This window comes from Pseudophryne corroboree, chromosome 10 (assembly GCF_028390025.1).
Source record: "Pseudophryne corroboree isolate aPseCor3 chromosome 10, aPseCor3.hap2, whole genome shotgun sequence".
NCBI lineage: Eukaryota > Metazoa > Chordata > Amphibia > Anura > Myobatrachidae > Pseudophryne > Pseudophryne corroboree.
Window position 1 is genome coordinate 355422466 of NC_086453.1, and position 72089 is coordinate 355494554.

At 46.8% G+C, this 72089-nt stretch overlaps 1 protein-coding gene across 1 annotated transcript; it reads left to right on the top strand.

The window, feature by feature from the left end:
- Positions 1-21616: 21616 nt before the first annotated feature.
- On the top strand, positions 21617-43507 carry LOC134965641 (nicotinamide N-methyltransferase-like). Its single transcript, XM_063941976.1, has 3 exons — positions 21617-21767; positions 40185-40392; positions 43087-43507. The coding sequence occupies exons 1-3, from the start codon at positions 21617-21619 to the stop codon at positions 43505-43507; spliced, it is 780 nt and encodes a 259-aa protein (XP_063798046.1).
- Positions 43508-72089: the final 28582 nt, after the last annotated feature.

Genomic DNA, 72089 nt, shown 5'->3' on the forward strand with positions numbered 1-72089 from the left:
TATGTCATTGAGACCTCTATAGTCAATACAGGGCCGCAACCCCCCATCCTTCTTTTTGATGAAGAAAAACCCTGGTCCGGCCGGAGATGTAGAAGACCTGATGAACCCTTTCTCCAAGTTCTCCCGTATATACTCCAACATGGCCTGTGTCTCGGGAAGTGAGAGAGGGTAAATTTGACCTCGGGGAGGAGTCTGACCGGGTACTAGCTCAATGGGACAATCCCAAGAACGATGCGGAGGCAAGGTGTCCGCCCCATTCTTACTGAAAACATCTTGAAAAGATTGGTACTCCACAGGAAGGCTGGAAGGGTTGGAAGAACAGAGAGGTTTAACTGAAGGTAAACAGTTCTGAAAGCAGCCTTGTCCTCAAGAGAGAACATCCATAGTTTGCCAATCTATGTGGGGATTGTGTCTGATTAACCATGGAAACCCTAGGATTAGTTCATGAGAGGCTTTAGGAATTACAAGGAAAGATTTTTTCTGAATGGAGAACTCCGACCTTCATCTTGAGAGGAATAGTACGAAAGGATATAATACCCTCTGGGATATAACTTCCATCCACTGTGGTTACAGAAATGGTACGATCCAAAGGAACCGTTTGTATTCCAGATCGTTTGACCAGAGCTGACGTAATGAAGCTTTCAGCGGCTCCGGAGTCGAGTAGTGCATGGATGAGAAGAGAAGAAGAAGGGAGCTCCAATTGGGTTAACAGGACAGACTCTTTCTTGGTATGTAATTCTGAGAATTCTCCTAGCTTGACCTCTCCAGCACAAACTAGGAGCGGGCGTTTCCCGGACGTAGACTGCAAGTTTTAACAAAGTGATCAGATGCACCACAATACAGGCAGAGGTTCCCTTGTCGCCGTTTCTGACGTTCTTCATTGGAGAGGTGGGAGCGATTAATCTGCATGGGTTCCTCCACAGTTGGTGATGATGGTGTTGGTGGAAGAACAACTCTAGGCTTAGGGCGATCTGACCGCAACCTCTCCATACAGCGTTCTCTTTACCTCAGATCTAACTTATTGCATAAAGAAATTCGTTTATCCAACTTATCAGGTACGTCCTGAGTTGCGAGGTCATCTTTGATCTTTTCAGAGAGACCGCTCCAGAAAGCTGCAATGAGAGCCTCCTCGTTCCAGTTCAGTTCTGAGGAAAGGGTGCGAAACTGGATCACGTACTGACTGACTGTACGCATGCCCTGACGCAGGCGCAGGATCTCCAATGAGGCGGCAGAAGTCCTGCCTGGTTCGTCGAATATTCTTCGAAAGGTGGCCATGAATTCTGGATAGTTAGATAAGATGGGATCCATCCTCTCCCACAAAGGTGAAGCCCATTCCAACGCTTGCCCGGTAAGTAAATAAATTATATAGGCTACTTTGGTCTGTGCTGATGGGAAGTTGGCCGACTGTAGTTTGAACTGGATTTCGCACTGTTTAAGAAACCCGAGGCATTGTTCTGGATTCCCATCAAATTTACTGGGAGGTGGCAAATGCAAACGTGGAAGTGGTACTGGAGGAAGCAGGACCGGAGGTGCCAATGTGGGAGCAGCTGTAGATACTTGAGTTGCCGTCATGGCAACACGGAGAGAATCGAGACGTTCGGACATACTCTGCATGAACTGCACGATTTGAGATTGTGTGGCCTCCTGCTTACTTAAGCGAGACCAGATATCTGCAGTTGAATCCCCTCCTGAGGCCTGATCACCCGTCGAATCCATTGGGCCAGTGCTTACTGTCACGTCTGGCAGGGTTTGAGGATCCGGCAGCTGAGATTTGCCCGAGGAGGTAGCAGGCTGTGAATGAACCAGATGAGGGGGCTGGATAATAGTTCCTTCGCATGGGACACGGAGCAATGAAGAACGTAGGCGGGGTTTGAGAGTCAATGGAAAGTATTTATTATGTACAGGGCTGAGGTAGGGAACTGAGGCTGAAGCACAATGGTTAAAGACGTGGCTGGAGGTGAAGAACTGCGGACTGTGATTAGAAAGACAAGACTGTAGATGAGGAACTGTGGAACTGTGGATGGTAGTTGAAAACGTGGCTTGAGACAAGGACTGTGGACTGTGGTTTGGAAAACGAGGCTTGAAGATAATAATCTGCAGGCTGTGGTCAGTGGTACAAAGGCGTGGCTGATGAAGGAGATCTGTGGAGTGTGGCTTGAAAGACGAGGCAGAAGACCCGGGGCCGACTGTGCCCAAGGAGTCTTACTGGACCGGGTTTTCCAGGAGCGCTTCCACAGGCAGTAGCAGGCAAGAAACGACAGGGCTGCAGCAGCAACAGAGAACCGACCAAGCAGGATTAGGAGGAACCAAGATACAGCAGGAATCCTGGGAGAACAGGCTAAAACACCTACAACAGGGTTGTAACTTGAAGCACTGGCATCCCTGTCCTAAACCAGCCCCCTTTTATAGGGAGAGCTTCCCCTGGATTGGCTGGAAGAAACAGGAAACAGGAACTATGCTTAAAACTTGGTCTCCAACATGGTGGCGCCCAGTAATGCAGACCTTTTTGCAAAGCCACATTGCTCACTGCCCCTGGTCTCCAAGCAACGGTTCAGCAAGAGCAACCCACTGTAGCGGCGTCCCGCCACCATGAGCGGACCCTCTCACCTCCGCTACTGCTGCCCACAGATCCGGCGCAGCAGCCCACCTCCGCCGCTGCCCGCACAATGCCAAGGAAGCCAGCCCCGCGGCCCCAGCGTACCGGTAAGACTCCAGACGCTGACACCTAAGGCCTCGCGTCAAGCAATGTCTCAAATATTTTACCCTGGTCTGGCACAACTGCAACTTATCCTTTGAAACCTTGTGTCCCATATTAGAAAGGTGAAACAGAAGCTGTTTCGTGTCTTTCAAGGATGATTCGAGTGAATCAGAACACAGCAGTAAGTCATATATATACTGTATTAATACTGATCCGCTCTCAGGTTAAAACGATTGTAAACAGTCATGCAGAGCCTGGGAGAAAATACTTAGGCTGTCAATGAAACCTTGGGATAGGCGAATCCAGGTGTACTGTACTTCCCTGTATGTGAATGCAAACAGGTATTGGCTGTCAGGGTGCAGAGGGACAGAAAAGAAAGCAGAACAGAGATCAATGACAGTAAAAAAATTTGCAGTAGGGGGAATTTGCATGAGGATGACAGCTGGATTTGGCACTACTGGGAATTGGTACTCAACTATTTTGTTTATCCCTCTTAGATTCTGCACTATCCTGTGACCCCTCCCCCCACTCTTTCACAGGGAAGATGGGACCAATGGCAGTGCTGGACGTCCTAACTAGGATGCCTTGTTGTAGCAAGCGCTCTATGAATGGGTACACTCCTAATTCCACCTCTGGCCTCAGAGGATACTGTGGGATTTTTGGAGCTATCCTACCATCTTTTACTTGAACTACTACAGGAGCTACATTTGCCATTAATCCAGTGTCTTGTCCATCCTTGGTCCAAAGTGACTCCGGTATCTGGTAAGTCATTTCCTCTACCTTGGACGGACAACTAACTTTAACAGCAGTGTGTAACATTAACCTTGGTGGGGAGTCTTTTATTTGCTCTACTACGGGAGCTACATTCGCCATCAATCCAGTGTCTTGTCCATCTTTGGTCCAGAGGGATCCCGGTATTTGTGAGATCATTTCCTCTACCTTGGATGGACACCTGTCTATACCAGCAGAGTGTGACATTAGCCTTTGTGGGGTGTCTAACATATCCTGCACTTCCTGAACGTGATTCTCGGGTATATCCAAGAAGACACCCTCAGGAGTACAAAATATGACACACCCCATTTTACACAATAGATCTCTCCCCAGTAGATTAGTCGGAGCCGATGCAGCTAACAAAAAGGAATGCTTGGTCTGCAAAGGCACTATCGTAATCTCCGCAGGTCTACTCAAAGGGTAGTGTTGTACTACTCCTGTTACTCCCATTGCTGAAATTGTTTTACCCGTGGTTTTTATACCTACCATTTAATTTAACACTGACCTGGCCGCCCCTGTATCTAGAAGTAAAGGAAGTGATCTACCAGCTACATCAACTGTGACCTCAGGTTCACTACCAAGGCTAGCAATCAACTTCACTGGCTGCAGACTACAGGTGTGGCCCAACCGCTATTGTATATTGTGACCCTTCAGCAGCGCGTTGGCAGCTACAATATGTGAGGGGGGTACCTGAGAATTTTCAGAGGTCTGCCAGTCCCTCCTAGGTGGGTACCTCCTTGTTTCCCCTGCATGCGGCTCATAACTTCTCCTATGCGATCCCTGATCCCTATCATGTGTATTATAATGTGGTTCGTATCCTGGTCTAGGGGGTCGATATACCTTATGTGTGCCTTTATAACTGCAGTTCCGTGCAAAATGTCCTTCCTTCCGGCAGTTATAGCATACTACTACATGCGACTTACCATCAGGGGTCTGGGGTTTTGGCTGATGCGGTTTGGATGTAAGGGCATTTATTCTTACTGTCATCAGCTTATCCCACTGTGACTCCTTGTGCTTAATAACGTTCCGATCGTGCTCGATAGCGTACTCTCTTAATGCAGCCACCGAGATACCTCTTCAGTTAGGTAGAGAGGTTTGTACCCTTGTTCTTAATGTCTCTTTTAACCCGTCCATTAATACTGACACAGCTACCTCCCTGTGATGTACATTTTCCTTAATGTCCTCGACCCCAGTGTATCTAACCATTTCCTGCAGTGCTCAATGGAAATATTCAGATGCCGTTTCACCTTCTTTTTGTCTTATGGAAAAGATTTTATTCCATTTGACAACAGCAGGGAAATATACTCCTAATTGCAGATTGATCTGTCGTACATTCTCCTGAGTGTACTCATCAGTGAGAGGTACTTCTGCGTCTAATTTACAATCAGTAATGAATTTTGCGGGGTCAATATTGGAAGGTAAACATACTCGTAGCACTGTTCGCCAATCTTTGTTTGTGGGTTCGGTGGCGTTACCTAATTCTTTAATGAACCTCTGGCATGCGACTAGATCCTTTCTGGGTTCGGGAAATTCAGACATAATTGTCATCAATTCTGTCCGGGACCAAGGACAATGCATAGCAATGTTCCTGATGGGAGTGACTCCCTGAGCGTCAGTCTTCCCATTGGGGACTGCGATCACCCTGACAGGATTTAATTCAATTACATCATTCTGAGTTGACTCCACAATCTGAGGTGCTATTGTCTCGGCATAATGTATGGAACCGTACTTACCAGTGGACACGACCTCACTTATCCCTCCGCTAGGGGGCCTTACAACTGATCTTTCTGGTTGGGCCGTGCCAACCTGAGTGTTCTGTATGGTGGCTGCTAGAGAGAGTGCCGATATCGTGCTGGGCTCATCTTCTTGCTCACAGTCCTGAGGAAAGTTTAAAATGGGATACAACTTGCACGGGTTAGCATTAGTACATTTATCAACTATACTCTTATCAGGTACCAATATGCCATTGTCTGTAGCCACTTTCTCCCCTACAATATACGGTGGTGGTGGTGTGGTAGCCATCATTTTCCTGCTAGGTTTGGAACCTGCTGCGTAAGCTAGTTTCCTTTGCATATCGCCCTCTTGCTGCCATAAATTTAAACAATCTGTATGTCTAATCCTTTGTTTTCTGGATTTTATTAGACATATCCTACTCCTTAAATTCTGCAATACCTCTGGTTCAAAACTACCTATCCCAGAAAATGAAGCTTTATCCCCCACAGTCATTCGTGTCCATTCATCACAAAAGGTCTCAGTGTGGGGACCATACTTCCCCCACATTACCAACCGAGCTGACCCCCTTGGTCTCAATTCTGCTCTCTGAACCCTGACTGAGGAACGTCCTGTGTTGTGCACTTGGCTCCCATTGTGGACCCTTTTAACACGGCGAAAATCTCCTAAAATGCTCCAAACACAGTAGTCTAACGGTGGAAGTCCTCAAAGTACTTCCACTAACTTCTTCTGCTCCGAGTACCACGGATCCGCCTTTTTTAGCAGATATGTGTAGCCAATGCAGGCCCTTCTTCGGCCTATATGCCCTGGGCCTTTAGGAGTAACTTACCGTAGCCAGTGAATATCTGCCTAAAAGACAATGTTTACACAAATCACGCTTGCATGTGCTCTACACAACGCGTATGATGACGAGATTTATGCACAAATATGCAAAACTTCGTATCACGTTGCGCCACGTATTGCTCACACAACCGTGCGGTCCACTCATACTGCTTATAGACACTTGCTATCTATAAGTTGTAGGATCACTGGAGTCTTCACACTGTGCTCCAAAACAGCTGGAGTGTAATACCAAGAAAACAACACCTTTAAAAAGCTTTATCACACTCCGTTGCACGTATTCACCTAGACCGTGCTCACCAAGTTCACCGAGTTTCACCGAGTTCACCAAGCGGGGTTCAATACATTCACACCTTTTTCAGCCCACACTAACACTCTATAGTTTTCTGATCAGAAAAATATCCTTTCCTGTTAACTGATAGCTTTCCCCAGAGGTAATACAGTAGAAAAGTTTTTATTTAAACAAAATTTTGGAAACCGAGCAATTTGTGCTATTGTAGCGTGGCTACTGTTCCGCCCATAAACTAAACAATGCTATTGTGTAATTTGTACTTAGCGGTCGTACACTTACGCACGTTGCGTAAACACGCGACCATGCGTATGTCTTTACGTTGCGTACACAGTCCCGTACTTTGTCCGAGACACGTGTACAAAAACCATACGTCCGCAATAGTACAAATACCACACTTCTATAAATGTAAGCGATATTATCTATAATTGTTTACTTAACACAACACAGTTTCTTTCTGTATAAACCTGTTTAACTAGGCCAGACTGTATTTGTGTTTTACTTTTACTTCCTTAATATTTAGTCTATATTTTAACTAAATAGCAACAAATTTCTCCGTACAGGTCTAAATGAATCTAGTAATCAGTACTTATGGCAACAATATGAGCAGGTATACAAATACAAAGTACAGGTGTATGCTTGTGTTGTGTGCGCATTTGGCGCCAAAATAGAAATTCAAAGACCTTTAAAAAAAAATGAAAAGCTTTGCGTATTTACTTTACAGGTCCCACCAGCATCCCTACAAACCATGAAGAGCAGACCACTACGGCCAGGAAAAGGTTCACGTAGGATACCCTTCCGCCCTTTGCTGATAGATAAAGTCTGCTTTAACCTGCTAGGCTGCGGGTATGAGGAAAAACCGGATGAAAAACCGGATGATGTCCCCAATTGATAATGTCGATATTATCTTAAACCATAAAGCTATACCTTTAAACACACTTTTACCATGGATCCGCTGCGGCCGTTAGACTTAATACACACGCTACGTACTTTGTACGCTATTTGCGTACAGAGTCCCGTACCGTGTACGGACTTAGCGTACAAACGCCGCGCTGGGGGTACAAAGTACACACAGCGCGCACACACTCTTGATATACTTTAAACCTTATTAGTAATGCAATGCAATGATATTATTACACTCTAAACCTTATGCACCAAAGCACTGCAATGATGTTACACCTAAAACCTTATGCAGCGCTGACGGTACAAAGTACCCACAAAGCGTACACACCTTATTAATACACTCTTAAACCTTATACAGTTAGGTAATGTAATATGCTTTAAACCCTAGCAGGGAAAAGAGGACACAACACCGATTTGTAGTTAAACACTGGGCTCCGACACCTCAGCGTATATATATCTGGAAGGGGATAACAGTACAATTTATACACTACAATACAACAGAGTAAATGGCTACAGTCAATGTACATACGTGAGAATATTCGCTTGCGCAACCTGGTCCAGTCCTCCGCTAATCAGGTAGACCGTAGATAGCGTTAAGAGTATTCTGACCGGCCAGGCAGCAACAGGCTTTTTATACACTACTTCCAAAAGCAATACAATGGATACTGTAATCCCTTTGTAAATTGGACACAGAGATGCATCTTTACATTACAGGAGAGGTCATAGGTTGATTTGAAAAGGTGGGCGATGTCTTTCTCAACTGTTCTTGTGGGTGGTCTCCTCTGGATTCCCACCGCATACATAATATACAGTAAATACAGTTTATATCTATATTCTACTTCTCCACATAACTATACGCAGGAACATGCGATTTTCCTCTAACCAACACCGGAATGTTACCCTTAAAATACCCTACAGCTTGATACTAGACATCACCTTATAACCTTAGTCTGTCCCTTCCTATCATGCAAAGGTGAATCCCTTAGTCCTGGAATCATTTAAACTGTTGATACTTGCTGATGTGGTGCAGGGGGGGCTATGTGTACAATGGGGGTCATTCCGAGTTGTTCGCTCGCAAGCCTTTTTAGCAGCTTTGCACACGCTAAGCCTACGCCTACTGGGAGTGAATCTTAGCTTCTTAAAATTGCGAACGAAAGATTCGCAATATTGCGAAAAGACTGCTCTGTGCAGTTTCTGAGTAGCTCCAGACTTACTCGGCATCTGCGATCAGTTCAGTGCTTGTCGTTCCTGGTTTGACGTCACAAACACACCCAGCATTCGCCCAGCCACTCCTCCGTTTCTCCAGCCACTCCCGCGTTTTTCCCAGAAACGGTAGCGTTTTTTCACAAACTCCCATAAAACGGCCTGTTTCCGCCCAGAAACACCCACTTCCTGTCAATCACATTACGATCGCCTGAACGAAGAAAAAGCCGTGAGTAAAATACCTAACTTCATAGCAAATTTACTTGGCGCAGTCGCAGTGCGAACATTGCGCATGCGCACTAAGCGGAAAGTCGCTGCGATGCGATAAAACTTACCGAGCGAAGAACTCGGAATGACCCCCAATGTGCACTATTTGGATTAAATATGTCATGTTTTGATAACCCTCTTTGCGCTCACAAACTCCGCCGTAAATACCCATACCACGCACAGGATCATGGGAGCGATCATATGCAAATTGTGGATATGTGCCCGTACGGCGGAACAAGTGCTCGCGCAGCGGGCATGTGTGTGTGGTTAGTACGTGGTGTGTGTACTACAATATTTTTCGACTTTGACATGTCCCTTTCAGTTGAGGTAGCATCCGGCTACTTTTTATTAGGGGGTTTTCATTGTAGTGATCCTCCTGGCTTCCTGTAGATAGAGAACAGGAAACAGATTTACCGCTGAGACACAGGCAGAGACAGCAAACCGAATCTGAGGGAAGCCGCTCAATGGTCAGCACAGCCTACCTTCCCTCACAGCAAGGCACACATCACCAATCCCCCAGCTCCTGTGCTCTGCTCCCGTAGCTGCTCTCTCACTCTGATGCTCACTCAGGGCTCCCACTCAGCCAAGCGCTCCTCTCGCCAGGACCCTATTTCTGTTCAGCTCTGCAGGTGGTGCGGGTTGCAAAGTGATGCCTCTCCACTCCCGGCGCACCGCTTATCCAGGCAGCATAATTTTCCTGTGCCTCCCGGTTAGCGGCTTCCCTCAGTTCTGGTTCCCTCAGCCTCTGTCCCAGCAGTAATACTGCCCAATGTACACAGCTAATGGGGTGCAGGGGTGGCCAGTCCTCATCAGGGTTCCAGTGAGGCACCACAAAAAACAAACACACATGCACACACACACACACACACACACACACACACACACACACACACACAGAAACTCTCTTCCACCCCTCTCTCTCTCTACCTGGCATGATGGGGGTTCTACCTAGCATAATGCATACCAGAGGCTCTACCTGACATGTGTGTAAAGGCCTCTACTGTGGTGTAATGTGTTTAAGAGGCAGGGTCATAACTAGCTGTGTGCCAGTGGTGCTTTGCCCACATTGCATATGCACTGTGAGTGCACCATCTGGCAGAAACACCCACACGGCCGCTTGCTGAATCACCAGCGCTTGCCTCCTGTCCCTAGCCTGACCACCACTTTCATTTTTATCATATTATTCCAGAATGCACTTACCCAAGGGTGTAGCTACCATTGGTGCAGGCAGGGCAGCTGCTATGGGGCCCAGAGCTGAGAGGGGCCACCTTCCTTTTCACAGTTACATGTGTTATAAATATTTTTCAGTATTGGGTGGTACGTAGTGGTACTTTCAAACTTTTTTCTTGAGGCCTGCAATATATCTAGGTATGCACCCCTGGACCTGCTCATTGTAGTGTTGTATAAAATGAACTACAGGTAAAGGGCATTTTAATGTTATATAATATGAATCGGGGCACTGTAATGAGGGACAATATGAACGGGGAGCACTATATATCATAATGTGAATTGGGGGTACTGTGCGGCATAATGTGTACTGGCAGCTCTTAAATGTGGCATAGGGTGAACTCAGTGGCGTAACTACTGCCCTCGCAGCCCTCGCGGTGGCTTGGGGGCGAGGGGCTGCGGGGGCGCCGCCACTGATTTAGAGCAGATTGACATGCGGACGAACGTCCGCATGTCAATCTGTTGTCACTAGCCCCCCGCTGTGAAGTAGGGACACGGAGGGCACAGCGTGCGCCTCTCCTGTGTCCCTCTGAGTCTCCGGCGTGTCGGGGGGCGTGTCCCATGGAAAGGGGGCGTGGCTTCGCGAAGGACCCGCGATCGCGGGCCACGCCCCCGTTTCGTCACTGAGGGGGCATGCCCAGCGCTCTGTGAGCTGCTGGCATGCCCTCTCTCCCACTGTCTGCGCTGAATAGACGCTGTGCGCATGCGCACAGCGTCTATTCACTACTGCTCTGCTATGCAGAGCAGTGACTGTAGGAGCCTCCCAACTGCCCCCCCCATCGCGGGACACTGCGGGAGGTATGCATATATGGCACTGGGGGGGCACTGAGGGGGCATATATGGAACAGGGGGCGGGGCACTGAGGGGGCATATATGGCCTGAGGGGGCATATATGGCACTGGGGTGGCACTGAGGGGCATATATGGCACTGAGGGGGCATATATGGCACTGGGGGCACTGAGGGGGCATATATGGCACTGGGGGGGCACAGAGGGGTCATATATGGCACTGAGGGGGCATATATGGCACTGCGGGGGGCACTGAGGGGGCATATATGGCACTGAGGGGGCATATATTGCACTGGGGGGCACTGAGGGCATATATGGCACTGGGGGGCACTGAGGGGGCATAGATGACACTGGGGGGCACTGAGGGGGCATATATGGCACTGGGGAGGCACTGAGGGGGCATATATGGCACTGGGGAGGCACTGAGGGGGCATATATGGCACTGGGGGGGACTGAGGGGGCATATATGGCACTGGGGGGTACTGAGGGGGCATATATGGCACTGGGGGGCACTGAGGGGGCATATATGGCACTGGGGAGGCACTGAGGGGGCATATATGGCACTGTATGTGTACCTGGCACATGGGGGGCTATATTTGGCACTGGGGGCACGTGAGCACCTGGCATTGTGGGGGAATATCTGGCACTGGGGGCATATGTGGCACTGGGGGGAGAGGCTATATTTGGCACTGGGGGCATGTGAGTACCTGGCACCGTGGTGGAATATCTGGCACTGAGGACATATGTGGCACTGGGAGCACAGCCCTAGCAACAAGCACTACCCCCTAGCAATGAGCATGACACCCAGTGCATGAAACCCCTGGCAACGAGCATGACACTGAGTGCATGAAACACCTGGCAACGAGCATGACACCCTGAGCATGAAAACCCCTGGCACCGTGCATGGAACCAAGAGCATGAAACCCCTGGCAACGAGCAGGTAATTTAAAAGTAATTAGAAGCCTTAATGTAGGACTTAATGTGTAATGGGCATTACGGTGTGTGGCATAATGTATCACAGACATTGCGGTGTGTGTCAGAATGTGTCACAGGAATTACGGTGTGTGGCAAACTATATCACGGGCATTGTGGTATGTGGTATAATGTCTCAGGGGCATTGCAGTGTGGCATAGGGTATAACGGGCATTGCGGTATGTGTCACAGGCATTACGGTGTATGGTATACTAGATCACGGGCATTGTGGTATGTGGTATAATGTCTCAGGGTCATTGCAGTGTGTGGCATAATGTATAATGGGCATTGCGGTGTGTGGCATAATGTGTCAGGCATTACGGTGTCTGTATACTATATCACTGGCATTGTGGTATAATGTCTCAGGGTCATTGCAGTGTGGCATAATGTATAACGGGCATTGCAGTGTGTGTCATAATGTATCACGGACATTGCGGTGTGTGGTATACTATATCATGGGCATTGTGGTATGTGGTATAATGTCTCAGGTTCATTGCAGTGTGTGTCATAATGTATCACAGACATTGCAGTGTGTGGTATACTATATCATGGGCATTGTGGTATGTGCTATAATGTCTCAGGTTCATTGCAGTGTGTGTCATAATGTATCACGGACATTGCGGTGTGTGTCATAATGTATCACGGACATTGCGGTGTGTGGTATACTATATCATGGGCATTGTGGTATGTGCTATAATGTATCAGGGGCATTGCAGTGTGTAGCATAATGTATAACGGGCATTGCGATTCCTGTCATAATGTGTCACAGGCATTACGGTGTGTGGCATAATGTGTCACAGGCATTACGGTGTGTGGCATAATGTGTCTGGGGCATTACGGTGTGTGCATATTGTGTCATGTGCATTATTGTGTGTGGCATAATGTCTGAGGGCCTTTGCAGTATGTGGAATAATGTATACTGGGCATTACTATAAGGAGGAAAAATGACAAACAATGTAAGGGGCATGAATCAGGATTATTTTTCTTTCCTGTGGTGGCTAACGTCTGGGCGTGCAGGTTGCAAAACTGGGGTATAAGGTAGTCTATTCCTGCAATGCCACGCCTCTTTATGCGAAGCCGCGCCCATTTAAACAAAACCACGCCCCTTTTCGGCGACGCGCGCCTTCGGCGCGCACATGTTTCTCCCTTTCCTAGTGCCAATTATGGGGCGGGTGGGGGGGGGGCGCCGAAGAATTTTTTGGCTTGGGGGAGAAAAATTTCTAGTTACGCCACTGGGTGAACTTAAGCACTACTACGATTAATAAAATAAACTAGGTCACTACTATGGGGCATAACATTAAATAAGGCTCTACTATAGTACAGAACATGAACTAGGGCACTATTATAGGGCATAAAATAACAACTGCTGCAGAGAAGTGTCTCTGTTGAAGCTTTGGGATGGGGCCCCTTCAAAATGTTGCTATGGGGCCCACAAAGCTATGGTTACACCCATACACCTATTTTTCTGTCTCTCTTTCTTTTCTATTCCTTCTTTCTTTTTTCGTCTTCTTTCCCTATTTTTGTTTTTCCTTTTTCATTCCCCACCTGTTTCCACTCTCTCACACAATTACGTGCTGGTTGGCATATATCTATTATTAATATTCTACTTTCATTATTCAAACTCCAATTTAATTCTCAAACAAATTATTATGTATTTTCATTTTGAATCCAAACTGATATGCAGCGGCCTTGATATAATGGCGTTTTTGCCACTACTCCCTGTTATGTCCCACACAATGGTGGTCATTTCGAGTTGATCGCTAGCTGCATTTGTTTGCAGCGCAGCGATCAGGCTAATAAATGGCAGTTCTGCGCATGCGGCGCAATGCGCACGCGCGACGTACGGGCACAACGAACTATGCAGTTTTGCACAGGGTCTAGCGATGCATTTCAGTCGCACTGGTTGCCGCAGAGTGACTGACATGAAGTGGGAGTTTCTGGGTGGCAGCTAACCATTTTCAGGGAGTGTTCAGAAAAACGCAGGCGTACCAGGGAAAATGCAGGTGTGCCTGGGCGAGCGCTGGGCGGGTGTGTGACGTCAAATCCGGAACTGAATAGTCTGAAGTGATCACGAGTAGTTTTTTTTTTTTTTGAAGTCAATAGTTTTTATTAGAGAAAAACAATTTTATGGGGTACAAAAGAAAAAAGGGGAAGGGGGCACACAACATATCACAGCAACACGATATAGGGGGGGATGCCGGGGGAGGGGAACAGGGGAGGGGAAGGGGGGGCATCCAGTAACACAATGGTGAAAGTACTTCGAAACAAATATGGCAGACATAAGAAATAAGAAAGAGCAGAGACAAGAGAAATACGGAGGGCAGAAAAAGGAGAGGAGACCGCTTCAAGCGGAAAACAGACAGAAAACATTAGGTTGAAAGAGGGGCTCAGGTGTGGAAACTGTGTAAAAGGAACAGAGATATCGTATTAAAGAGCCATAGTGTGTGGAACAATATAAGTCGAGAGGGATCTGGAGAGGCATAAGGAGAGAAATCAGAAACATAAACATAACCCTACCTCCGAATAGAAACGGTGAAGGAAAGCCCACATTATAATGAGACCAAGGGTGCTATTCCGGGAGGGGACCTACAATGCCATTACTCACTAACAGGGTGTTCAGTTAGGCTAAAATGGGCTGTAACGCTGTTAGAAGGGTTGCGGAAGTACTGGGAACCTGGACCAGTGGTGACAAACACCTGCCATGGGGACCAGCGGGTCAGGGGGGAGGAAGTGGTGTTGGAGACAGGGACGTATTCAGTCTCCATGAGGTAGTGGTGGTGTTTTTTGTGAATGACGTTTAGTAGAACCGGGGCAGTAGATTGCTTCCATAACTGAGTGAGATTAGCGTGAGCGGCTATCAAAATATGTCCCAGAACATATCTGCTAGAAGGAGGGGCGAGGGAGGGAAATAACTGAAGCAAAGCTACAATCGGGTCTGGGGTAAGTTGTGTATGGAGAACCTTATTAATCAAATTGAACACCTCGGACCAGTATTGTGTAATTTTCGGGCAGGACCAGAATATATGGTAGATAGGTCCTATTGATCCACAGAGTCTCCAGCATTTGTCGCTGCAAGTAGGCCAAAACCTGTGTAAAAGGTCGGGGGTCAAATACAGTCTATGGACTAGTTTAACAAGCATTTCAGTGTGGTTTAGGCATTGGGACATGGAGTGGGAGGTCAGGAAAACAGTGAGCCATTCCAGAGATGACAGTGTTCTACCCAGATCCAACTCCCATTTCATCTGAGCAGTAGATTTAGAGGGGGAGATAGGGGTAATCAGTAGCTTGTACCAGAATTAGATATCACCCCTGGATTTATTTAAAGAAAACCGGAAGAAAAAGGCTTGCGAGGTGGAATCCAGGGTAAGTAAGGTGGTAGGGATCGATTTCCACCAGTGCGTGACCTGATAATAGTGGAAAAGTTCCAGAGCAGGAAGGGAGAATTTCTGTTGAAGAGCAGGGAAGGGCAACATGAAAAGTCCATCCAATACATCCCCCAGGTATAGTATGCCCAGCTGTCTCCATTTCGAAAGATTTAGATGGGGGATAATCGCTGAGAGGCTGGTAATGGAGACCTGGGCGATGCAGCAAGCAGGTGACAACAGGACGGCGGGTAGGTTATCCCAAGTTTTAAGCGAGGCTTGAGTGGATGGGAGAAGATGCGGGAGGGCAAGTCGAAGCATCTTGGGAATGCGGAAAAGATCCGCAAGGGGGACCGAATGGGTTTGTGTTTGTTCTAGTTCCACCCAAGATACCAGAGAATCAGTTATAAAATAATCTTTAAGGGAGGCTAACAGGGAAGCTTCCTGGTATAGAGGAATGCTGGGTAAATAGAGGCACCCTAAGGCTCTTGGTAAAATAATTTTGGAGTGAGCCAATAACGGGGGTTTAGAAGACCAGACATACTTGGTCAATATAGAAGAACAGGTCTGCAGGGCCTTTTTTGGGGAAGGTATACGGGATCGTGCGGAACAGGTACATCAGTTTGGGCAGGAGGGACATTTTGAATGCAGCCATACGCCCTTGCCAGGAGACCTCGTATGTCGCCCAAGATTTTGAGAGAGCCTCTAATGTAACTAATAAAGGGGAAAGATTATAGGTGAAGACATCGGGAGTGCGAGTAGGGATACGGATACCTAAGTTATCGAGTTAACCTGCCAGTTATAGGGGAAAGAAGATTGGAGGGTCGAAAGAGTGTGGGAGAGGTTAATGGGCAGGGCGTCAGTCTTAGTGACATTAAGTTTGTAATAGGAGGCTAAACTGAAGGCATGTAAGATAGAGGTCAGGAGAGGGAGAGTGGTGTGAGGGTCAGAAATAAAGAGAAGAACATTATCCGCAAAAAGGCTTAATTTATGGCAGGAGGAGCCGAACTTTAGAGCTGGAAAGTGGGAATTGTCACGAATTGTAATAGCCAGGGGTTCAATTGACAAAACAAACATTAGGGGGGAGAGAGGGCATCCCTGCCTGGTGCCATTTGTAATTGAGAAAGGGTCAGTTAGGAATCCATTGCTGAACACTCGGGCCGAAGGAGAGCTATATAATGCTAAAATAGAGGATAGGATGCGATCCCTGAATCCAAATCGGAGAAGGACTTCACGCATGTAGGACCAATTAAGTCTATCGAAGGCATTCTCAGCATCCAATGATAGCAGGAGAAGGCCCTGATCTGTAGAGAGAGAATCAATCAAATTAAAAACTCTGCGTGTATTGTCAGACGCCTGACGACCCGGGACAAAACCAGTCTGATCCGGGTGTACCAGCAATGGCAGAAAACTGTTCACTCGTGACGCAATCAATTTAGCGTATTATTTGATATCGGTATTAAGGAGGGCAATGTGGCGGTAATTGTGTACATAAGCAGGGTCTTTGCCGGGTTTGGGAACAGTGACTATTCGTGCTTCTAGAAGTTCCGCCGGTAAAGTTCCTTGATCAGAGAAATTGTTAAAGAGGTCAGTCAGGTAGGGAGAGAGAACATCAAGGAACAAGGCATAGAAATCAGAGACAAACCCATCAGGGCCAGGGGCCTTGTTGCGGGGAGAGGACTTAACGGCTGCGGCAACCTCAGCAGGGGTCCATGGGGCGTTAAGGGCAGACAGTTGCTCTGGATTCAGTGTGGGGAAAGAGAGATCGTCCAGAAAAGAAGAGATGGAGAGAGGGGTGGGTTGAGGGGTAGAGGGGTCAGTCAGTAAATTGTGAAGTTTAGCATAGTAATGTGCAAACTGATTTGTGATGTCTTTAGGATTGAGGACTTTCCGTTTGGAGGGAGAGTAGACAAATTTGATCTTGTTCCTGGCTTGCTGAGCTCGGAGCTTATGGGCCAACATTCTACCAGAATTTGTTACCCAGAAGATAGAACTTTTGTCTCAATCTATTTAAAGCCGCTTGTGTACGGGCAAGAAGCAGTTTTTGGAGTTGGCTACGAACACTGGAGAGTTCCTTCTTGAGGGTTCTAGAGGGAGTGGCCATATTGCGTGACTAAAGATCCAGTAATTCGACCTCCAGTTTTGACTGTAACTGGAGAGCTTGTTTCTTGAGGATGGCACCAGCTTGTATACAGTAGCTGCACCACGGGTAACAGCCTTAAAGGCGCACCAGTGGTTAATGACGGAGGTGTCCTGGGGAGAGTTGGTGGCAAGATAAGAGGTAATAGAATCTAGAATCCGTGTTTTGGAGAGAGGATTGCTTAAAAGATAGGGATAGAGACGCCATTGCCTAGGGGGGTTCTGGGGAGCGGAGAGGTTCCATTTCCAGAGAACGGGCGAATGGTCCGACCAAGTGATCGGAAGAATGGCAATGTCCCTAGTTCTCTGGAGAGACCATTTGTCACATAAAATTAAATCAATCCTGGAATAGGAATTGTGTACTGAGGAGTGGAAGGTATATTCCCGCCCTGAGGGGTTATTAATCCTCCTGATATCAAATAGGTCGAACTCCGTGAGTAGATTGCGGAAGGCTAGAGAGGGGCTGGATTGATTCGAGGGTATGGGTTGTGAGAGAGGGACAGATTTATCCAGTTTTGGATCTAAAACTAAATTGTAATTACCTAGGACAACTAGAGAGCCTTTAAGCGATTTGCAAATTCGGAGAAACAATTTGCGTAAAAATGGCATTTGTTTAGAGTTAGGGGCGTAGAGGGAAACTAGTGTAACGGGCTTGTCATCCAGGATACCTGTAAGGATTAGGTACCAGCCACTCTTGTCAGAGATTTGGGAGTGAGGGGTAAAAGCAACATGTTTGCTAAAAAAGATAGCTACCCCATTACGTTTAAATGGGCCGTTTGTGTAGTATCCCACTGGGAAATAATTATCTTTAAACAGGGGGGGGGTTAGCGGATGAGAAATGAGTTTCTTGCAGCGTGACTATGTCTGCTCTTTGTTGGCGGAAAAATGAGAGGGCCAGTCTGCATTTGTTGGGCGAGTTCAGACCCTTAACATTAAGAGAGAGGAGGTTAACCATTAAAAATACAAGGCAAGGGTGAGAGACAAATATCTATACTGGGCATCATAGTTACTATTGAAATAGAGATCAGAGTACCACAGGAAGAGGAAAGAAGCCATGGAACTAGAGCTCGGGGAGAAGAGAGACAGGAGTGGGTGCAGGGAGGACAGAATAAACTGGGAGAAGGTGGGTAGACAAAAAAAAAAAAGGTCCGGTACATTGGACCTGCATGACTACTGCAGGGGAGGAAAACAACTTGCAGTAGTATAGAAAAAAGTCGGGGACGGGCCGGCAGAGCAGGCACCGCCACTCAGGTACAACAATTTAAAAAGAGATTAAGAACATGTTAAACTGGCCTTACAACGGAGTAGGTAATAGCATAGGGGACACCACATATAAACAACTAGGAATAATTCCAGCAGGGCATAGTTGCCCCGGCAGTCGGAACAAACCTAAACAACAACAGATAACCAGTATATGATAACAGATACATCGTAACAAGTGAAAGAGCAACCTGTAACAGATAGACCAGGAGAAATAACATAGCGCAAAACGGGTACAACAAATGCTAACGACTTCCCCTCACGGCAGGGGGGAAGGAGTCTATAGGTTCACAGAGTCAGAATCAGAAAGGAACGGTGAGAGACCCGGTGCTGTGACCAGATGGCTCAGGTGTTAGACCATTCCTGTTGAATTGAGGACGGACAGGATGGAGCAGATGACTTCTGAACAGTAATGTCCCAATCCAAGAGCAACTTGACTCCTGCATCGAGGGAGGAGATGATGTAAGTAGAGTCCTCATAGGAAACAATCAGTTTGACCGGAAATCCCCAGCGGTAGTGAATATCGTGGGATCTGAGCACCAGAGTAATAGGTGTAAGGGCACGCTTCTTCACAATGGTGGCAGCAGAGAAATCCTGGAATATTTGAAGGCCGCCTAGCGTATCTGAATTCTTGGATTCTCTGGCAGCTCTCATGATGCGCTCTTTGACTGTAAAGAAATGTACACGGAGGAGGGTATCTTTAGGGAGGTCAGAGGAAACAGTGCGTGGTCGAGGGAGGCGGTGGATATGGTCAATCAGGAGCTCTGCGGTATCCGCAGCGGGGAGGAGCTTTCTGAAGAGGGCGATGACATAGGGCTCGAGTTCAGAATTAGAGACAGAATCATGGATGCCCCTGATCTTAATGTTGTTCCGTCGAGATCTGTCCTCCATGTCAGCTAACTTAGACCGGAATTGGTCCATCTCCTGTTGTTGACGATCGTGGGAGGTGATCAGCTCGTTATGGGAGGCGACCAGTTCTTCCACCTTAAGTTCCAAGTGGTCGGTCCTGTCCCCAATTGCCACCAGCTCGGTTTTGACCTCACGAACAGCCGAGGTCAGGTCCTTAGAAAGTTCCGATTTAAAGGCGGATAGAATCTGGCAAAGAGATTTCACAGTCAGGGGTGCATCAGAATCGCAATCAACTCCAGAGACCGTGAGCATGGATGGCAGACCAGTCGGCAGCACAGGAACTGGCACAGTGGGCAGGGGGGGGGATGCTTTGTAGAGGGGAGATTTGGAGAGGTTTCGGAGGGGGAAAGGAGATTTTGGAGGGCGCTGGGTCTTTGTTCTTTTTGGGAGGCATCGTTCATCAGTAGAGATGGAGGCAGTAGAGAGTGAACGAGCGCCTAAACTCCGCCGGGTCCGGTCAAAGGTGAAACGTTAAACAGGTGTACTCAGTCACATTAGGTCAGGGACATGTCGAATAGGCAAACATGAGTGGCGGTGGAAGCATAGGACAAACACTCACATTATGGAGAGCTTGCAATCTCTTGCTGTAGCGCCACAGCTGCAGCCCTGGCGACAGATTCCGTGCGGGCGGCCACACCTCCCCCAGGCCCTCTCAGCCGGCGATGGCCAGGGGACAGTCCCCTGTGTCCAATGCAGGAAAAGGGAGGGTGAACAGCAGTCATATGCCGCCTCAGGCAAAAGCAGCAGTAGGCGGGGGGGGGGGGGGGGGGGGGGGCTAGTAGTCAACCCTCTGAGCCTCACACCCCACCTCAGCAGCTAGGTATAGAAACCCTGATCCGTAGCCTCCAAGTCTCAAGGGGCCAGAGGAAAACCCGTGGGCACAGGAGGCTGCAGAAGAGGGTGAATCACAATAGAGCCAGGGGCTCTGGTGCAGCACTTCTTCACTCAGCTACAGCCAGGCCACGCCCCCAGATTACTAATGGTTTAAGAGCACTACTTTGTATTCATACAGCCACACTAGGATAAGGGGCTATGTATACCAATAAGAGTAATAAAGCCTGGAGGGCAGTCAGGGTCCAGCCTCCCACCCAGCTCTCACAGGGCTTCAGCTGCCAGCAGAGCTAGTGCAGGACGATGGTACTTAAGATGGCCGCCACAGCTCCCGGCAGCAGGCTCCGTCACTCACCACTGCACACCAGGCGCTCCAGACCCCGCGGGCACAGCGGCGGCCACCCGCAGAGGTTCAGGGCTGGAGTCAGGTTGTGAGCTCGAGCGGGTAAGACCCACGATCCCGTCTCCTTGTCACGGATACCGCCACGCTCCGGAGCCCAAGTCCCGGGTGCAGAAGAGAATCGAGGCCCCGGCTTCCACGGCACTCTAGGCCGCAACCCGCATGGACAGATAAATCTGTCCCCCGGCTCCGCGGCGCTCAGGAAACAGGACAGGTGGGTCCCCGGGGATACAAAGGTTCCTGATGGACGGGGCTGGGGCAAAATTAAGCTCGTATCGGGGGTGTAATGAAGGTGTAGTGGAGGAAGCTCTGGGAAGCACGACTTCACTCCATTCCCGCTAAGCCACGCCCCTCTGCTGGAGTAGGTTTTGAACTATTTTGAAACTAAACAAAAAAATTTGCAGTCGCTCTGTGATAAAAATGTTCGCACTTCTGCTAAGCTAAAATACACTCCCAGTGGGCGGCGGCATAGCGTTTGCACGGCTGCTAAAAACTGCTGCAAGCGATCAACTCGGAATGACCCCCAATGCTCTCTCCTCCTGTCAATCATTTGAGATTGATTTCTCCCTAAGAGCATCGTTGTAAAGTACCTTGGTGCACTATTGATCACTCCACTGCATTTATATCGGCATTGCGTCTGCATCTTAAATCAAGCCCAATATTTGTATATGTGTTCGCACTAGAAGTATTTTAAATTACTTATTATTTTTTACATTTATAATTATTATTTGTATTTATTTATTTTTACTTAAATTATGTGAATATTTTACAGTATTTAAAAATAAAATTGAAAAATTAATATTAAGATAATTCTGTTTCAGGAGATGATCACACTGTCACCTGCATTCCCATGACAGTTCCTGAGGCTGATAAACCATCATATGATAACACTGATATCCTGGTTCCTGATGTATATAAATAACTGGATCCTGGTGAGTATACTGTACACAGATATCCTGAGCCAGTCATATATACAGTAAGAGGGAAGACGTGAGAGTCAGCCAGTCTGTGACACAGTAATACAAGATGGATTCCAGCTCACATAAATTCTATCCTGAACACGGCTTTGATTCTAGAGAACATCTGGAAACATTTTTTTCTAACAATCAAGAAATGGTCTTTAAAGATGACACAATGAAATTTCCAATGGAATATTTACACCGTGTATTCAGTGAGGGTATGTATACTATACTGACAGTATGTATTGTATGTCCCCAACTTACCCCTACTGTAGGTGCGTGCATGTGTGCAGATGTGTTGGGGGATTACCCATTGCGAAGTAAGAACTTGGTGTAGAATATGTTATAAATAACAAGAAGAAACAAATAATGAAGTTTTATTTGATCACTGGTGTGACACAGTTCAAAATAACTCTCAGTAACACCCATTTTATGTGTGTAGAAGAAAAACAGTGCACTGCTATTGCTGCATAACCATTTTTTGTTATTTAACATGTTAATTTTTTTCTGCAAATATTATTGGTGTGAGTATAGATTTTTTTGTTTTTACATTCCACTTTTATCCCTGTTTAGACACATTGGGGTAAATTTACTAAGATGGGAGTTCTATTTAAGATGGAATGTTGCCCATAGCAACCAGTCAGATTGTACTTCTCATTTATCTAGCACCTTCTAGAACACAGGTTCTCAAACTCGGTCCTCAGGACACCACACAGTGCATGTTTTGCAGGTCTCCTCACAGAATCACAAGTGACATAATGAACTCCACCTGTGGACCTTTTAAAGTGTGTCTGTGAGTAATTAATACACCTGTGCACTTGCTGGGTTACCTGCAAAACATGCACTATGTGGGGTCCTGAGGACCGAGTTTGAGAACCCCTGTTCCAGAAGATAATACCTGGAATCTAATTGGTTGCTATGGGCAACATACCATCTTAAATAGAACGGCCATCTTAGTAAATTTACCCCATCTTCTATTGCAGGAAGCTTATAAAATACTGCCTCTAACTGGTTTTAAGAACTGTTGTTGGTAACACTGCAAGAAATTTCAAAATTAATATAATTTTCATCTGTTTTGAACATTTTACCATTTTCCCAAATAACCTTCAAAAACATTACTTTCACTGATCGGTCATCCTCACGGGAGCTCTGTGCAATGCCAGTATATCTGTAGTGAGCAGTGTTTCTGGAAGATGTTTCTGGAACGGGATGTAGTTGGAATCCCGGTGGTCGGAATACCGTCGGTCAAAATACCGACGCTGGAATCACAAGCGCCAGAATGCCAGCAGTGCCGCCACAGCTATTCCCACTCATTTCACTATACACAGAACTTCTCCCCCATACTACCCCTTAGTGCACACAGCACCCCCATATTAGATTACATTATGCACAGCCCCTTCCTCATATTAACCGCAGTATACACCAATATTATATTACATACAGTACATTCAAACACTGATCTTGACAGTCTAATTATGAAGTGCAATCAATACTTATGTTTTATGTCCGCTAATACTGATATTTAATTAATTATGGCTTTATTTTAGTTTTAACTTGCAGAAAACAATAAAAACGTAGCCTTTGGAGGTTCTAAAACTTTTGGTCTCAATCTTGATGTTGGGATGGGTGGGACAGTTTAAAAAAGGTTAAAATCCTGATAATGCAACTGTATTATTCATTAAATGAATTTTAGAGGTAACGAACTTAAGGAAAAGCTTACTTTTACTCAACTGCACCCCTAACCTCCACACTGTTATCTCAATACAAAAACTTTTGTATGTTTTTGACACGGGCAGAATAACAAAAGCCCGGGCAGCCACCAGGGGGGACTGTGGGGACTGGTGTCCTGGGCACTTCCAGAGAGGGAGGCCCACCCCGGCTCCTACCGCCAATACCCGTAGAGCTGCACCAGTCTGGGAATCAACAGCAGGCTGATGCTCAGGGAGGACTTTTTAAAACAAGCCTTATCTGCACCTTAGATCTCTGTGAACCGATCCTGCAGGTTCGCAACACTCCACCTATATGTAACGTCACAATGTATGGCATCACATGGGGGTGGAGCAGTGCGGCAGAATTTTTATTTTGGGAGGGAGGGGCCCTGCCTATTTTGTCAGTCCCAGGCCCCACAATTTCTGATGGCAGCCCTTACTAAAGCACTCTGTTTTTGCAAGGTAAATACTATACACTACATACACACAAATTATTAGATGTATCTTAAAGTAAAGACTTCAAATAGCATCCAGACTCACTGAGAACTTGCAGAACATAAACAGCTGATGTGTAAGTAATGGAGGCAACTTTGGAAACAAAGCTTCTTCAGTAGACAGCTGAGATTCTACCATGATTTAGGACACTAAAGGGGGATATTCAATTAGTGTAGGATTCTCTCCGACACTGAGGATCTGACACTTCACTATTCTATTGCGGGTCGATTCCGCCCATTTCCCTAATGATTCCATACTTTCAGTTTCATCCTCTCTTATGGGCGGAAATGAATGGTCGAAATCGGACCCATTTTTTACTGCAGCGGGGTCGAAAACACATGGATGAGCAGAGATTCCGCTCATCCATGTGTTTTTCGACATTTCTGCAGTTATGACAGGGCGGAAAACTGGAACTTCAATTGAATAGTGATGTGTTGAAAAGTGCCGATTATCGTCGGAAAGTGCCGTCTTTCCGCCTTGTTGAAAATGTCGACACTAATTGAATATTGCTCTAAATGGTGTTGCAAAATTATTTTTCTTTCATGGAATATTTCATCTGAGGTATTTACTAACAAAATAATTAAAAACTGAACCATGATAATGATGCTGAAAAAACAATGGTCAGGTTCTCCTTCTCATGGATTACCCCTGTGGCTAATTGAATTCCCCCCTCAATCGATCAATACAGTACAGGTTGAGTATCCCATATCCAAATATTCCGAAATACGGAATATTCCGAAATACGGACTTTTTTGAGTGAGAGTGAAATAGTGAAACCTTTGTTTTTTGATGGCTCAATGTACACAAACTGTGTTTAATACACAAAGTTATTAAAAATATTGTATTAAATGACCTTCAGGCTGTATGTATAAGGTGTATATGAAACATAAATGAATTGTGTGAATGTAGACACACTTTGTTTAATGCACAAAGTTATAAAAAATATTGGCTAAAATTACCTTCAGGCTGTGTGTATAAGGTGTATATAAAACATAAATGCATTCTGTGCTTAGATTTAGGTCCCATCACCATGATATCTCATTATGGTATGCAATTATTCCAAAATACGGAAAAATCCCATATCCAAAATGCCTCTGGTCCCAAGCATTTTGGATAAGGGAGACTCAACATGTATATGCAAACGTAAAATTAAAAATGTGTTCCTGAAGAGATATTTCATTTAGTAATTGCAATGCCTCTTAGTATGTCTCTGATGACCAAACATGACTGTGTACAGTACACACTGATTGCCACTGAGTGTAATCACACTGTCAGGTGGTAAATTGGGCATTTTAAATGTTCTTAACAAGACCAATAAAACAGTAGGTGGGGTTGGCACACCATTATCTCTAGCACACTGCTGGTAAGTCAGGCTATAGACTGATATCCTCCTTTACCGGGGGCATAGAAATAGTGGAAGGGGCCCGTGTTCAGTCCCAGTTCAGAAGCCCACCCTTATCCAGCAGTGCAGAGCACTAATAGACTGTGGCACAGGTAGATATTGTGGCGGCCATTAACCTAGTGATTTATGTAGCTCTGCCACTGTCAGTTTGGGACTTCGGAGAAGTCTTAAAGAAATGGGAGCAAGGCATCTTGTTTGGGCCCCACTGGACCTAGTGGCCCAGATGGACCAAACGTCCTGCACCAACTATAGATATATTGCTCTGCCGTTCACCATCATAATGAGACCCACTAATCCTAACTAGCACCTTTATTCTCCAAGTTTCATTTTTTCCCAGTTATACTTATTCCTACCACTATCCCAACTTAATTGAGTCATCTCTTCTCTTTGGTGCTGCCACACAGGTCCCGCTGCAGCACTGAGGGGGTGTAGGCCCCAGAGAGGAGGCATGAGCCATGCTAGCAATAAGCTGAACAGTCCCCAGTAAAGCAGGATAAAATACCTTTTGAGAAACATTGCTGAAAAGGCTTCCTGCCTAGTCTAGCGCTGAGATGGGAGGGGCTGGCAAAGAATATGTGGGGCCTGGAAGCTACAGGGGGCGTGACCAAATCCTGGAGGTGTGGTCATGCCCCCATTATGGACAGAGGCATTCATCCTCCTCAACAGCTGGCCCAGGCCTCTGCCAGTACCCACGGACAAGCCTGTGCCCAGGTAATGAGCCTCTATTCTGTATACAGAGTGCTACAAAGCAGCGGCATCAGTTTGTTCCCATGCCAAGTTCTGGTGTGCGTCATATACAGACTCATTTTTTATTATGAGGGAATTATGGTAAAAAATATGTATTTAAACTTATGCTAGATGAATTTATGTTTAAAAAACAAACAAAACTTTTTTTATATATTTGTAAAAAAAACTTTCAAACCTCAGAACATCGGTCGTCACCATCAGAACACCATCATTGCACCATCGCGACTATTATTTGAACAGCCGGAATAGCCACCAGGTGCACAGGGGGAGCTTTGGGGGGGAGGTGGGGGTTACTTTACACTTCCCCATTGGCTGCTACTGTCTGCAGCTGCTGTTTGAGGTGTACTGCAGTGATCGGCCGCATGGTAGATACTGGAGGAGGGTGCAGGGAGAGTGGCAGCAGTGGGATGTTACCTCCCTGCAGCAGCACATGGTATCTGTCTGGCCGCATCCTGTGCAACCAGATCAGATTAGGCACTTGCCGGGGTGGTTGCATCTGATGTGACCATGCCAGGCAAGTGGTTAAGGTCACATCTGTAGGTGTAACACACAAGAGAGCCTAAATGCTGGGTAAAGTATCTCCTATATAATAGCCCTGTGATTCTGTGCCTGGTTCTCTAACGCTGGGCGTGGCTAGGAGATCTCATTGGGTTAGTGGCAGGTCTATCACACCCAGTCCACAGCTGATTGGGCGAGAAACGCCCTCCCACACAGGTTACATCCAATGGGAGGCTCTGCCCTTTGCCTGCTGTGTTTTCACAGAGCAGGATTAGCAATGGGACTGATGGAGCTGCAGCTCCAGGCCCACACCCCAAAATAGGCCCACTGCATCTGCAGCAACATACACTCCAACAATTTACACATAAACATTGATACAAATTCAAAAAGGAAGCATGGCCACGGGTACAGCGCCGTGGCCACGCCCCTTTTCCTATACTTTCAATGGAAGCTTGGAAAGTCAAACAACGGTACAGACCATAAAAAAAAGGTACTGTACCTGCCAAAAAGGTCCAGCTGGAGGGTATGCCACTGCATCTGCAGCAAGTCTCTGCGCTGTACATAGGGGAAAAAACATCCTTTTACTGCAGCGTCCTATGGGGGTCATTCTAAGTTGATCGATAGCTGCATTCGTTCGCTGTGCAGTGATCAGGCAAAAACTTGGCACTTCTGCGCATGCGTATGCAGTGCAATGCGCAAGTGCGGCATACTATTACAACGAATGATGTCATTTTACACAGGGTCTAGCGATGTTTTCAGTCGCACAGGCAGCCACAGAGTGATTGACAGGAAGAGGGCGTTTCTGGATATCAACTGACCGTCTTCAGGGAGTGTTCGGAAAAATGCAGGCGTGGCTGCCCGAACGCAGGGCGTGTTCATGACGTCAAATCAAGTACTGAATGGACTGAAGTGATCGCAAGCGCCGAGTAGGTCTGAAGCTACTTTGAAACTGCACAACATTTTTTTGTACCCGCTCTCCGATCCCTTCGTTTGCACTTCTGCTAAGCTAAAATACACTCCCAGTGGGCGGCGTCATAGCGTTTGCACGGCTGCTAAAAACTGCTAGCGAGCGATCAACTCGGAATGACCACCAATGTCTTGCTGCCAGTCCACTTCCCCCCTCCGGCATCAACAATCCCCACTCCCTAGCCACGCCACAGGTGGAACAAAAGCCGCAGCGGCCACCGGCATAGATGTGTATGAAAGCGGTACAGCGGAAGGCTTTCATAGGCCTCCCTGTGCCATATACTCTCTGAGCCCCGGAGCCTGCTCTGCGTGTGATGTCACAGAAGTGCGTCCCCACCACAGCCGCACCCAGATCCCCAGAGGCCCTGACTCCGCAACACAGCACCTGGCCTGCCAACCTGGAAGCCCTGAGATGGTTAATGTAGCGGATAGAGAGGGTGATATCGTGGAGGGTAATGTATGGACGCTGAATCAATGTAAAAGGTGACAGTGCTGTGGAGTGCAGTCTGGGCCATTGCTACAGTGTTCGGCGCACCCCTGCAAACTATACATTTGCACCCTCGCATACTTTACAAATGCACAGCGCACATAATACCCCCTGTATTAGAGACACTTACACATGTAATGTCCCCTGTACCAGAGACGTTAACACATGTAATGCCCCCTGAACCAGTGATGCTAACACATGTCACACACCCCCTGTAGCAGTGACGCTTACACATGTAACGCCCTCTGTACCAGTGACGCTTACACATGTAACGCCCACAGTACCAGTGCCGCTTACACACGTAACGCCCCCTGTACCAGTGACGCTTACACATGTAAAGCCCCCCTGTGCCAGTGATGCTTACACACGTAACGCCCCCTGTAGCAGTGACGCTTACACACATAATGCCCCCTATACCAGTACCGCTTAAACACATAACGCCATCTGTACCAGTGCCACTTACACACCTAACGCCCCCTGTAGCAGTGCCGCTTACACACGTAACGTGCCCTGTAGCAGGGCTGATTACACACATAACGCCCCTGTCCCAGTGTCACTTACACACGTAACGCCCCCTGTACCAGTGACGCTTACATGCAGCAGTCACACACACACACACACACACACACACACACACACAACAGACACATATATATATATATATATATATACACACACACACACACACACACACACATACATACTGTACATATGCAATACCCTGCACCAGCAAAGTTATCTCATACATAGTCACCTATATGTGTGAAATAGCTATGGTAACAATTAAAGTTCATAGGGGTATATTTACTAAGCTCCCGATTTTGACCGAGATGCCGTTTTTTCATCAAAGTGTCATCTCGGTCAATCTCGGTCATTTACTAAACACTAATCACGGCAGTGATGAGGGCATTCGTAATTTTTTGCTAGTTCAGGTAAAAAATTACGAATGAATACACCATCGGTCAAATTACGCCTGTTTAGATACGAATCTCGGTCATTTACTAAGCAAAAAAACACAAAACACTGCCGTGAAAAATTACAATTCGCAAAAAAGTCCTAAAAAAAAACAGACCTGCTTTTTTTATTCGTGATTTGAGATGCATGCAGGGATCCATGAGATCCGTGCATGTATATCAATGGGAAGGGGTGGGAAAGTGTTTTTTGTTGTTAAAAAAAATTGCGTGGGGTCCCCCCTCCTAAGCATAACCAGCCTCGGGCTCTTTGAGCCGATCCTGGTTGCAGAAATATGGGGAAAAAAATGACAGGGGTTCCCCCATATTTAAGCAACCAGCATCGGGCTCTGCGCCTGGTCCTGGTCCCAAAAATACGGGGGACAAAAAGAGTAGGGGTCCCCCGTATTTTTAAAACCAGCACCGGGCTCCACTAGCTGGACAGATAATGCCACAGCCGGGGGTCACTTTTATACAGCGCCCTGCGGCCGTGGCATCAAAAATCCAACTAGTCACCCCTGGCCGGGGTACCCTGGGGGAGTGGGGACCCCTTCAATCAAGGGGTCCCCCCCCCCCCAGCCACCCAAGGGCCAGGGGTGAAGCCCGAGGCTGTCCCCCCCCATCCAATGGGCTGCGGATGGGAGGGCTGATAGCCTTTGTTGTAAAATAAAAGATATTGTTTTTAGTAGCAGTACTACAAGTCCCAGCAAGCCTCCCCCGCATGCTTGTACTTGGAGAACCACAAGTACCAGCATGCGGCGGAAAAACGGGCCCGCTGGTACCTGTAGTACTACCACTAAAAAAATACCCAAAAAAACACAAGACACACACACCGTGAAAGTATAATTTTATTACATACATACACACATACATACATACTTACCTTATGTTCCCACGCAGGTCGGTCCTCTTCTCCAGTAGAATCCAAGGGGTACCTGTTGAAGAAATTCTACTCACGAGATCCAGGGGTCCAGGCTCCTCGGCAAATCCAGGGATAATCCACGTACTTGAATAAAACAAAAAAACGGTTGCCCGACCACGAACTGAAAGGTGACCCATGTTTGCACATGGGTCACCTTCCCACGAATGCCAGAAACCCACTTTGCCTTCTGGCTAAGTGGGTTTCTTCAGCCAATCAGGGAGTGCGACGTTGTAGCACTCTCCTGATCAGCTGTGTGCTGCTGTCCTCACTGACAGGCAGCACGCGGCAGTGTTACAATGTAGCGCCTATGCGCTACATTGTAACCAATGATGGGAACTTTCTGCTCAGCGGTGACGTCACTTTAGGTCAACCGCAGGGCAGAAAGTTCCCATCATTGGTTACAATGTAGCGCATAGGCGCTACATTGTAACACTGCCGTGTGCCGCCTGTCAGTGAAGACAGGAGCACACAGCTGATCAGGAGAGTGCTACAACGTGGCACTCCCTGATTGGCTGAAGAAACCCACTTAGCCAGAAGGCAAAGTGGGTTTCTGGCATTCGTGGGAAGGTGACCCATGTGCAAACATGGGTCACCTTTCAGTTCGTGGTCGGGCAACCGTTTTTTTGTTTTATTCAAGTACGTGGATTATCCCTGGATTTGCCGAGGAGCCTGGACCCCTGGATCTCGTGAGTATAATTTATTCAACAGGTACCCCTTGGATTCTACTGGAGAAGAGGACCGACCTGCGTGGGAACATAAGGTAAGTATGTATGTATGTTTGTGTGTATGTATGTAATAAAATTATACTTTCACGGTGTGTGTGTCTTGTGTTTTTTTGGGTATTTTTTTAGTGGTAGTACTACAGGTACCAGCGGGCCCGTTTTTCCGCCGCATGCTGGTACTTGTGGTTCTCCAAGTACCAGCATGCGGGGGAGGCTTGCTGGGACTTGTAGTACTGCTACTAAAAACAATATCTTTTATTTTACAACAAAGGCTATCAGCCCTCCCATCCGCAGCCCATTGGATGGGGGGGGACAGCCTCGGGCTTCACCCCTGGCCCTTGGGTGGCTGGGGGGGGGGGGACCCCTTGATTGAAGGGGTTCCCACTCCCCCAGGGTACCCCGGCCAGGGGTGACTAGTTGGATTTTTGATGCCACGGCCGCAGGGCGCTGTATAAAAGTGACCCCCGGCTGTGGCATTATCTGTCCAGCTAGTGGAGCCCGGTGCTGGTTTTAAAAATACGGGGGACCCCTACTCTTTTTGTCCCCCGTATTTTTGGGACCAGGACCAGGCGCAGAGCCCGATGCTGGTTGCTTAAATATGGGGGAACCCCTGTCATTTTTTTCCACATATTTCTGCAACCAGGATCGGCTCAAAGAGCCCGAGGCTGGTTATGCTTAGGAGGGGGGACCCCACGCATTTTTTTTTTAAAAATTACATTGTTTACTTTAAAAAAAAAAAAAAAAAAAAAAAAAAAACCCCAGCACGGATCACACAAATCCGGCCAAGATTGATTGTAAAAAAAAACGGCAGTGTTTTGCTAATCACTGCCGTTAAATTAGGTAAAAAAACACGAATGACATCGACATCGGAAGAAAAGAAAAACACGAATACGACAGCTTAGTAAATTAGTCGTAATCAATTCAAAAAGTTGCAGTTTTACACTGCCGATGTCATTCGTGATTGAACTTTGACCTATTTTCGGAAATTACGAATCTTAGTAAATATACCCCACAGTGTTTATTTCATAAAAATACCACTTAGTGGTAAAAGTTGTTAAAATATATAATACCCTCACAGAGGGCAAAGACTTTTGTGATAGGAATATCACCCCCACGGAAAGTGAATATTTTGGGCGAAAACAGTTCAGAGCACAGGAAAAACTGATGGGCTCGTGGCCCCAGGACTTGGCGACTGGCCAGATTGTGGGGGGTTGCTGTGGCCACCACTAAGAAGATAGGAGCGGGCACGAGAGGAGAGCGGGACTGATCCGGGAACCTAGGGGGAGTCGATAAAAGGAGAAACGGAGAGGACAGTGAGGGAGTCGCTGAGGGGAGGACAACGGAGTGGGATGCTGTGCTGCTCGAGCGGCGGGACGGACGGAGAGAGAGAATCGCTGCCGAGAAGTGCAGAAGTCAGCAAGACTGACCTGAACTCCGGTGACCTCTGAGCGGATCAGCGCGATTTAGGCTCCCGTGTCTCAGCAGTGGAGTGAAGGTTGCGGAGGTGACGAAGGAGGAGTGCTGTCGGGGCGGCCGAGGTAGCAGAGACCTTCCCTCAAGAATGCCCTGCGGGAGGCGGCCGAGGTTAGATCAGCCAACCGGACGCTGGAGCAGTGAGTGACAACAGAAGGGGAGAGTGGTAGGCGGCCCTGGCTACCCCATATAAGGTCAGGGGTGGGCCCGTAATAGAGAGTGACAGAGAAAGGGCCTCTAACTGAAGGGAGTTTACTATTGCCATACACTGAAGGCTAAGCAGTCAGAGAAGAGGGCCTTCTACGGAAGGGAATTTACTGAAATATAGTGTCACGGGATATTACAGACGTTCAGCATAAGAGCACACTTAAGGAATACTTTCAATTAACTATTTGTCAGGCCTGACTAAATTACACTGTATTTAAACTAAAAAGAGCAGCCAGCAGAGTACAGTTGCTCAATTCCCGACAGAGATATACTTACTGCAGCCACAGTGCAACTACAGAGAGTGATGAACAGTGACGTCATTCATCCTGTCAGTGTGTCTATTGAAGATAGTATCAGAAAACTTCTCTCCCAGTAGACAGCTAAAACAAATAAGAACATCAATATCAGTTTTTCTCTAACGTCCTAAGTGGATGCTGGGACTCCGTAAGGACCATGGGGAATAGCGGCTCCGCAGGAGACTGGGCACAAAAGTAAAAGCTTGAACTAGCTGGTGTGCACTGGCTCCTCCCCCTATGACCCTCCTCCAAGTCTCAGTTAGATTTTTGTGCCCGAACAAGAAGGGTGCATGCTAGGTGGCTCTCCTGAGCTGCTTAGAGTAAAAGTTTATTTTAGGTTTTTTATTTTCAGTGAGTCCTGCTGGCAACAGGCTCACTGCATCGTGGGACTAAGGGGAGAAGAAACGAACTCACCTGCGTGCAGAGTGGATTGGGTTTCTTAGGCTACTGGACATTAGCTCCAGAGGGACGATCACAGGTTCAGCCTGGATGGGTCCCGGAGCCGCGCCGCCGGCCCCCTTACAGAGCCAGAAGAACGAAGAGGTCCGGTGAAAGCGGCGGCAGAAGACGTTCCTGTCTTCAACTAAGGTAGCGCACAGCACTGCAGCTGTGCGCCATTGCTCTCAGCACACTTCACACTCCGGTCACTGAGGGTGCAGGGCGCTGGGGGGAGCGCCCTGAGACGCAATAAAAACAGAAATACCTTAGGATGGCAAAAGGAATACATCACATATAGCTCCTGGGCTATATGGATGTATTTAACCCCTGCCAGTTTTCCAGAAAAAAGCGGGAGATAAGGCCGTCGTGAAGGGGCGGAGCCTATCTCCTCAGCACACAAGCGCCATTTTCCCTCACAGTTCCGCTGGAAGGACGGCTCCCTGACTCTCCCCTGCAGTCCCTACAGAATCAGGGTAAAAACGAGAGAGGGGGGGCACTATTGGCAGCTAAATTATAAACAGCAGCTATAAAAGGGAGTAACACTTATATAAGGTTATCCCTATATATATATATATATATATAGCGCTCTGGTGTGTGCTGGCAAACTCTCCCTCTGTCTCCCCAAAGGGCTAGTGGGGTCCTGTCCTCTATCAGAGCATTCCCTGTGTGTGTTCTGGGTGTCGGTACGATTGTGTCGACATGTATGAGGAGGAAAATGATGTGGAAGCAGAGCAATTGCATGTGTTAGTGATGTCACCCCCTAGGGAGTCGACACCTGACTGGATGGTTGTATTTAAAGAACTACGTGACAATGTCAGCACTTTACAAAAAAATGTTGACGACATGAGACAGCCGACAAATCAATTAGTGCCTGTCCAGGCGTCTCAGACACCGTCAGGGGCGATAAAACGCCCGTTACCTCAGTGGGTCGACACAGACCCAGACACGGATACTGAGTCCAGTGTCGACGGTGAGGAGACAAACGTAATGTCCAGTAGGGCCACACGTTACATGATCACGGCAATGAAGGAGGCATTGAACATTTCTGACACTACAAGTACCACAAAGAAGGGTATTATGTGGGGAGTGAAAAAACTACCAGTAGCTTTTCCTGAGTCAGATGAATTAAATGAGGTGTGTGATAAAGCGTGGGTTTCCCCCGATAAAAAAGTGCTAATTTCTAATAAATTATTGGCACTATACCCTTTCCCGCCAGAGGTTAGGGCGCGTTGGGAAACACCCCCTAAAGTAGATAAAGCGCTCACACGTTTATCTAAACAAGTAGCGTTACCGTCTCCTGATACGGCCGCCCTCAAAGAACCAGCGGATAGAAGGCTGGAAAATATCCTGAAGGGTATATACACACATACTGGTGTTATACTGCGACCAGCAATCGCATCAGCCTGGATGTGCAGTGCTGGAGTGGCGTGGTCGGATTCCCTGACTGAAAATATTGATACCCTGGATAGGGACAGTATATTACTGACTATAGAGCATTTGAAGGATGCATTACTATATATGCGTGATGCACAGAGGGATATTTGCACCCTGGCATCAAGAGTGAGTGCTATGTCCATTTCGGCCAGAAGAGCGTTATGGACGCGACAGTGGTCAGGGGATGCGGATTCCAAACGACATATGGAAGTATTGCCGTTTAAAGGAGAGGAGTTATTTGGGGCCGGTCTATCGGACCTGGTGGCCACGGCAACGGCCAGAAAGTCCACCTTTTTACCCCAGGTCACCTCTCAGCAGAAAAAGACACCGTCTTTTCAAACTCAGTCCTTTCATTCCCATAAGTACAGGCGGGCAAAAGGCCACTCATTTCTGCCCCGGGGCAGAGGAAGAGGAAAAAGACTGCACCAGGCAGCCTCTTCCCAGGAGCAGAAGCCCTCCTCTGCTTCTGCCAAGTCTTCAGCATGACGCTGGGGCTTTACAAGCGGACTCGGACACGGTGGGGGCCCGTCTCAAAAATTTCAACGCGCAGTGGGCTCACTCGCAAGTGGACCCCTGGATTCTGCAGGTAGTATCACAGGGGTACAAACTGGAATTCGAGACGTCTCCCCCTCGCCGGTTCCTGAAGTCTGCTCTACCAAAGTCTCCCTCCGACAGGGAGGCAGTTTTGGAAGCCATTCACAAGCTGTATTCCCAGCAGGTGATAATCAAGGTACCTCTCCTACAACAGGGAAAGGGGTATTATTCCACGCTGTTTGTGGTACCGAAGCCGGACGGCTCGGTGAGACCAATTTTAAATCTAAAATCCTTGAACACTTACATAAAGAGGTTCAAATTCAAGATGGAGTCACTCAGAGCAGTGATAGCAAACCTGGAAGAAGGGGACTATATGGTGTCTCTGGACATCAAAGATGCTTATCTCCACGTCCCAATTTACCCTTCTCACCAAGGGTACCTCAGGTTTGTAGTACAAAACTGTCATTATCAGTTTCAGACGCTGCCGTTTGGGTTGTCCACGGCACCTTGGGTCTTTACCAAGGTAATGGCCGAAATGATGATTCTTCTTCGAAGAAAAGGCGTTTTAATTATCCCTTACTTGGACGATCTCCTGATAAGGGCAAGGTCCAGGGAACAGTTAGAAGTCGGAGTAGCACTATCTCAGTTAGTGTTACGTCAGCACGGGTGGATCCTAAATATTCCAAAATCGCAGCTGATTCCAACGACACGTCTCCTGTTCCTAGGAATGATTCTGGACACAGTCCAGAAAAAGGTGTTTCTCCCAGAGGAGAAGGCCAGGGAGTTATCCGAGCTAGTCAGGAATCTCCTAAAACCAGGCCAGGTGTCAGTGCATCATTGCACGAGGGTCCTGGGAAAAATGGTGGCTTCTTACGAAGCGATTCCATTTGGAAGATTCCAAGCAAGAACGTTTCAGTGGGATCTTCTGGACAAATGGTCCGGATCGCATCTTCAGATGCATCAGCGGATAACCCTGTCGCCAAGGACAAGGGTGTCTCTTCTGTGGTGGCTGCAGAGTGCTCATCTACTAGAGGGCCGCAGATTCGGCATTCAGGATTGGATCCTGGTGACCACAGATGCCAGCCTGAGAGGCTGGGGAGCAGTCACACAGGGACAAAATTTCCAAGGCTTGTGGTCAAGCATGGAAACATCTCTTCATATAAACATTCTGGAACTAAGGGCCATTTACAGTGCCCTAAGTCAAGCAAAACCCCTGCTTCAGGGTCAGGCGGTATTGATCCAATCGGACAACATCACGTCAGTCGCCCACGTAAACAGACAGGGCGGCACGAGAAGCAGGAGGGCGATGGCAGAAGCTGCAAGGATTCTTCGCTGGGCGGAGAATCATGTGATAGCACTGTCAGCAGTGTTCATTCCGGGAGTGGACAACTGGGAAGCGGACTTCCTCAGCAGACACGACCTTCACCCGGGGGAGTGGGGACTTCATCCAGAAGTCTTCCAAGAGATTGTAAACCGTTGGGAAAAACCAAAGGTGGACATGATGGTGTCCCGTCTCAACAAAAAACTAGACAGATATTGCGCCAGGTCAAGGGACCCTCAGGCAATAGCGGTGGACGCTCTGGTAACACCATGGGTGTACCAGTCAGTGTATGTGTTCCCTCCTCTGCCTCTCATACCAAAAGTACTGAGAATCATAAAAAGGAGAGGAGTAAGAACTATACTCGTGGTTCCGGATTGGCCAAAAAGGACTTGGTACCCGGAACTTCAAGAGATGCTCACGGAGGACCCGTGGCCTCTACCTCTAATAAAGGACCTGCTCCAGCAGGGACCTTGTCTGTTCCAAGACTTACCGCGGCTGCGTTTGACGGCATGGCGGTTGAACGCCAGATCCTGAAGGAAAAAGGTATTCCAGAAGAAGTCATCCCTACCCTGATAAAGGCCAGGAAGGATGTAACCGCAAAACATTATCACCGCATTTGGCGAAAATATGTTGCGTGGTGTGAGGCCAAAGAGGCCCCTACAGAGGAATTTCAACTGGGTCGCTTCCTACATTTCCTGCAAACAGGACTGTATATGGGCCTAAAATTAGGGTCCATTAAGTTTCAAATTTTGGCCCTGTCGATTTTCTTCCAAAAAGAACTGGCTTCAGTGCCTGAAGTCCAGACGTTTGTCAAAGGGGTACTGCATATACAGCCTCCTTTTGTGCCCCCGGTGGCACCTTGGGATCTCAATGTGGTTTTGGGGTTCCTAAAATCACATTGGTTTGAACCACTCACCACTGTGGAATTAAAATATCTCACATGGAAGGTGGTAATGCTGTTAGCCCTGACTTCAGCCAGGCGTGTCTCAGAATTGGCGGCTTTATCTTATAAAAGCCCTTACCTGATTTTTCACACGGATAGGGCAGAATTGAGGACTCGTCCTCAATTTCTCCCAAAGGTGGTTTCAGCGTTTCACGTGAACCAGCCTATTGTGGTGCCTGCGGCTACTAGGGACTTGGAGGACTCCAAGTTACTGGACGTAGTCAGGGCCCTCAAAATATATATTTCCAGGACGGCTGGAGTCAGGAAATCTGACTCGCTGTTTATCCTGTATGCACCCAACAAGCTGGGTGCTCCTGCTTCTAAGCAGACGATTGCTCGTTGGATTTGTAGTACAATTCAGCTTGCGCATTCTGTGGCAGGCCTGCCACAGCCAAAATCTGTAAAAGCCCATTCCACAAGGAAGGTGGGCTCATCTTGGGCGGCTGCCCGAGGGGTCTCGGCTTTACAACTTTGCCGAGCAGCTACTTGGTCAGGGGCAAACACGTTTGCTAAATTCTACAAATTTGATACCCTGGCTGAGGAGGACCTGGAGTTCTCTCATTCGGTGCTGCAGAGTCATCCGCACTCTCCCGCCCGTTTGGGAGCTTTGGTATAATCCCCATGGTCCTTACGGAGTCCCAGCATCCACTTAGGACGTTAGAGAAAATAAGAATTTACTTACTGATAATTCTATTTCTCATAGTCCGTAGTGGATGCTGGGCGCCCATCCCAAGTGCGGATTGTCTGCAATACTTGTATATAGTTATTGTTACAAAATTCGGGTTATTATTGTTGTGAGCCATCTTTTCAGAGGCTCCTTCGTTTATCATACTGTTAACTGGGTTCAGATCACAGGTTGTACGGTGTGATTGGTGTGGCTGGTATGAGTCTTACCCGGGATTCAATATCCTTCCTTATTATGTACGCTCGTCCGGGCACAGTATCCTAACTGAGGCTTGGAGGAGGGTCATAGGGGGAGGAGCCAGTGCACACCAGCTAGTTCAAGCTTTTACTTTTGTGCCCAGTCTCCTGCGGAGCCGCTATTCCCCATGGTCCTTACGGAGTCCCAGCATCCACTACGGACTATGAGAAATAGAATTATCGGTAAGTAAATTCTTATTTTTTTTCTAACATTAATAACGAATATTACTACAGAACCATCTAGTGTAACCCACTTCAATTAACTCAAAACCAAAACCGAGGTATTAATTCTTGTTATAATTCGAATCCCCAGGACGTGTATTTATATTTTGAGCTTCAGTCAGTTCCTTTAGCCTTAGAGGATTCAAGACTTCACTACACAGTATCTATCAAGGATTACAAAAATATTTATTTCCCACCAGTTTGGCAAGAGATAACCATATTAGCTTATACATTTCGTTTGGAGGATATTGACCCTTATAGACTTCATGTGCACCAACGTGATGGCCATAAGTCCCTGCGCAGTCTAGACTATTCATAAAAATTATTAGACTCGGAGTTAGTTTTTTTTTTTAGAGTAATACATTAGTAAGATACATTGTTGCTAGATACAATATTGTGTCAATGGTATTGACTAATAGTAGTCATATGCATATTATGGTTGTTTCATGTGAGTAATGCTGTTACAGATAATATAAACTTTTCATTTCTACCAGTCAGAGTCAGCTGAGATTGTCGGTTGCAGCATAATAAAATCCTACGTTTATTTGCTTGGGTGTACTGGTAATTACTGTTATAGTACAGTGCTACATGTATTGACATAAACTTTGAAGTTACTATTGGTAAATGTTCATCTAGTGTGTCTGTCAGTGTGAACATTGCAAAAATAAAGTAAATTGTTTCAGTTATAACTACGAGTTGTAAAACGTACTTCAATCAATCTTCTCTCTGCAAAGATCAAGAGGATCACAGAAAAGGTATCATCACTATAAAGTAATATTACATTGAGTGCAACGATACAAACGCAACAATTATTAGAGGTGTACACATACATTACACACATACACAGTCACACATATATACAGTATACACAGACACTGTATATACACACACACACTCACTCTCTTACCAGACACTTATCTAAAGAAGTCTGGCTGGCTGAAGCTGTAGCAGCTCATCCTTCTGCTGCAGCATGGTCCCGTGTAGCTCTGCCCCTTACTCCCATCTAGCTCCGCCCACTTTGGCTTCCTCCCTGCCACTGAATGTCACACAGGGGAGGGGAGGGGGGAGAGGAGGTTTTGTGCCGACGGCGCCAAAAGGTAGAGGAGGCTTTGTTCTGCCGGCGCCAAGGGGGAGAAAAGGTTTTGTGCTTCCGGCGCCGCTGCATGTGTGACAGCAGCCGGCAGCAGCAGGGATAGCAACAGAAGCTCAGCACAGGGATGCAGAGCAGGGATAACGTCTCTCCTTCCTGGTGCCTCCCTGCACTGAATCCCTTTGCTGAGCGGCTAGCGCCGGCCCTTTGTGCATTGTCACTGACACTGCACAGCACTCTCACCTTTTACAGTGATTCAGCCAGCCAGTCAGTTCTGCCAGCCAGTCACTATTGTTAGCACCAGTGTCCCAACGCACCACATTATAGGGAAGTAGACGCACTAGATAAACTACAGCTCCCAGCAGCCCTTAGCACCCAAGCATTCCACCCATTAGGGCTGCTGGGACCTGTAGTTTATTGCGTACATCTTCTTCCCTGTAATGCGGTGCATTGGGACACCGGCGCAAATAGTAACTGGCTGCTGTGCGATTCTCCGAGAGAGCCGCTGCCAAAGGGAGGACAGCAGCTTGCTGAACGGAGGAGAAGCAGGATAAGCATTACCTGCCCCTCCCCCACTCACAGTACCTCCGGATCCCATCCGCGGCACCCCCCCCCCACACACCCTCTCCAGCACCTGTGATAGCTCCAGACCCCCTCCCCCACCCTCAGGATTTGTGGCTCAAGTTACTGGAAATGCTGCTCAAATAACCACTTACATTCCACATATAGTAAACTGAAGGAGCAGCAGGTGTGTGGTGAGGCAGTTGCTTACCTGTAACAGGACATTACATAGTGATATATAGAATAGATGATACATAACATATTACTCTCTGTAATCACTGTAATCTCTCCCTGCAGGTCACATTAAGGGAGACCTTTTGATTGACATCAGTGCTGGATCTTTCATTCATAATCTCTATACACCCAGTGGATATTTCAAACAGATCCTTGTGCTGAAGTGCTCTGAGCAATGTATTATGGAGGTGAACAAATGGATTAACACACATACCGGAGCGTTTGATTGGTCTCACGTAATGGCATATATTAAATGTCTAGAAGGAAACAGGTAACGTATCTTCAAAAACATCTATCAAGAGTAATCCCAGTGTCAGTACACAGTAAACTATTCCAAATGCTCTACATGCAAAAATAACATGTTCTGACTGGGGCTCATCATTACCACTTTAATACTAAAATCCCAGACCCGACCATGGGGTCAATCCAAATCAGACCATGAATTTACCCTGGTTACACTGTTGTGCTGACCCCGGATATTACCAGGCCGGCACCGTTCACACTGCACTGCGTCTTTGAGATCAACGCTTGGAGATTACATAATCTCCAAGCAGGGCCAGCAACAGACATCTCAGGGTCTGGTACACAGACATGTCTGGGCCCCCCTCAACCCCAGACCATTGGTGGATTTTATCCCCCCCCCCCCAGTAAAATCCATCACTTCAGTGAGCTCAGCAAAGCCATTTGCAGACTGTGTGACCGAACTGGCTCAGTGGATTCACTGTGACTGGCAGTGACTTCCTATTGGAAGTCCTACCTGCCAGTCATCCGCAGGACAGGTAGTCCCATTGGAAGGTGTTTCTTCCCTCTGGAACTGCCAGACCAGGCTGAGAATAGCAGAGAGCAGGCTTCCTGTAGGAAGACACTCCCTGCCTGATTGTTAGCCCAATCTGACTTCTACAGGCTGCTGCTGATGCAGTCCACAGAAGCTGGGGTTTAGCGCATGCACACTCAAGCTGCCACCTTTGTGCAAGCTCTGGTCCTGGCACCGGTTGGCTCCGTTGCACAGGTGCCTGGACACAGGACATTGAACTCTCCTCTGCTCTCTGTCAGGGGTAGCAGCAGCCCCCTACCCAAAAAAAAATAGGAGTCGCCTCTACACCAGACCCACACATACCTCTACTGCATGTGAAAAAAAGTATTGTATTACAATGTTAATTTTACATTGTGTATTATATAATATACTATCAAGAAAATATTATAAACATTATAAAAAGTACATATTCTAAATGATAGTAACATCGCTTCCACTCTGGCACTTACCAACAGCCTGGAAGCGCCACTATCCCATCCTGCTATAGTTCCAGTCAGTCTCCCAATCCTGTTCCTTCTGCACCACGCAGATGTACACCATGGCAGAGACAGAACAGGAAGATGGGGAAGAGCTCAGCACCGTGCTGGTGCAGGGCATCTAAACGTCATTCATGCAGAGTGCGGAGGACCGGACGGTTACCAGGGGGGTTACCGGAGGGGGTGTACATTATTAACTGTGCTGCAGTGTCATGCTACATGGTGGCAGGTGGCCATGTGATTAATTTGCATTCCTTTACTAGGCACCATTGTTGGGCTTACTAAACCTCGGGGCACCTCAGGCTCTTGGGGCCTGGCACGTGTGTACAGTTTGCAGGCACCGGGAAACCAGCTGATCAGGACCCACAGGGTGCCTACATCACACTTAGGCAAGCTGCTGCTGGGCTGCCCCCAGCCTCCGTGTCTCCAGTGAATGTGGCCCCATAGCAGCTCCATCCACTGTACCCTCTATAGTTACACTGGCTAATGCTTCATATCTACCCGATAGTTCTGCTGTCTTGCAATCTGTACTGCCATTTTTATTACCTGACTTACCTTCATTCCCATGCACCTTCCTCCACATTGATTTATTGATTCCTCCCAATGCTTCAGAAAAAAAGACTGATCTTAATCAAGCGAGACTCTTAGCTCTGCTCCAAGCCCAGACACAGAGCGAATCCATCATGCCCTATAACAAAGAAAAACAATGGGGGGTAATTCTGAGTTGATCGCAGCAGGAAATTTTTTAGCAGTTGGGCAAAACCATGTTCACTGCAGGGAAGGCAAATATAACATGTGCAGGGAGAGTTAGATTTGGGTAGGTTATTTTGTTTCTGTGCAGGGTAAATACTGTCTGCTTTATTTTTACACTGCAATTTAGATTGCCGATTGAACACACACCATCCAAATCTTACTCTCTCTGCACATGTTAAATCTGCCTCCCCTGCAGTGCACATGGTTTTGCCCAACTGCTAACAAAATTCCTGCTGCGATCAACTTGGAATTACCCACTATGTTCTACGGAATAAATACAAATGACATTCCAGTGTATAATCAGCAGAGCAATCATAGAACTCAAATCAGAAACCGTGGTATGGTCCTGTTCTGTCTCCTATGCGACTGATATGGGTAGGTAGAAGACAAACTAGAGGACATGGACTATTGGGCTATTCCTAAGTCAATGTTACTTGAATCTCATCTTTCATGGTGGTGCATTGTCAAGGTTCAGCCAAACTTTTTTTCTCAATTTGATGCACCACACTATTTATTTATATGTAGAGGTGTATGCCAAACCCCGTGTCTTGGTTTATGGTTTTGGATCTGTATTAATTTTGTGTTTTGGTTCTACTTTGGCAAAACAACTGTCAAATGTTTTAGCTTTGGTTTTGAATCTGTATTAAAAAAAAAAAAAATCTAAAAACTTCTAAAATTATGTTATTTTTGGTTATCTGCCATTTAAAATGCACCTGGAAGATGAAAGTATAGAATAATCCCCAATTTCCATCACCTTCGAGGAATCCTTTCAGAAAACAATGCCTCCCTAAATTTGATCTTCCCACCCATTGATTCTCCATTAAACATACTTTACTATCTCCTAAAAATATATCTTATTTCTCATGTGGTGGCATGGCTAGTCCTAGATCCAAATGAACCTTATTGTGTTTGTATATTTCAGTGATCAGTGTCAGGACAAAGACATCACATTGAAGACGGCAATAACAAAGATCATGAAATGTGACACTGACAAAGAGAATCTCACAGACCCGGAGGTGCTCCCACCAGCAGACTGTGTCATCAGTGCATGGATGTTGGATATCATCAGCAAAGACCAAGATGATTATATAAAGAATTTCAGGAAATTCATGAAGCTACTAAAACCTGAAGGATACCTGATATTGTTTGGGTCCATAAATGCAACTTATGCGATGGTTGGGCAGGACAAGGTACATGTGTTCAAATATGATGAGAACTTTGCAAGAAAAGTTCTCACTGATGAAGGGTTTGTTATTGACCACTGTGTAGTCCAGAAAAGAACAGCAGATAGTGACCTTACTGACTATAAGGCATTTATATTTATCACAGCTCACAGAGAGTAATTAGGGCCTGATTTTGAGTCACATGCTTTGTCGAACGTATTGGAAATGTTTTGCGTGTTCCCAATAGACTCTGGCTTTTTTCCATAGTCTACTGCACATATGCACATAGAATCAGTGTGATTTGCCAATGGATGGGATGCCAGCTGTCAGTATACTGACAGCGGCATCCCATCCATCACAATTGTGACATCCCCCCATTAAGGTCCCTATCCCTCACCTCTTCCCTACCCTAACCCTTCCTTGGGAGTGCCTAACCCTAACCCTCCCCAGTGGTGCCTAACCCTAACCCTCCCTTCCCTGCTGCCTAACCCTCCCTGCATGATGCCTAACCCTAATCTCCCCCTCTAAGTGCCTAAACCTAACCCTGCCTCCACGGTCCCTATCCCTAACCTTCCCGTCCCTGCTCACTAACCCTAACCCCTCTTCTCATGCCTAAAGCTAACCTCCCCCTTTCCTGTGCGGTAGATCGTCAGCTCTTCCCGCTGTGAGGATGATCAGGATTCTGTCTGTCTGTATGTATGTAGACGCCAGCATTGCGTCCTCCTTTGGGATCCCGGCATTGGTATATTGACCGCCGGGATCCCCTCGGTCGGGAAGGTATCTGCTTCCCATGCAGGTCTCTGAAAACTTGGCACCTGCGCCTTGTTCCTTGGAACATCTTTACTGTGCATGCACAAATCGCAATAAAAATGGACATGGTAGACATTTTCCCAGTTATTTCTGTAGCTCTGCAGCCAGCGCCGTGCTGACGGAGCTGTAAGTATAATTATATAGTCGCAGGGTGTGTGCACCACACCCCCTGCACATACCATAGATACACCAGATGGTGCTCCTGAGCAGTAACTGGGTGATGACAGGGAGGTGGCTATTTAGATACACAAAGATGGTCCATCTTATGGGAGTGTTAGAAGGGTTTCTGGAGTGTCGTTGAAGGGGGTTGCATACACAGGGGGTTATTCAGAGATGAACACAGATTGCTGCATATGCAACAAGATCTGCCTTCATCTCTGCACATGGGGGGTAATTCTGACTGAGTTGATCGCAGCAGCAAGAAAGTTAGCAATTGGGCAAAACCATGGCCCTCATTCCGAGTTGATCGGTCGCAATGCGAATGTAGCAGAGTTACACACGCTAAGCCGCCGCCTACTGGGAGTGTATCTTAGCTTCTTAAAAGTGCGACCGAAGTAATCGCAATATTGCGATCACAAACCTCGTAGCAGTTTTAAAGTAGCTTCAGACTTACTCTGCCTGTGCGATCAGTTCAGTGCTTGTCGTTCCTGGTTGACGTCACAAACACACCCAGCGTTCGCCCAGGCACTCCCACCGTTTCTCCGGCCACTCCTGCGTTTTTTCCGGAAACGGTAGCGTTTTCAGCCACACGCCCCTGAAACGCCGTGTTTCCGCCCAGTAACACCCATTTCCTGTCAATCACATTACGATCGCCGGAGCGATGAAAAAGCCGTGAGTAAAATTACTTTCTACATAGCAAAGTTACTTGGCGCAGTCGCAGTGCGAACATTGCGCATGCGTACTAAGCGGATTTTCATTGCGATGCGATGAAAAATACCGAGCGAACAACTCGGAATGAGGGCCCATGGCCCTCATTCCGAGTTGATCGGTCGCAATGCGAATGTAGCAGAGTTACACACGCTAAGCCGCCGCCTACTGGGAGTGTATCTTAGCTTCTTAAAAGTGCGACCGAAGTAATCGCAATATTGCGATCACAAACCTCGTAGCAGTTTTGGAGTAGCTTCAGACTTACTCTGCCTGTGCGATCAGTTCAGTGCTTGTCGTTCCTGGTTGACGTCACAAACACACCCAGCGTTCGCCCAGGCACTCCCACCGTTTCTCCGGCCACTCCTGCGTTTTTTCCGGAAACGGTAGCGTTTTCAGCCACACGCCCCTGAAACGCCGTGTTTCCGCCCAGTAACACCCATTTCCTGTCAATCACATTACGATCGCCGGAGCGATGAAAAAGCCGTGAGTAAAATTACTTTCTACATAGCAAAGTTACTTGGCGCAGTCGCAGTGCGAACATTGCGCATGCGTACTAAGCGGATTTTCATTGCGATGCGATGAAAAATACCGAGCGAACAACTCGGAATGAGGGCCCATGTGCACTGCAGGTGTGGCAGATATAACATTTGCAGAGAGAGTTAGATTTGGGTGGGTTATTTTATTTCTGTGCAGGGTAAATACTGACTGCTTTATTTTTACACTGCAAATTAGATTGCAGATTGAACACACCACACCCAAATCTAACTCTCTCTGCACATGTTATATCTGCCCCCCCTGCAGTGCACATGGTTTTGCCCAACTGCTACTAAAATTCCTGCTGCGATCAACTTGGAATTATCCCTACGGGGCCTAATTTTGAGTTGATCGCAGCAGCAAAATTGTTAGCAATTGGGCAAAACCATGTGCACTGCAGGGGGGGCAGATATAACATTTGCAGAGAGAGTTAGATTTGGGTGGGTTATTTTGTTTCTGTGCAGGGTAAATACTGGCTGCTTTATTTTTACACTGCAATTTAGATTGCAGATTGAACACACCACACCCAAATCTAACTCTCTCTGCACATGTTATATCTGCCCCCCCTGCAGTGCACATGGTTTTGCCCAACTGCTAAAAAATTTCCTGCTGCGATCAACTTGGAATTACCCCCCAGATGCAGTCCGTCCTGTATGTGTGAGGCCACCTCCCTATGCATCCATGGTAAGACTGCAGATGCATTGGAACTATGGTTGACCCCCGGCAGCGCAGTCTGGCTGCGCTGTCAGGTGACTAGCTGGAATTTTTTTATTGGAGCGGTTGCGTGTGACATCATGCAACCACCCCTAAAATGCTGCTGACCCGCACCCATTTTTCCGGCGCTGCCCCCTGAATGCCGTAACTCCGCCGCTGCAATGCCCACCACTGTTAATCACATTGCTGTTGCATACATCGGGAATGTGACCGCAATGTTTGTGTCCGTGCAGCCGCTGTACGGCAGCTAGGCATGCACAGATTTCCGACATCAGCAAGCTGCACTGCGCGCCACTGATGCGGCTGGGTCTGAATGACCACCACAGATAATTAGGTCACACTCAGACAGACAGAAACTCTGCACCTAGCATGGGGCTGGGGCATGTTTTATGGCGCGACTGATGGTGGCATGTTAAGACTCACTGGGGTGAATTTACTAAGATGGGAGTTCTATTTAAGATGGGATGTTGCCCATAGCAACTATTCAGATTCCAGGTATTATCTACTAGAAGGGGCTAGATCAGAGGTTTCCAAACGCAGTCCCCAAGGCAACCCAACGGTCCAGGTTTTAAATGTATCCATGCTTGGCCACAGGTGACTTAATTAGCACCTTAGTCAATTTGATTTAACCACCTGTGCTGAGCCATGGATATACCTAAATCCTGGACTATTGGGGTGCCCTGAGGACCGCGTTTGGGAACCTCTATGCTAGTGTCGAAGTCAGAAAAATGTCTCAATGCACACTGCCATATTTGCACCGCACACTGGTCCGTGCTGCGCATGCGTACGCTCTCCCGTGGAAGCGCATACCCGCAATAGCGTGCACTCGCACGCGCAGTATGCGCATTTACGGTAGAGTTTATGTGATCGTAGCGTGCGACTCATTCGTTACAAAAGTTCACAATTAATGTCGTTTATAGATCATGTTCCCCTCAATAGTTTCTGTAAGTATGGTTTAGATAGAATGTCCCTGAGCGGAGGAATCCCTCTTTGTATTGTACGAAGGGTCTAACAGGAGTCATACAGCAGTATTTGGTACCCATCGGAAGAGTATTTAATTAGCAATATTCCGGTGTTGGTTTGGAGCGTATTAATCGCTCGTGCGAATAGTTATGAACATAAGAAGTTTATGTCCATTTCTATTATTTACCCATACTCAGGTATGCGGCGGGAAACCCAGTTTCCCACCCACCTGAGCCGTTTAAACTCAGCACAGCCCACCTGTATGAATCAACCTATGACCTTTGGTTACAGTACAGGGCCGAATTCCTGTGTCCAATAAACTGAAGGATTGTAGGACCAGGAGATTGCATTGTGTGTGGGGCATAAATAGGCAGGCCGACCACATCCAGCTCTCACTCTCTCATCAACGGTTATCTGCTGATAATCGGGAGCTGGATATCGAGGCGCAGGCGATCATACCCTTTGTGCGTAAGTTCTCTCCGTAATCATTGTCTTTCTGTGAGCCAATTCCTCTCTCTCCCTCTGTGTCTATTTCTCTCTCTCTATTTTCTCTTTTCTCTCGTAACTCCCCTAGACTAAACTTTATAGTATTGTATTGTATTGTGTTAGGCCAGGATAGTATTGTAGTTTATCCCTTAGTTAGGTGTTTGGTTAGGAAGTCTTTGTTATATTGTAGTGTATCATTTGTACTGTGTTACTCTTTTACAAGTATACTAGATATAATACAGATAATAGGCTTTGGAACCCTAAAACAGTATCTGTGTATTTACTATAGTGTTAAGTGTTCACTTTAGCGTCGGTGACGCTCAAACAGCTTTGTAGGTAGTCAGGCTACACAAAGTTGCATTTACACCCTGTACTCACATTAAAGGTATTCTGTGTGTTTCGTCGGTATAAGGTTTAATATCAAGGTATAGTGTTGTGAGCGTCTGCATCGCTGGTGACCTCCTCGTGGTCTCGAGTGTATGCTACGCCATAGCGAATCATTCCCCTAGACATAACCATTAACGTGTCCTGTGATCGCTGGGCCGTGAGCGAACGTGACGCTTGAGCGTCTCGCCTACGGCTGAGCGATCGTTACGCAAATAGCGTACCATTACGGTATTTCTTAAGTAAACAGCGTACAGTGTTCTTAGCTTCATAAGGGTTGTTTATACGACATAGGAATTTAGCATTGTCAATTGCGGGCTCGCCCGGTCCTTTTCACATCTGCACTAGGTAGATCAGCAGACTTTATCCCCCAGCAAAAGGGTGGGAGGTTGTCTCACAGTTGCTGACGGGATAAGCGTCTGCTTCGCTTAGGTAAAGAGTGCTGAAGGAACCCGGTAACCGGAAGTAAGAACAAAACGCTTGTGTCTTTTAAAACTGTTTATTTTTCTTTTGTCTTGCGTACGCACGCATATACCTGCATTTCTTTCCACTTGTATATTTCATTTTTCGTATATCACTATTCCTGTTTGCCAATTTTATAGTTGATAGAAAGTGCAAAAAGAGATTTGCTGTTATTTAATAGTAAAAGTAATAATTAAAGTATAGAACACGGTTTTGTCTTAGAGACGAGGCAGCCAGTGTGCAGTGTGGATTGCGGTGGATGATCAGGGATCATCTACATTGATAAATATTGTGTTACGGTGGATCCTCTGCATTGCGTACACGTGTCGCTAACAAAGACTAGCGTACGCAATCCGAAAGGCAGACGCACGCAGCGTACATTACGCAACGTAGCGTCTGGTTACGCCCACGTAGCTCAAGTTGTGATAAAGTTGAATTAGCGCAAAAGCGATAAGTAGCGCAAAAGCGATAAGTGGCGCAAAGGCGATAAGTAACGCACAGCGGTAGATAACGCGACGCGGTAAATAACGCAAATCTATTTTTGGAAAATCTGAAATTTAGTTTAACAGATCCTGCTCCTAATTGGTAACACTCTTGGCCTGAAGACAATTTCTGCGCAGAAATAGATATAGAAACAAAAGTGTACATGTGTTGAGTGAGTGTGTTTTGTATACAAAAGTTTATATAACTTTAAGGTGGAACCAAAAGGAAAGTCGAGTACTCGTCAAGGAACATACGTGTAAGTGACATATACGGTGGCTAGGGAGGCATCTCTGGTTAAATAAATATTTGAGCATTAGAGTATAGCGGACCATAAGGTGTAACAAGACCAGGAGGTCATAAGGAACAAGACCAGGAGGTCATAAGGTAAAAAGGTCCGCTATAAAAGTCCAGTGGCACAACGCCTGGGGTGTTGTTGCAGAACCCATATAGGCCATTAAGCTCTGGCTGAAGGAATTCGCAGCCGAAATTTTCGATTCCACTGGTCGCTCCGCACATAAGATTAGTTGCTTATGTGCTGAACGATTGTACCGCACGTAATTGTGTGCATTAGTAAACCTGACCGGTACTATTTGTGTACGAAGGTCATAAACGCTATTTGTACATTCTGACGTGATTTGTGTAATTTTTTATTTTTGGAAGGGAAGTTCGCTGGTCACTCAGGAACTATCTAACAACCCCAACGTTTACTGGAAAGAGTAAGTGTCCTGCGGGTATCCCTCATATGTTCCAGTAAACTGAAGGTTCCATAGGGGCCCTGTATCGAGTACGCCAGCACCATATCGGTGTGATCAGGTCGTATTGGTCGAGGTGGGCGAGTGAGTGGGGTACTCGGTAAACCGCCACCGCCGGCCTACTGTGGAGTAATTTGGTTGTCTGTAAAGGCTTGCTGAAAACCTTGATACAGAAAATCCAAGGAGGACTAAGCAACACCTACAGACGATGGGGGCCAGTTGCTCAGGTAGGGGGCGATCAACCCTGGTTCAGGTTGATTCGGAGAACCGACCAGTTGGGTCGGCAAGATACATTATGTGTGAAAAATACGGTAGTCACACAGAGGTTTTATGTGATGAATGGGAGAGAATGACTGTACAAGACAGGGACAAGTTCCCAAGAATAGGTAGCTTCAGTCCGGAAGTGTTACAAAATTTAAGGAGGAGGATATGTCTCGTAAAACCAACAAAGAGACGAATTCAGCATTATGATTATTTACAGTTGTGGCACCAGGAAGGTGAGATACAGAGAGGTTTGGCTCTGGCGGCAGGATCTGGGGCAGTAAGGAAACTGATAGCCACAGCTCCTCCTCCACCATATATATCAGGAGAGAAGTTGATTACGGAGAAAGACGCACTGGGTTGTAAAACTAAAACTCTTAGTAACCATGTTAATGTTAATGATGTTAACCAAATAACCCATGCAAGTATTAACCCGTGCAAGTTGTACCCTGTTTTGAACCTTCCCCAGGAGTGTGATCAAGAAGACGATCCATCAACAATTTCAGCTCTCTCTCTTGCAGCCACCATTTCAGAAACTACAGTAGGCACATCAACAGCCACGAGATTAGTGAAGGCCCCTAGCGGAGGGATAGGTGAGGTCGTGTCATCAGGTAAGTACGGCACCATGCATTACACTGAAACACTTACACCCCAAGCTGTAGAATCTACACAGAGTGAAGTTATAAGAGTTAATCCAGTTAAGGTGATAGTAGTTCCCAATGGGAAAACAGATGCATCAGGAGTCACACCCATCAGGAACATCGCCATGTATTGCCCGTTCACTAGAATGGAATTAAGGACCATAGTGTCTGAATTCCCAGACCCCAGAAAGGATTTAGTGGCAAGCCAAAAATATATCAGGGATCTAGGAAACACTTTAAGAGCCCAATAATAAGGATTGGCAGGTAGTGCTAAGAGCTTGCTTACCCCCCAGTGTCGACCCAGTTAAATTCTTGGCTGATTGTGGACTAGACAAAGAGGTACCACTTACAGATGTGTACGACCAGGATAATGTAAAAAGGATAAATTTGCAGCTAAAAGAATATTTCCCAGCCGTTGCTAAATGGAATAAACTATTCTCCATTAAACAAAAGGAGTCTGAAACGGCAGCAGAATATTTCCACCGGGCATTATCAGAAATGGCAAAATACACTGGTATAGAAGACATAAAGACCAACCCAAACCATCGAGAAGTAGCAGTATCTGTACTGATGGATGGTTTGAAAGAAACATTAAAGGCTAGGGTACAGACCACGCAGCCATGCTGGCGAGGTCTGTCAGTGTCCACTTTGAGAGAGGCTGCTGTTGATCATGACAAAAACATCACTAGGCACAGGGAGTCGCAAAGTGATAAGTTGATGTCCGTAAGTATACAGGCGCTGACCACAAGGCAGCCTGCGTATGTACCACCGAATCCTGTGGGTAAGGCAAGTGGAATAACATGTTTTTCTTGTAACAGACCAGGACATTTTGCACGAGAATGTAGATCAAAGAATGTACAAAGATCTTTTCAACCCCCCAGACAACAACACCACACACGACATTGGGAGCAGGGTCCACAGAGGCGGAGTTTTGAGCCACATACAGGGGAAACAAAAAGATATCCCCCAAACAGAGATTGGCATGCCTCTGGTAGTTCCCAGCTAACCCCCGCACAAGTAGTTGCTGCCAATGGGATTCAGGGCGGTCAGCATGCCCAATAGGGGTGTGGCCATACCTGTAATCTGCAACCAGTTAAATTGATTGCCAGTCTTGGAAGCGAACCAGAGATTGCAATCAATGTGGCTGGTAAAACTTTAAACTTTCTTGTAGACACAGGGGCGGCCAAGTCAGTGATAAATTCGACAGTGGGCATGAGAACCACTGGTAGGACAGTTCCAGCCATGGGAGTAACAGGAGTAGTCCAGCATTACCCTGTTAGCAAACCAGCAGAGATTACAATAGGACCTTTGCATACCAAGCATTCCTTTTTGCTGGCTGCATCGGCACCTACCAATCTCCTGGGAAGAGACTTACTATGCAAAATGGGTTGCGTCATCTATTGTACTCCTGAAGGTGTATTCTTGGACATACCTGAGAATCACGCTCAGGAAGTACGAGACATGTTAGACTCCCCATCAAAATTAATGTCACACACCATTATGACAAATAGGAACCCATCCCAGGTAGAAGAGATGACATCTCAGATACCAGAGTCACTTTGGACAAAAGATGGACAAGACACTGGATTAATGGCAAACGTAGCTCCAGTAGTAGTGCAAGTAAAAGATGGTAGGATAGCTCCAAAAATCCCACAGTATCCTCTGAAGCCAGAGGTGGAGTTAGGAGTTTTTCCCGTAATAGAGCGCTTGCTACAACAGGGCATTCTAGTAAGAACGTCCAGCACAGCAAATAGTCCCATCTTCCCTGTTAAAAAGAGTGGGGGGAGGGGTTACAGGCTAGTGCAGGATCTAAGGGGGATTAACAAAATAGTCGAGAGTCAGTTCCCCGTAGTGCCTAATCCAGCTGTCATCCTAATGCAAATTCCTCCCACTGCCAAATTTTTCACTGTTATTGACCTCTGCTCCGCTTTCTTTTCGGTACCTCTGCACCCTGACAGTCAATATTTGTTTGCATTCACATACAGAGGAGTCCAATACACGTGGACTCGATTACCCCAAGGTTTCATAGATAGTCCAAGTATATTTTCTCAGGCTTTGCATGATTGTTTACAGTCTTTCCAACCGGAAAGTGGATCAGTGTTGATACAGTATGTGGATGATCTACTACTGTGTTCTGATTCATTGGAGGCATCCCTGAAAGATACGAAACAGCTCCTGTTTCACCTTTCAGACACAGGTCACAAGGTCTCCAAAGACAAGTTGCAATTATGCCAAGCTAAGGTAAAATATTTGGGACACTGTCTAACACAAGGACTGAGACACCTGACCGCTGATAGAATCCAAGCCATTAGAGACATGACACTACCACAAACCCAGCAACAGATCAGAACGTTTTTAGGAATGTGTGGATATTGCCGTAATTGGATCCCAGGGTTTTCCATATTGGCACTACCTCTGCAGGAAATGGTCTCCTCAAACAAACCTGATCGGATTTCGCATACAGACGAATCTGAAACGGCATTTGAGAGACTCAAACAGTGTCTAACGCAGGCACCTGCACTAGGTATGCCAGACTATGGGAAACCCTTTGAACTATACGGAACAGAAAGTGCTGGGTGCGCAGCAGGTGTACTAACACAAAAACACGGTGACGCCAGCAGGCCAGTTGCATACTACAGCGCTCAGCTAGATACGGTAGCGCGGTCCCTCCCCACATGCTTGCGTAGCGTTGCGGCGATAGCATTGCTAGTGACGAAAAGCGAAGATGTCGTGCTAGGCCACAACCTCACAATCCATACACCACATGCAGTATCTGCCTTATTAAATTCTGCCCAAACCAGACATGTCTCATCAGCAAGGTTTACGAGATGGGAATTGGCATTAATGGCCCCAGTAAACATCACCATAAGGAGATGCAGCGCATTAAACCCTGCAACATTTCTCCCAGGTGTGCCTGGACAGGCACAAAGGGTGGGAGGTGAGAGTGATGGGGAAGGAGGATTTTATACAAAGGAGGATGCACATGATTGTATGGAATATTTGACCCAAAATTTTACCGCAAGGCCTGACATCAGTGACAATCCACTAGAAGATGCAGAACTCACGTTCTACACGGACGGTAGTTGTCACAGACAGTCAGACTCGGGAGACTTGTGTACTGGATACGCAGTCGTAGATGACCAAGACACCATAGAAGCGGAACCGCTAGGCCCACCTCACTCAGCCCAGGTTGCTGAACTAGTCGCCCTAACCAGAGCATGTGAATTGGCTAAGGGTAAGTCTGCCAATATCTACACCGATTCTAGATACGCGTTCGGGGTAGTCCATGATTTCGGAGCCCTATGGCGGCTCAGAAATTTCATGACGGCAGCTGGCACACCGATAGCGCATGCAGCGTATATAAAAAGGCTTCTAACAGCGATACAGGAACCCGACAGAGTGGCTGTTATCAAATGTAAAGCACATACGTATAGCCAAGACCCAGTATCCCTTGGTAACAGCCGAGCAGACGAAGCTGCAAAGCTTGCAGCTGCTACCCCCATACGGACAGACACCACACAGTTGATGGTATTTAATACCATCAACACACAGAAGTTGTGTGAGATGCAGAATTTGTGTTCCACTCAAGAGAGAGCAGTCTGGAAGGCAAAGGGATATGGCCAGGAGCCCTCAGGGCTCTGGACGGATGGACATGGTAAACCAGTGGCCCCCAGGGCATACCTTCCATGTCTGGCTGAAGCAGCTCACGGGCTGACTCATCTAGGCAAGGAGGGGATGTGCAAATTGGTAAGAGCATACTGGTGCGCCCCAGGATTCTCCTCTCATGCTGGTAAAAGAGCAATGTCATGCCTTACCTGTCTGAGAAAGAATATTGGAAAGGCAATACCTACAGAACCCTCCCATATCCCACCTGCCGGCGGCCCTTTCCAAGTAATACAAATTGACTTCATCCAATTGCCCCCATGTAGAAACTTAAAGTATGTACTTGTCTGTATAGATGTTTTCTCGAATTGGGTCGAAGCTTTTCCAGCAGCTACAAATACCGCCATGTTTACAGCTAAGAAAATTGTGCAGGAATTTGTATGTAGATATGGTATCCCTAGAATCATTGAAAGTGATAGGGGTACCCATTTTACAGGTGATGTCTTTCAAGGAATGTGTAAGTTGATGGGAATTGATAGCAAGCTGCACACTCCGTACCGTCCACAGGCGAGTGCGAAGGTCGAAAGAGTGAACAGCACTATTAAAAATAAATTGAGTAAAGTAATGGCAGAGACAGGATTGACGTGGCCAGAAGCTTTACCCATTGTTTTGTATAGCATCAGAACCACTCCCAGGTCCCCTCTTAATCTGTCTCCTTTTGAAATTCTGTTTGGTCGACAACCGCATGTCATGATTAACCCTCAGGATGATTTGAAATGTAACAATGAAGTAACTGTAAAGTACTTGATTAACATGAGTAAGCAGTTGAGGAGTCAAAATGATAATCTGAAGTTGGTGATTCCTGATTTACCAGATAGTAATTGTCATGACATTGAACCTGGGGATTATGTAATGATACGAAATTTTCTACGCTCAGGTTGTCTTATTGATAGATGGGAAGGACCATACCAGGTCTTATTGACTAGCACCACAGCATTGAAGGTTGCTGAGAGAGAGACTTGGGTCCATTCATCCCACTGCAAGAAGGTTGCTGACCCAGAGAAGTCCCGTGATAAGGAACAGACGGTAGAGGTTGTATCACTGGAGTGTCTGTTCCAGGAGGACTGAGGCGGCACCTGAGCCTTGAAGATCGAAAGCAGTTGTCGACTCCCTTCTCCCTTTTATTGTTTTTCTCCACTTCCCATCCCTTCTCCCTTGATATTTCTTTTTCCCCTTTCTCATTCTTCTCCATTTCCTCCTCAAAGATGGACTTGCCCAAGGAGACTGTGATCCGGATTTTGATGTTAACCATGATGTTGACCAGAGCAGTCTGTTCCGGCGAGAGTACCATAGAGGTCGAGAGAGGTTCTGGAATGGATTCCGATTATGATGATGGAGGCGTAGTTTTCCAAGATCAACCAATCCAACAAGCAAAGGCGAGTATCAGAAAACGATCCGATAGAAGAAATTGTGATGGATTGTTAGCTGAGGAAAATTGTATCTGTAGGCTCTGTGGTAATCTGGTTGAAGATGGATGCATAAAGCAATGCCAATCTAGTTTTAATATCCATATGGACCGGCATCCATTGAGTGACTATCACTCTCTAGTGGGTAACGTGTTGAACCAAACAGATTGTTGGGTATGCTCTCAAGTACCTCAGGGTCACAGCAAATCAGGGCTAGTACCATTTCCTTTAACGTTAGGGGAAGTACTTGAGCTAAGTGGTGGGAGACCGGTGGACCGGAGGTTTAACATCTCCAGCCCTCCCAGTTTGAAGCTCCACCAATACCATGTGGATAGGTCCCTCTTATGTTTTAACATCTCCAATCCTAGAAAACCGGGAAATTGGGAAGTGTCATGGAGCAACCTTACCATGACCTTTTCACACAGAGCAGATAGAATGCCTACAGATACAGAGCTTGTACGCCACATAGCCAGTAGAGGAAAATCTTTCCGGTATAGGTATACCTTAGGAAATAGAATTACTAAAGTGGGAGAGGTATCACCAGGATACTGTGCACATATCATACAGACTGATACGTGTATTAGACAGATGGAAGAATTAGGGTCAGGAGATTTCACCTGGAAGGTTTGTAACATGGTCATGTCCTTCTCCGTCCCTTATGTTCTCCCCGATGATGCATATTTCATATGCGGGAGAAAGGCGTACAAGTGGCTTGCCCCAAACTCTGAAGGATTGTGTTATATTGGAAAAGTATTGCCTGAAGTGATGACTGTAACACATGACAAAATGAAGGACATACACCGTGGTGCCCAAGCTCCTTATACTCACACTCACTACGAACACCGAGTTAAAAGACAACTGTCAGAAAGGTTAGAGCATCCGGCCTCTGATCTTATCCATGAATCCACCGGGATTCAGGTTCTGGTAGCGTTAGATTTCACTCGTACCGCTCGAGGAGTGATGAATTATAAATACATTTCCGCACTCGCCAATTTGTTAGATAATATCACTGAAATGTATGATGACACGTTTAGATACACTGGAAGAGAACTTCAAGCTTACAAAACAGAACTAGTTCAGCATAGGATGGTTCTTAATTACCTTACAGCAGTAACAGGCGGATATTGTGTTACATTGGCAACACAGTACGGTATAAAGTGTTGCACGTATATCACAAATAACACCGAGGATCCGGTAGAGGTCATAGACCAAAAGATGGACGATATTCTGCAATTAAAGTGGGAATTTCGTCGGAAACACAATCTCACCCTTGCTGCTGTAGGTAATGAGCTGACTGGTTGGGTGTCATGGTTGAACCCGCGAAATTGGTTCTCCGGTTTGGGAGAGTGGGCTCAAGGAGTCATAATGGATGTTGGAAAGTTTCTCCTGTGTATCTTAGGTGTCGTTATATCTATTGGATTGATATTTAGATGCGGGCAGGCTTTGATGAGGTGTAAACAAAGTACGAAAGTGATGAGCTTGAGGAGTGAGGAAACTGTAATTAACCTGGATTTGATTTATGACCCAATGCTAGAAACCATGACGTAATGATGTAATGAGTATACGGTCCGTCTTTCACCCATTTCTATGTTTTCCTCCGAGGTACAAAGACCCACGTAGACGAAGGACCTGATGAGCCAAGGGGCCGACAACGGAAAGATGGAAAGAAGAAGAGCAGACGACCTGATATACAAGATTTTATGGACAATGCCATGGGTACCCCAGTTTCCCTAGGAACTTTAAAATCACGCTAGCCCAACATTTTTTGTAAATCCATGGACGTTGTTTGCTTTACTCACGATTTATGAGCAAAAGCACAAAGAAGAAGACTGCAATCAAACGACACCAATCAAGACCTCAATCGACGAACGTACATTAACCTGACATAGAATATCATTGCATTTTTCGTAAGTGTTCTTTATCTTCATCTCTGCAACCCTCAGGTAATAACACACATAGTCGATAGGGAATACAGGCACAGATAGCAGCAACCACATACCCCCCCAATTCATGTATCATCAACTAAAATGTGCATCCCCATTGTGTTACAACCACAGCCGAAATGAGCTCGGTAGAGTTTGACAGCCCATCCACAGACCTGTACCACAGGATAAGAAGGAATTCAAATGTATACTTCGCAATACCTCGAAGCTTGATTTACCACACGTACGGCACGATGATACATGACCCCCCCAAACATGGACTCATACACACATGCTCCTGCTTTCTCACTAGGTCATACTCTCTTCACACCTACTCCATTCTTCCTCCTTTCCCCACCATGGAAATCAATTAACCCCTGACTTACATTTTTCTCCTTAAAAATTTTGTGGCAGTTATTATTGACTGCCAAAGGGTGGACTGTCGAAGTCAGAAAAATGTCTCAATGCACACTGCCATATTTGCACCGCACACTGGTCCGTGCTGCGCATGCGTACGCTCTCCCGTGGAAGCGCATACCCGCAATAGCGTGCACTCGCACGCGCAGTATGCGCATTTACGGTAGAGTTTATGTGATCGTAGCGTGCGACTCATTCGTTACAAAAGTTCACAATTAATGTCGTTTATAGATCATGTTCCCCTCAATAGTTTCTGTAAGTATGGTTTAGATAGAATGTCCCTGAGCGGAGGAATCCCTCTTTGTATTGTACGAAGGGTCTAACAGGAGTCATACAGCAGTATTTGGTACCCATCGGAAGAGTATTTAATTAGCAATATTCCGGTGTTGGTTTGGAGCGTATTAATCGCTCGTGCGAATAGTTATGAACATAAGAAGTTTATGTCCATTTCTATTATTTACCCATACTCAGGTATGCGGCGGGAAACCCAGTTTCCCACCCACCTGAGCCGTTTAAACTCAGCACAGCCCACCTGTATGAATCAACCTATGACCTTTGGTTACAGTACAGGGCCGAATTCCTGTGTCCAATAAACTGAAGGATTGTAGGACCAGGAGATTGCATTGTGTGTGGGGCATAAATAGGCAGGCCGACCACATCCAGCTCTCACTCTCTCATCAACGGTTATCTGCTGATAATCGGGAGCTGGATATCGAGGCGCAGGCGATCATACCCTTTGTGCGTAAGTTCTCTCCGTAATCATTGTCTTTCTGTGAGCCAATTCCTCTCTCTCCCTCTGTGTCTATTTCTCTCTCTCTATTTTCTCTTTTCTCTCGTAACTCCCCTAGACTAAACTTTATAGTATTGTATTGTATTGTGTTAGGCCAGGATAGTATTGTAGTTTATCCCTTAGTTAGGTGTTTGGTTAGGAAGTCTTTGTTATATTGTAGTGTATCATTTGTACTGTGTTACTCTTTTACAAGTATACTAGATATAATACAGATAATAGGCTTTGGAACCCTAAAACAGTATCTGTGTATTTACTATAGTGTTAAGTGTTCACTTTAGCGTCGGTGACGCTCAAACAGCTTTGTAGGTAGTCAGGCTACACAAAGTTGCATTTACACCCTGTACTCACATTAAAGGTATTCTGTGTGTTTCGTCGGTATAAGGTTTAATATCAAGGTATAGTGTTGTGAGCGTCTGCATCGCTGGTGACCTCCTCGTGGTCTCGAGTGTATGCTACGCCATAGCGAATCATTCCCCTAGACATAACCATTAACGTGTCCTGTGATCGCTGGGCCGTGAGCGAACGTGACGCTTGAGCGTCTCGCCTACGGCTGAGCGATCGTTACGCAAATAGCGTACCATTACGGTATTTCTTAAGTAAACAGCGTACAGTGTTCTTAGCTTCATAAGGGTTGTTTATACGACATAGGAATTTAGCATTGTCACTAGATAAATGAGAAGTAGAATCTGAATGGTTTCTATGGGCAACATCCCATCTTAAATAGAACTCCCATCTTAGTAAATTTACCTTACAGAGCGGCATTACAGCAACTACAGAGGCTGGAGGTCATCGTCTCAGTCCTGGCACAGTCAGACACAGGGGAAGGGCTTTTACTGCCATTAGCAATTATATCCAGATGCAACTGCGGAAAAAGAAGCGTCCACAGCAACGCATGACACCGATCTGCCCCTAAGTCTGAGAAGCAAATAAAACATAAATACACCAGATCTTCCTGTCAATTTGCAAATATTAAACCTTAATAAAAATAAAAACACATACAGTATATTACTGTCATTTTGTATTGAGCTGATGTTAAAACCTCATCAACAAATAATGTAATTGTCATTTTTTGAGTGATCTGTGAGTGGTTCTGTCACCCACCAGGGACCATTGATGTCTTTCAATCAGCAGACTCGTAGTCACTACAATAACCCATATATCATAGTTTGGTGTATGGAAAACACTCAGTGGCGCTGTATAGAGTGTGAGCACCCTAGCGTTACCCTGGGTTCCACCCCCAACCGGGATTAAAGAATGTAATTAAAAAATGTGGGTAACACTTTGGCCCTAGCACTCACATTAACAATGTATCCAACTACCCAACGAATAAATGTAAAAGTCAATGTAATAATAAGAATTTACTCACCGGTAATTCTGTTTCTCGTAGTCCGTAGTGGATGCTGGGAACTCCGTAAGGACCATGGGGAATAGCGGGCTCCGAAGGAGGCTGGGCACTCTAGAAAGATCTTAGACTACCTGGTGTGCACTGGCTCCTCCCACTATGACCCTCCTCCAAGCCTCAGTTAGGTACTGTGCCCGGACGAGCGTACACAATAAGGAAGGATTTTGAATCCCGGGTAAGACTCATACCAGCCACACCAATCACACCGTACAACTCGTGATATGAAACACAGTTAACAGTATGAAACAATAGAGCCTCTCAACAGATGGCTCAACAATAACCCGATTTAGTTAACAATAACTATGTACAAGTAATGCAGATAAACCGCACTTGGGATGGGCGCCCAGCATCCACTACGGACTACGAGAAACAGAATTACCGGTGAGTAAATTCTTATTTTCTCTAACGTCCTAGTGGATGCTGGGAACTCCGTAAGGACCATGGGGATTATACCAAAGCTCCCAAACGGGCGGGAGAGTGCGGATGACTCTGCAGCACCGAATGAGAGAACTCCAGGTCCTCCTCAGCCAGGGTATCAAATTTGTAGAATATTGCAAACGTGTTTGCCCCTGACCAAGTAGCTGCTCGGCAAAGTTGTAAAGCCGAGACCCCTCGGGCAGCCGCCCAAGATGAGCCCACCTTCCTTGTGGAATGGGCATTGACAGATTTTGGCTGTGGCAGGCCTGCCACAGTATGTGCAAGCTGAATTGTACTACAAATCCAACGAGCAATAGTCTGCTTAGAAGCAGGAGCACCCAGCTTGTTGGGTGCATATAGGATAAACAGCGAGTCAGATTTTCTGACTCCAGCCGTCCTGGAAACATATATTTTCAGGGCCCTGACAACGTCTAGCAACTTGGAGTCCTCCAAATCCTTAGTAGCCGCAGGCACCACAATAGGCTGGTTCAGGTGAAACGCTGACACCACCTTAGGGAGAAACTGGGGACGAGTCCTCAATTCTGCCCTATCCATATGGAAAATCAAATAAGGGCTTTTACAAGACAAAGCCGCCAATTCTGATACTCGCCTGGCAGAAGCCAAGGCCAATAACATAACCACCTTCCATGAGATATTTCAGATCCACGGTTTTTAGTGGTTCAAACCAATGTGATTTTAAGAAAAACTCAACACCACGTTGAGATCCCAAGGTGCCACAGGAGGCACAAACGGGGGCTGACTATGCAGCACTCCTTTTATAAATGTCTGAACTTCAGGTACTGAAGCTAGTTCTTTTTTGAAAGAAAATCGACAGAGCCGAGATCTGTACCTTAATGGAACCCAATTTTAAGGCCCATAGTCACTCCTGCTTGCAGGAAATGCAGAACTCGACCTAGTTGAAATTCCTCTGTTGGGGCCCTTTCGGCCTCACACCATGCAACATATTTTCGCCATATGCGGTGATAATGAGTTGCTGTAACCTCTTTCCTGGCTTTAGTAAGCGTAGGAATTACTTCCTCCGGAATGCCCTTTTCCTTCAGGATCCGGCGTTCAACCGCCATGCCGTCAAACGCAGCCGCGGTAAGTCTTGGAACAGACAGGGCCCCTGCTGCCGCAGGTCCTGACTGAGTGGCAGAGGCCATGGGTCCTCTGATATAAATTCTTGAAGTTCTGGGTACCAAGCTCTTCTTGGCCATCCACGAGTATCGTTCTTACTCCTCGCCTTCTTATTATTCTCAGTACCTTTGGTATGAGAGGCAGAGGGGAGAACACCTAAACCGACTGGTACACCCACGGTGTTACCAGAGCGTCCATAGCTATCGCCTGAGGGTCCCTTGACCTGGAGCAATATCTTTTATAGCTTTTTGTTAAGGCGGGACGCCATCACGTCCACCTGTGGCCTTTCCCAATGGTGTACAATCCTATTGGAAGACTTCTGGAGGAAGTCCCCATTCTCCCGGGTGGAGGTCGTGTCTGTTGAGAAGATCTGCTTCCCAGTTGTCCACTCCGGGAATGAACACTGCTGACAGTGCTAACACATGATTTTCCGCCTATCGGAGAATCCTTGTGGCTTCTGCCATCGCCATCCTGCTTTTTGTGCCGCCCTGTTGTTTACATGGGCGACTGCCGTGATGTTGTCTGATTGGATCAGTACCGGCTGGTTTTGAAGCAGAGGCCTTGCTGGCCTCAGGGCATTGTAAATGGCCCTCAGATCCAGAATATTTATGTGTAGGGAAATAAACTGACTTGACCAAAGTCCCTGGAAGTTTCTTCCCTATGTGACTGCCCCCCAGCCTCAAAGGCTGGAATCCATGGTCACTAGGACCTAGTCCTGTATGCCGAACCTGCGGCCCTCTTGAAGATGGGCACTCTGCAGCCACCACAGTAGAGATACCCTGGTCCTTGGAGACAGGGTTATCAGCCTATGCATCGGAAGATGCGATCCGGACCACTTGTCCAACAGGTCCCTCTGAAAAGTTCTTGTATGGAACCTGCCTAATGGGATTGCTTCGTAAGAAGCTACCATTTTTCCCAGGACTCGCGTGCAATGATGCACCGCTACCTATTTTGGTTTCAGGAGGTCTCTGACTAGAGATGACAACTCCTTGGCTTTCTCCTCCGGGAGAAACACTATTTCTGGTTTATGTCCAGAACCATCCCCAGGAACAGTAGACGTGTCATAGGAACCAGCTGTGACTTTGGACTGTTTAGAATCCACCTATGCTGTTGTAGCACTTTCCAAAATAGTGCTACCCCGACTACCAACTGCTCCTTGGACCTCGCCCTTATAACGAGATTGTCCAAGTACGGGATAATTACAACTCCCTTTTTTTTGAAGGAGTATCATCATTTCGGCCATTACCTTGATAAAACACCCTCGGTGCCATGTACAGTCCAAACGGCAGTGTCTGGACTTGGTAATGGTAATCCTGTACCACAAATCTGAGGTACTCCTGGCGAGGATGGTAAATGGGGACATGCAGGTAAGCATCCTTGATGTCCCGGGATACCATGTAATCCCCCTCGTCCAGGCTTGCAATAACCGCCCTGAGCGATTCCATCTTGAACTTGAATTTTTTTATGTTCAAGGATTTTAAATATAAAATGGGTCACACCGAACCATGCGGTTTCGGTACCCCAACCCGTGTGGAATAGTAACCCCGTCCTTGTTGAAGTAGGGGCACCTTGAGTATTACCTGCTGGGAATACCGCTTATTAATTGCCTCTAGCACAGCCTCCCTGCCTGAGGGAGTTGTCAGCAAGGCATATTTTAGGAAACGGCTGGGGGGAGACATCTCTAATTCCAGCTTGTACCCCTGAAATACTACTTGGAAGAAACAGGGATCCACCTGTGAGCGAGCCCACTAATTGCTGAAATTTTTTGAGGCGGCCCCCCACCGTACCTGGCTACACCTGTGGAGCACCCGCGTCATGGTGTGTACTCACAGGAGGCGGGGGAAGAATCTTGATTCTGGGAACAGGCTGACTGGTGCAGCTTTTTCCCTCTACCCTTGTCTCTGTACAGAAAGGAAGCGCCATTTGACCCGCTTGCTTTTCTGAAGCCGAAAGGACTGTACCTTTTTCTGTGAGGAAACCTGAGGTAAAATTATTTCTTCCCAGCAGTTGCTGTGGATACGAGGTCCCAGAGACCATCCCCAAATAATTCCTCACCCTTATAAGGCTCTCTATGCGCTTTTTAAGTCAGCATCACCTGTCCAGTGACAGGTCTCTAATACCCTCCTGACAGAATGGACATTACATTTATTTTGGATGCCAGCCGGCAAAATATCCCTCTGTGCATCCCCCATATATAAGACAACGTCTTTAATATGTTTTTATGTTTGCCAACTATTATCCCTGTTTGACAGGGTCACCAACCACGCTGCAGCAGCACTATCTGCAGGTCTCAGTCTAGTACCTGAGTGTGTAAATACAGACTTCAGGATAGCCTCCTGTTTTTTATCAACAGGTACCTATTAAAGTGGCCGTATCCTAAGACGGCAGTGCCACCTTTTTTGACAAACGTGTGAGCGCCTTATCCACCCTAGGGGATATCTCCCAGCGTAACTTATCCTCCTGGCGGGAAAGGGTACGCCATCAGTAACTTTTTTATAAATTACCAGTTTCTTAACGGGGGAACCCACGCTTTTCACACACTTCATTTATTCATCTGATGGGGGAACAAAACACTGCCTGTTTTTTCTCCCCAAACCTAAAACCCATTTATAGAGGTTAAAGTCAGAAATGTATAACACATTTTTTATTGCCGGGATCAAGTCCCGGATTGGATTGTGTATATGTCTCCACCTTGTCGACACTGGGGTCAGACTCCGTGTCGACATCTGTGTCTGCCATCTGAGAGAGCGGGCGTTTTTGAGCCCCTGATGGCCTTTGAGACGCCTGGGCAGGCGCGGGCTGCGAAGCCGGCTGTCCCACAGCTGTTACGTCATCCACCCTTTTATGTAAGGAGTTGACACTGTCGGTTAATACCTTTTACCTCTCTATCCACTCTGGTGTCGGCCCCACAGGGGGCGACATCACATATATCGGCCTCTGTTCCGTCACCATATAAGCCTCCTCATTCAACATGTCGACACAGCCGTACCGACACACCGCAGACACACAGGGAATGCTCTAAACGAGGACAGGACCCACAAAAGCCCTTTGGGGGGACAGAGTGAGAGTATGCCAGCACACACCAGAGCGCTATATACTGCAGGGACTAACTGAGTTATGTCCCCTATAGCTTTATATCTATATATATATATAATGTATACTGCGCCTAAATTTAGTGCCCCCTCTCTCTTTTTTTAACCCTTGTAGACTGCAGGGGAGAGCCAGGGAGCTTCCCTCCAACGGAGCTGTGAGGGAAAATGGCGCCAGTGTGCTGAGGAGATAGGCTCCGCCCCTTTTTCGCGGCCTATTCTCCCGTTTTTTATGGACTTCTGGCAGGGGTATTTACCTCATATATAGCCCCTGGGGCTATATATTGAGGTATTTTTGCCAGCCAAGGTGTTTTTATTGCTGCCTCAGGGCGCCCCCCCCCCAGCGCCCTGCACCCTCAGTGACCGGAGTATGAAGTGTGTGAGAGGAGCAATGGCGCACAGCTGCAGTGCTGTGCGCTACCTTGGTGAAGACTGAGTCTTCATGCCGCCGATTTTCCGGACCATCTTCTTGCTTCTGGCTCTGTAAGGGGGACGGCGGCGCGGCTCCGGGACCGAACATCAAGGCTGGGCCTGCGGTCGATCCCTCTGGAGCTAATGGTGTCCAGTAGCCTAAGAAGCCCAATCCGGCTGCAAGCAGGCGAGTTCGCTTCTTCTCCCCTTAGTCCCTCGCTGCAGTGAGCCTGTTGCCAGCAGGTCTCACTGAAAAGAACAAATTCTAAGACTATAACTTTCTAAGAGCTCAGGAGAGCCCCTAGTGTGCATCCAACCTCGGCCGGGCACGAAATCTAACTGAGGCTTGGAGGAGGGTCATAGTGGGAGGAGCCAGTGCACACCAGGTAGTCTAAGATCTTTCTAGAGTGCCCAGCCTCCTTCGGAGCCCGCTATTCCCCATGGTCCTTACGGAGTTCCCAGCATCCACTAGGACGTTAGAGAAAAAAGATCATGTATATAACCCTCTTGTTTGATGGGAGATCAATGTGTCAATGGCTCGTTGTCGACTAATAACATAAATGGTCACCCTCTTTAAGTTGATAATAACATGAATTATATGGGTCACCTACCTTTTTCATCTATCACAGATGGTACCATGAACTGAGAAATATCCATTAATGTGTAGTGATGAGCGGGTTCGGTTTCTGAGAAACCGAACCCCCCCGAACTTCACCCTTTTTAGACGGGTCCGAGCCATACTCGGATTCTCCCATATGGCTCGGTTAATCCGAGCGCGCCTGAACGTCATCATCCCGCTGTCGGATTCTCGCGCGATTCGGATTCTATATAAGCAGCCGCGCGTCACCGCCATTTTCACACATGCATTGAGATTGATAGGGAGAGGACGTGGCTGGCGTCCTCTCCGTTTATATAGTTACACAGTTGATCTGATTGCTTAGCTTATTGTGGGAAGGATTGGGGAGCAGCTGTTAGGAGGAGTACAGTGCAGAGTTTTGCTAATAGTGACCACCAGTTTTTTATCCGTTCTCTGCCTGAAAAAAAACGCTCCATACCATATCTGTGCTCAGTGTGCTGCATGATATATCTGTGCTGAGTGCTCACACTGCTTAATTGTGGGGACTGGGGAGCAGCTATAGCAGGAGTACAGTGCACAGTTTTGCTGACAGTGACCACCAGTATACGTTTGTCTGCCTGAAAAACACTCCTGTGGTGTCTTTTTTTTTTTATACTATAAACGCAGTCTGCTGACAGTGTCCACCAGGTCCATTATACTGTATATAGCAGTACGGTAGGCCACTGCTGTACCTACCTCTGTGTCGTCACTCGTCGTACATAAGTATACTATCCATCCATCTACATTGTATACCTGTGGTGTCTTTTTTTTTTATACTATAAACGCAGTCTGCTGACAGTGTCCACCAGGTCCATTATACTGTATATAGCAGTACGGTAGGCCACTGCTGTACCTACCTCTGTGTCGTCACTCGTCGTCCATAAGTATACTAAGTATCCATCCATCTACATTGTATACCTGTGGTGTCTTTTTTTTTAATACTATAAACGCAGTCTGCTGACAGTGTCCACCAGGTCCATTATACTGTATATAGCAGTACGGTAGGCCACTGCTGTACCTACCTCTGTGTCGTCACTCGTCGTCCATAAATATACTATCCATCCATCTACATTGTATACCTGTGGTGCCTTTTAGTTGTGCGCATTAAAATATGGAGAACAAAAATGTGGAGGTTAAAAAAATAGGGAAAGATCAAGATCCACTTCCACCTCGTGCTGAAGCTGCTGCCACTAGTCATGGCCGAGACGATGAAATGCCATCAACGTCGTCTGCCAAGGCCGATGCCCAATGTCATAGTACAGAGCATGTAAAATCCAAAACACAAAAGATCAGTAAAATTACCCAAAAATCTAAATTAAAAGCGTCTGAGGAGAAGCGTAAACTTGCCAATATGCCATTTACGACACGGAGTGGCAAGGAACGGCTGAGGCCCTGGCCTATGTTCATGGCTAGTGGTTCAGCTTCACATGAGGATGGAAGCACTCCTCCTCTCGCTAGAAAAAAGAAAAGACTTAAGCTGGCAAAAGCACAGCAAAGAACTGTGCGTTCTTCGAAATCACAAATCCCCAAGGAGAGTCCAATTGTTCAGGTTGCGATGCCTGACCTTCCCAACACTGGACGGGAAGAGTTTGCGCCTTCCAACATTTGCACGCCCCCTGCAAGTGCTGGAAGGAGCACCAGCAGTCCAGTTCCTGATTGTCAAATTGAAGATGTCAGTGTTGAAGTACACCAGGATGAGGATATGGGTGTTGCTGGCGCTGGGGAGGAAATTGACAAGGAGGATTCTGATGGTGAGGTGGTTTGTTTAAGTCAGGCACCCGGGGAGATGCCTGTTGTCCGTGGGAGAAATATGGCCATTGACATGCCTGGTCAAAATACAAAAAAAAAATCAGCTCTTCGGTGTGGAATTATTTCAACACAAATGCGGACAACAGGTGTCAAGCCGTGTGTTGCCTTTGTCAAGCTGTAATAAGTAGGGGTAAGGACGTTAACCACCTCGGAACATCCTCCCTTATACGTCACCTGCAGCGCATTCATCATAAGTCAGTGACAAGTTCAAAAACTTTGGGCGACAGCGGAAGCAGTCCACTGACCAGTAAATCCCTTCCTCTTGTAACCAAGCTCCTGCAAACCACACCACCAACTCCCTCAGTGTCAATTTCCTCCTTACCCAGGAAAGCCAATAGTCCTGCAGGCCATGTCACTGGCAAGTCTGACGAGTCCTCTCCTGCCTGGGATTCCTCCGATGCATCCTTGAGTGTAACGCCTACTGCTGCTGGTGCTGCTGTTGTTGCTGCTGGGAGTCGATTGTCATCCCAGAGGGTAAGTCGGAAGACCACTTGTACTACTTCCAGTAAGCAATTGACTGTACAACAGTCCTTTGCGAGGAAGATGAAATATCACAGCAGTCATCCTGCTGCAAAGCGGATAACTGAGGCCTTGGCAGCCTGGGCGGTAAGAAACGTGGTTCCGGTGTCCATCGTTAATTCAGAGCCAACTATAGACTTGATTGAGGTACTGTGTCCCCGGTACCAAATACCATCTAGGTTCCATTTCTCTAGGCAGGCGATACCGAAAATGTACACAGACCTCAGAAAAAGACTCACCAGTGTCCTAAAAAATGCAGTTGTACCCAATGTCCACTTAACCACGGACATGTGGACAAGTGGAGCAGGGCAGACTCAGGACTATATGACTGTGACAGCCCACTGGGTAGATGTATTGCCTCCCGCTGCAAGAACAGCAGCGGCGGCACCAGTAGCAGCATCTCGCAAACGCCAACTCGTTCCTAGGCAGGCTACGCTTTGTATCACTGCTTTCCAGAATACGCACACAGCTGAAAACCTCTTATGGCAACTGAGGAAGATCATCGCAGAATGGCTTACCCCAATTGGACTCTCCTGGGGATTTGTGACATCGGACAACGCCAGCAATATTGTGCGTGCATTACATCTGGGCAAATTCCAGCACTTTCCATGTTTTGCACATACCTTGAATTTGGTTGTGCAGAATTATTTAAAAAAACGACAGGGGCGTGCAAGAGATGCTGTCGGTGGCCCGAAGAATTGCGGGCCACTTTAGGCGTTCAGGCACCGCGTACAGAAGACTGGAGCACCACCAAAAAAACCAGAACCTGCCCTGCCATCATCTGAAGCAAGAGGTGGTAACGAGGTGGAATTCAACCCTCTATATGCTTCAGAGGATGGAGGAGCAGCAAAAGGCCATTCAAGCCTATACATCTGGCCACGATATAGGAAAAGGAGGTGGAATGCACCTGTCTCAAGCGCAGTGGAGAATGATTTCAACGTTGTGCAAGGTTCTGCAACCCTTTGAACTTGCCACACGTGAAGTCAGTTCAGACACTGCCAGCCTGAGTCAGGTCATTCCCCTCATCAGGCTTTTGCAGAAGAAGCTGGAGACATTGAAGGAGGAGCTAAAACAGAGCGATTCCGCTAGGCATGTGGGACTTGTGGATGGAGCCCTTCATTCGCTTAACCAGGATTAACGGGTGGTCAATCTGTTGAAATCAGAGCACTACATTTTGAACACCGTGCTCGATCCTAGATTTAAAACCTACGTTGTATCTCTCTTTCCGGCAGACACAAGTCTGCAGGGGTTCAAAGACCTGCTGGTGAGAAAATTGTCAAGTCAAGCGGAACGTGACCCGTCAACAGCTCCTCCTTCACATTCTTCTGCAACTGGGGGTGCGAGGAAAAGGCTAAGAATTCCGAGCCCACCCGCTGGCGGTGATGCAGGGCAGTCTGGAGCGAGTGCTGACATCTGGTCCGGACTGAAGGACCTGCCAACGATTACTGACATGTCGTCTACTGTCACTGCATATGATTATCTCACCATTGAAAGAATGGTTGAGGATTATATGAGTGACCGCATCCAAGTAGGCACGTCAGACAGTCCGTACGTATACTGGCAGGAAAAAGAGGCAATTTGGAGGCCCTTGCAGAAACTGGCTTTATTCTACCTAAGTTGCCCTCCCTCCAGTGTGTACTCCGAAAGAGTGTTTAGTGCAGCCGCTCACCTTGTCAGCAATCGGCGTACGAGGTTACTTCCAGAAAATGTGGAGAAGATGATGTTCATTAAAATGAATTATAATCAATTCCTCCGTGGAGACATTCCCCAGCAGCAATTGCCTCCAGAAAGTACACGGGGACCTGAGATGGTGGATTCCAGTGGGGACGAATTAATAATCTGTGAGGAGGGGGATGTACACAGTGAAAGGGGTGATGAATCGGGTGATGAAGAGGAGGTAGACATCTTGCCTCTGTAGAGCCAGTTTGTGCAAGGAGAGATTGATTGCTTCTTTTTTGGTGGGGGCCCAAACCAACCAGTCATTTCAGTCACAGTCGTGTGGCAGACCCTGTCACTGAAATGATGGGTTCGTTAAAGTGTGCATGTCCTGTTTATACAACATAATGGTGGGTCGGAGGGCCCAAGGACAATTCCATCTTGCACCTCTTTTTTCTTCATTTTTCTTTGCATCATGTGCTGTTTGGGGACAATTTTTTTGAAGGGCCATCCTGCGTGACACTGCAGTGCCACTCCTAGATGGGACAGATGTTTGTGTCGGCCACTTGGGTCGCTTATCTTAGTCACACAGCTATCTCATTGCGCCTCTTTTTTTTCTTTGCAACGTGTGCTGTTTAGGGAGTATTTTTTTGAAGGGCCATCCTGCGTGACACTGCAGTGCCACTCCTAGATGGGCCAGATGTTTGTGTCGGCCACTTGGGTCGCTTATCTTAGTCACACAGCTACCTCATTGCGCCTCTTTTTTTCTTTGCATCATGTGCTGTTTGGGGAGTATTTTTTTTTAAGGGCCATCCTGCGTGACACTGCAGTGCCACTCCTAGATGGGCCAGATGTTTGTGTCGGTCACTTGGGTCGCTTATCTTAGTCACACAGCTACCTCATTGCGCCTCTTTTTTTCTTTGCATCATGTGCTGTTTGGGGAGCATTTTTTTGAAGGGCCATCCTGCGTGACACTGCAGTGCCACTCCTAGATGGGCCAGATGTTTGTGTCGGCCACTTGGGTCGCTTATATTAGTCACACAGCTACCTCATTGCGCCTCTTTTTTTCTTTGCATCATGTGCTGTTTGGGGAGTATTTTTGTGAAGGGCCATCCTGCGTGACACTGCAGTGCCACTACTAGATGGGCCAGATGTTTGTGTCGGCCACTTGGGTCGCTTATATTAGTCACACAGCTACCTCATTGCGCCTCTTTTTTTCTTTGCATCATGTGCTGTTTGGGGAGTATATTTTTGAAGGGCCATCCTGCGTGACACTGCAGTACCACTCCTAGATGGGCCAGGTGTTTGTGTCGGCCACTTGGGTCGCTTAGCTTAGCCATCCAGCGACCTCGGTGCAAATTTTAGGACTAAAAATAATATTGTGAGATGTGAGGTGTTCAGAATAGACTGAAAATGAGTATAAATTATAGTTATTGAGGTTAATAATACTATGGGATCAAAATGACCCCCAAATTCTATGATTTAAGCTGTTTTTTAGGGTTTTTTGAAAAAAAACACCCGAATCCAAAACACACCCGAATCAACAAAAAAAATTTGGTGAGGTTTTGCCAAAACGCGTCCGAACCCAAAACACGGCCGCGGAACCGAACCCAAAACCAAAACACAAAACCCAAAAAATTTCCGGTGCACATCACTATTAATGTGTAGAGATTAATGATGAAGAAGTGTAATATACACCCTAAATATACAAAATTGGTCAAAGTAGTTCTCACATAGAGGTTCTTTCTCACCTTTAAATTTGACGCCAGGTCAAGAACGTACCCTACTCACAACGTATATGGAGGGCACACGTCTATAGAGGCATCTGTCTATCACACCCAGAGTAACTTGTCATTAGACTTGAGATTAGACAGACGGTACCCAGACTTACAGAAGATAAGGTGGATATGTGCACATAATGGTATCTTTCTACACACAAGGTATAAGGGTTAGACGTACGCTACTCACTCTTGAAAAGATGTGATGAAGTGTATAATGGTTTCTTTCTTTTCCATGTAGTTTCATTAGCAAAAAGTATGTATATATAAAAAAATTGAAAAACATATAATGGTCATCATAAAATATATATACACTGTATGATACTTTAATGACAAAAACCTATGAAAAACAATAAACAATGAAAAATATCAT

Bases quoted from the DNA above. Each gene is read 5' to 3' on its own strand.
- LOC134965641 (XM_063941976.1), top strand. From the start codon at position 21,617: ATGGATTCCAGCTCACATAAATTCTATCCTGAACACGGCTTTGATTCT. The intron at 21,768-40,184 runs GTATGTATACTA...CTCTCCCTGCAG, and splicing joins ACACCGTGTATTCAGTGAGG to GTCACATTAAGGGAGACCTT. The intron at 40,393-43,086 runs GTAACGTATCTT...TGTATATTTCAG, and splicing joins AAATGTCTAGAAGGAAACAG to TGATCAGTGTCAGGACAAAG.